Source organism: Scleropages formosus, chromosome 4, assembly GCF_900964775.1.
Source record: "Scleropages formosus chromosome 4, fSclFor1.1, whole genome shotgun sequence".
Lineage (NCBI taxonomy): Eukaryota > Metazoa > Chordata > Actinopteri > Osteoglossiformes > Osteoglossidae > Scleropages > Scleropages formosus.
Window position 1 is genome coordinate 3,804,434 of NC_041809.1, and position 70,656 is coordinate 3,875,089.

The window sequence follows — 70,656 nt, forward strand, 5'->3', positions numbered from 1 at the left end:
CTTTGGTTCACCAAGCTCTGGAGCTGCCCTCCGTAGAGTAACTTTCCCTGGAAGATCTCTGCAACATGCCGTGTTAGGCAGGAAACTTTTTTTGCACTAAGATGCTTTAGTGTGTGTTTGACGCTTTTACAGTGAACTCAACAGTAGGTGTTGGTTTAGACTTAGGGAAGACTGGAAAGCATCCTGTGAGTTTGTCCACCCAGTTTGAAGGTTCACATCAAGGGCTTGTGCTCTTCACTGCTGTGCTGCTGCAATCTCTCAAAGCAAAACAGCATTTGTCTGGATGGACACATCTCATGTGGTGTTACAGAAAGGCTCTGTCTCAAGGCATCCCTAAGCTGACATCACCGAATTCAGAGATTAATCTTAATTTAATCACATTTTCAACACACATCAAAGCAATTAAACAGAAAGGCTACAAAATTACAAGGAACTCGCCAAATGTGTTTATTTTCCTGCCTGGGACACAACATTTCAACTATGGCTGAAATGGAGCTAAACATGAAATATGAGTTCAGGCTTCACTGGATGAAAAAGATTGAATTTGTAAAATCTATTACTTATGTACTGTCTCATTCACCAGGGAAGATCATGTTCACATCGAGTTCTGCGGTCCGATGTTTCACATAAGATCGATTTGAAGAACTAATGCACTAATGACTTCTTTTTTTTTAGAATTTCTTAACGGAGCAGCCAGTGCAAAACAAGAGAAATTGCTTCCAACGCAGTGCCCTTGGTTTGCCCTAGAGAAACACAATAGGCCAAATGATTGAAACGGGAAGCCGCTTTAACGTGTTTGCCCGGAGTAATTTGCCACAGCGCGAGCTGAGTCTTGGGAAAATGCATTCATAGATTGAAGTGGCTATGGTGGGGGGAGCAATAGGCCCTCTCCATGGATTGAATTTGAGACCCAATTTCGACAGGTGGGCGGGGGTTCTAGTCATAACGCACATGATGGAGACCAAGCCCTTCCAGAAACAAAATGGCTGTTTAAAAATATACAAATAACAGCAGCTAAGTAATGTAATACAGCTGCAGCCAAGTGTGATATTAAGTTTATGTGACTGAGTGGCAGGGGAAGATAAACTGTTTTGGAGCAGGAAAAAAAATCCCATTAGATAAATGACTACGAGTTTTGCAGCGTTAAGGGACTCAACGCTACCCACTAAGCGTATCTCCACAATTTATGAACTTGCACCATCATTTACCTTGTTAGGTGCAGAAAGAACTCGCCGTAAGTAGCGCAACATGCCTCTGCTTTTCTTCCTCACTAAACTCCTCGTAATTTCCACTGCAGTTGCCCAAAGGGAAGGACTAGGAACGTGCCACTCATATGAACACACGGGCAATGCTGCTGTGTCCAGCATGGTACTGCGGTGAAAGGAAATAATAATGTAAGGCGTAACATGGCTTTTAGAATCCGAGGAGTCCTTCAGTCCTTCACAAGCTCATAAAAGACACAAAGTGTTCTAGCAGTGCAGAAATATTGGTGCTGAAATCATGTCCCCTGGCAAATAAGTGAGAAGATCTTTCTGATGGGAATCTCCTGCACTGAAACCCTTTTATTTATCGTCCAGCCTCTGCATTGACCCTGCCCTCTTGTACACCGTGCGAGAAAACAAACAACGTTCCCGGTCACAAGGTCTGACTGAAGACATGACCTGTCGTTGATGAGACTCGACAGAGACAGGTAAATAAGGACACGAAATTCCATGACAGAAGGAAGGTAGAAAAGGAGGAAAAAAGAAACTCCACGGTAAACCGTAGCCAATTTATCAGGCTGTGGGTCATTAGGATGTTTGTTTGAGACCCCCGTCGCAACGCTCAGTCAGCGAAGCCAGCATTGCAGGCTCAGTGTGTCAAGCCAGTGAAACAAGGCCAAAACAATGTTAAACATACCTGTCAGGGTTGGTCCCATGAGGACTGTACAAAATGGGGAAAGATTGAGGACCATTTGCAACGCTTGGTTGGGGAAAACAAAGAGGCATACTTTATAGGAGCCTGCTTGACATCAACTAAATTGAACAGCAAAAATATCTGGGAAAAAATAATACCGAAGCAAATAAAGATAAAATTGCAGAAGCCATCTAAGCTGCAAAATGACCTTAAATCAGAAAAGGTGCCGGGTGCCAAAAGACATCAGGAAACCCCTTGGTAACACGGTGCATGGTCATAGATAGGCCACCCTGCAGCTTTTATATAACGCAGGGCAATGCTTTGTCCCGTCCTTTCTGTGTGGGTCTGTTATGTTACGAGTCGCAGGAATGTCAGTAAGCACAACTGGCGACCCACGGTGGGTCTGGGGTTGAAGGTTAAGAAGACACTCATTGTCAATTAAAAAAAAGAATGGCAAACAAAGAAGCCATTTAAACATCCAAGTACAGCTTTCTTTACTGCTGTAGTTCATAGCTCGGTGCGACAAACAGAAAATACCACCATTTCCAAAAGTCACATCTGTATATTTTAGGGGAAACCCTCGCAGAGCCGAATAGGCACCACATCAGGTGATAGTGTAGCGGTTAACACTACTGCCTTTGGACCCAAAGGTTGCAGGCTTGATTCCCCCCTCCAGCTGTAATACCACTGAACAAGGTACTTACCCTAAATTGCTCCCATGAAAAAATGACTGAGCTGTATAAATGGGTAAATAATTGTAAGTACCTTAACAATGTAAGTCACTTTGGAGAAAAGTGTCAGCTAAGTGAATAAATGTCAGTATAATGAGCAGCTGCAGAATGGGAACATAGGCAAACTCCCATACTATGGTAACAGTACTGATCTATCTGCTTCCTCTAGATTTCCTGTACATGTGTAATTGCATATATGTCTAAAGCTTCCTGTAAACAGAATTAAATATGTTTGAAGTGATTGTTTTAAGAAACCTCAAAACTGATATTTCAAGCATCCATCTTTTTAAAGAGAAATGCCAAAGGTTAACACAAACATACCTGCCTGCCAAAAGCAAATAAATAAATAAAGATGTTCTGTTGATTTGAGTAAATTACGAGGCCCCTGTGCTATCTTAAAAATGGTGAGCAGTGCTGCTAAGTATCTCCAAATATAGAAAAAGGTACTTGAAACAAGAGCTTAATGGAAATCAGATTTATGATCTCAGCAGGCTTCGTTTGAACTGCCAAAAGATGTTCTTTAGGTTAGCAGCAGGGCCACAGTAGTGGTTAACATATGGCAGTTTTTCCACTTATTCGACCTTGATTCAGTCTCCACGTCTGAACTGATGCTCTGAATGAAGTGTACAATTTGCCATGCGCTGCGGATGGAAAGTCATCCTAGTCTGGCGGAGCATGCGCTTTCCGACAACGCGACAGCGAAACTCCAATCGGTGGCCGCGTTCTCTGCCCTGCGGCGCGTGTGCCACAGATAGCGGGCCTCAGACAAGCCATTATGAGACGAAATAGCTTTGGCGCAGCTGACTGCTTCCCTTTGTTCCAAGGCAGAAGATTATATCATCAGGATGCTCCCATAATGTCATCTTTTGCTCGCGGCATAAATCGGAAGGCGGGATTCGTATGAATGACTGGTGCTGCTTAGGCTGCCGGCCATCCTGACATGCAATTCTTGTGAAAGCAGCTGAGAAACGACAAAAGCGCCCCAAACCACGTGAACACAATAAACGTCCGTGGTTCAGCAGCGAAACCGAATTAACACGCAAAGTTATTGGCACATTACACTGCATATACCAGTTGCACGTATTTGCACAGAAAGTTCAACACTGGCTGTGATGCAGACAGCTGATGGTGCGCCAGTTAGAGCTGTGGCCTTCGGATCTGAGGGTCTCACGATCAAATCTCACCTCCTGCTGTAGTATCCTTGGCCAAGGTAACTTACCCTAAGTTGTTCCAGTAAAATTACCCAGCCATACAAATGGGTAAATAACTCTGAGTAGCTCAACATTGCAAATAAAAATTGATTTATTCTAACTGAATGAATGTAAGTGTGATGGACTGGCGACCGGTCCAGTGTTGTCCTCCTCAGTCTTACACCTTGTGTTTCTGGAAGGCGCTCCACACCACCACAACCCTGACTTGGTAACGGTTGCTGATAGTGAGTAAATGAGTTTCCTGTGTATACATACAGATCAGCATGTATTCATTTAGCTGACGCTGTTCTCAAGAGCAACTTAGAACGTTAAGATACTTACAACTGTTTCACCCATCTAGATAACTTTACTAGAGTAATTTTAGGAGAAGTACGTAGGTCAAGGGTACCATAGCTGGAAGTGGGTTCTAACCACTCCACTAACACATTAAATGTCTTTTTTAAAAGTGTCTCAGTGCATTATTGATAACAGACTAATGTACCTTTAAGGTGTATTAAGATTTAAAACGTGTTTACGCAGCATACACGGTATTTAATAATAAATTCACAATACTGTGTCAAGATGTATAATAAATGAGCTCATTAGCTATCGAGACCAAATTAACAACAACAAAAGACTAGATTGCGAGAGATATCTGTGTACAAAGATTGGAGATTAATTACACGCAAGCAGAGCTGTGTTAGCGAGGGAGATGTTTGCAACTGGGCTTCATCAGCCTAATAGCTTCGGTGTCTGGGTGTGGTGCAGGAGCAAGGAGGAGACAAATTGCCGCATAAAGCCATTACGATAACCGCGGGCGGCACGTGCCTCGCCTGCTAATTGACCGCCCTGGCTCCGAGGGGGGCGACTTCTGCCTTGACGGATGTGGGAGAGGGGCAGGAGCTCCGGGTCACCCTGGAGGGAATTCGGTGGCGGTAGCTCCATCGGGAAGGTTAAAAGGACAGGTGTGCTGCCCTTGCAACACCTAAAAACGGTAAGCACCTCGAACCAGAGCCAATAGGGCAACAGCTGTGAAAAATGTGCAACACAAGCAACGGGGACAAAACGCAAATCGTCAGCGACAGATAAACAGTCTGACTGGCATAGGCCTTTGGTTGTTGCTTTTGGATGCTGCCGCTCAGTGAGTCACATTGAACTGGCAGCTCGAACCCCCCACCACCCAACTGGCTCTAATTTTTCTAATACCCATGCAAAACCAACAGCAGAGAACTAGTGTTCTGCAAACAGCCTGCATGTCAGACACAGGGGAGACCCCAGTAACTCTTGATTTGTAAACATTATCTTTTTTTGCTTCCTTTGTTGCTTTTGTACTTTTGTGACAAATATAGACAGCTGGAGAACAGCTTGAAATATTCCTACTTGCTGAGTGATGGCACACAGCTGATTTAAAAAACCAAACTTCAATTGACTAGATGGGCAAAAACATAAACCAAACCAATAAGGAAATGCGTAACATTTAAATAAAGGTACAGCTACAGGTTCTAGCCCGAAATGTTTTTATGGCATTTAATCGGCATGGTTTGCGCGCTATTATCCTCATGTGTTATAACACCAGATGCGGAATGTAGTCCTGTTATTCGGTGTGCTTGTTATGAATAAATAATATGTAACATTTCATATTTTCGCTTAACAGTTTTTAGAACATGATGAATCGGTGGCGTTTCAGAATGGGCTGTTTTGAGAGTACGACAGATATGATGAACATTATATCCGGTTACAAGAGGACAGAGAGCTGTCTTGCAAGACCTTGGTGACGGGGTAAAAGAGGATGCTCTTAATGAGGGGCATCTCGAGGGCATGTGGAGACACTGCGATGGTCTAGCTGCCCCCAGAGGCCCTTCTGTGAAGGGTGGTCAGCGGTGCCTCCCGTCCGTTCCCATCTCCACCCTTCCACCCAATGGCGCCCACGTGAGAGACCTTCAGCGGTGCGTGACCTTGTACAGTAAGCTGTGCCCTCTCTACTCTGGCTGTTTACATTGACACATTTTCACACCCCTGGGTCGCATGGAATCAGTGCATATCTCCACCGAGAGGCCATCGAGGATATAAATCTTAGATGAGTCAGAGTTTTTTTCTGCTTGTGCCTGTGGAGATCAAGAACAACGTGCATTGTTGATACTGTTAATTGTGTCTATGCCAGCATGATATGACTGGAAAAACACAGCTAGAACAAGTTTGTGCCTCTCCATAAACCCTCCACCCCCATTTTTCACTTGGGACATAGGTAAACAGAGGAGTCAGATCCTGACTCGTGTGGAAATGCGAGGAAAATTTTCCAATAACTTGCACTATAGGGGTCACGAGATAAGCATTTTCCTATCTGACCAGTCAGACATAAAACCCAAATAGGCACAAGACTGGCTCTGTGTCACACTGACTTTAGCTGTCACGCTGTTTTCTGTTTTTTTAAGCAAGATGGGGAAAAAATTATTCGTAATCAAACACTAGGAAGATGTCAGAGTGAGACCGAACTCAACACTTGGATGTTGCTTAAAGAGGCTCCTCTAGAGAAACGTTCACCATGCAGCTCTACCTGGAAGGCAAAGCTGCATTGCTCTTGTGAACAGCACACACACACACACACACACACGCACGCGCACCCACACTGCCGACATCCTGTGAGCAATGGGGTTTGGGATTTGCGTGACCTTCTTGTAATGGCTTGGATAAAGGAATGCCATTTCCGACACAGAGTGAGGCAGGCCCGCGTTTTAATGGCCTCCTTCAGGGATGCTCTGATCTCATGGCTTTAAAGAACACCTCTGCATCAGGTGTTTTTTATATACTGGATTTTTACCCAACATATAGAAGCTAGTCAAAAGTGTGAGTACACTTGTCGACATGTCTTCCCAGCTCTTCTGCAGCAGTTCCCAGAGCTGGAGGACACTTGTGGGTTGCTTTGCTTTCAGTCTTCTCTCCAGTTTGCCCCACACAAATGTTGCCCAGGTTGTCCAAATGTTGCTCAAAATTCTGAATGGTGCTATAGAGCAAAAGTTCTGACTTATATGTTTGCTGGGGATGATGCATGTACTTTATGTTGTAGCAGTGGTGGTGGATGCTTCTCACACTTGCAAGTACTAGGTCTTGCCAATTCTTAGGTGAGCAGTCATTTGCCAAAGATGACATATATAAACGAATATGTTAATGGTATATAATCACGACAGCACAGCAGGTTGCGTCTTTGCAAAGCAGCGCTGCTACTGCTTTGTTCAAGTCATCCGTGGAAAAAGCGATAGTGGTCTGTTAAGAGAGGACATTAGAAGTCTGCTTGTTTGTTTGTTTGTTTAAACAACAAAAGCAACACAGAAAATCATGCAATATGCCATTTCCTAGGACATATATTTAAAAAAATGTCATCAGATGTACATATTACAACACAAATGCACATTAGAAAAAAGTTAGAACAAAATAAACAACATTAAAGTACATGTCATTTTTACAAACAGTAGGTAGGTCTTAAATAGGTCTTTATATTGATTTTAAAGTGTTCAAATGTAGTACTCTTCCTCAACTATTTTACTTCGTCTATAATAATGTGCCAATATAATAATTAAGTGAATTGCAAAAGTTATTTTTTATAACTATTATTTTTAGTTGGATTAAAGTTTGGACACGGTGATGCCCGTTTTAAAGCTATCTTCACAAGTCTCAGTTGTAAGCTGTCATTCTGGAAGAATGGCGGTCTTCAATCACTGCGCCTCAATGCTGGTACGGTCTTGAGCTGCAGATATTCTAGCTCGTATTATATAAATTGGCATATGATTAGTTCCTTAGATGTTTGATCTGCAGCCAGACTGCAGGAGTGATTCTGCATCCAATCGTTGCTGACATGCAAGACTCACAATGGGAACATTAAAATTATTACATTATTTATTCTATCAGTTTTATTCTACTCTCAACTTTTAGTAGCTTTAAGCACTTAGACATTGCTTAAAATGTGGCTGCTGTGGGGCTTTTATTAACTTTATTTCATGTCTCCCTTACATTTCTTTTCTGACAGTTCAACTCACATGGCACAAATTTCAGTGTAAATCTTGAGTGGATGAGAGCATCCCTTGGCTACAGACGTCAGGTCGTTCCAATAGCAAACATTACAAATGCGGTGTTTTATTAGGATTCAGAGCACATGGACTCCATGGAAGAGAACAGCAAGGAACCCATCTCCAAGACGACCGAAGGCTTGTTTATGCGCAGGCATTTCACATTAAGAATGTCTGAAATTATGTTAGTGGCATTTCAAATGAATAGAGCTGATTTATTATTTATAACGGCCTCAAAGTTAGACAGGAATGAAAGATGAGAAACCTAGTAATTCATGCCTAGTGAGATATTAACAAAACTGCCTAATGGCCTTTGCGTTATTATAAATGTGGCTTTTTAGTGGTATAAACACTGCTGATGCTCCCCTTGCACCACGCAACATTTCTATAATAATACAGACACAAACCACACAAACATGTCATACAGAGTGATTGATTAAAATGACATTTATCCTATTTATCATTTTTTAAATTACACATGCCCAGTACCCTGCCTTCCCTTTTTTGAACAGAGTGTGTACAGCCTCAGTGTATTGAAGTGTAACAACATGGTATTTAGTATGGAAACCCACACAAAAGTGTACTATTACAAAAACAATGCAGTTTCCATTACTTTCATTTCTTTCAGATGTGCTCTTCAGGAAAATTCTGTTGGTAACTTCATTAATTTCAAGTGTTTGCTATTTTCAATTGTAAATGTCATGAATAAGGGCTAAATAATTTAATGTAATAAAATAATCACAGTAACAGAAATGTCACTGCTTTCGGTTGCACATTCAAACTCATAATGTCATACAGATGTAGTGTAACACCGACACAAAAGAATGTCATAAAATCAGTAGTGCAGAACAGCTATAAATTTATATGTATGAATCACACAATATGTATTTAAATATATAATCCTGATTACTCAATAAATACATGAAGAACATTTTCCAGACGTCTCTCAAAGGGGCTTTCTATTTGTAATTTAATGATATGCTCCGTTTTTCCTCTTGCAGAAAATCTATTTATAAATACCTTTCAGAAGTAAGTATTAGAATATTGACAAATAGCATAATTATTAATTCTGATTTTAATTCATTTGAACCTCATCAGTGTATCTAGACTTGTTGTTATCGCACCTTGTTTTTTTTCCGTTCTTGTGGCATCTGCACTTCTCTTGAGTTCCATGAGTGCAAAAAAAACAATTAACACAGGGGTCTTGTGCCCTCTGCTGATTGAATCCTCTCCAGCTGCAGCTCACCTTGTGCATCTGCACGGAGCACGGAGACCACAGAAAACCAACACTCGAAGTGTGTTTGTCAACTTCGAGCCCTTCAGCACGTCTCTAAACGCTGACAGAGCACCGCAGATGCTTCGCACCAAGCAGAAGCAGACACACCACAAAAAGCCGGCAGGTGGTACAGGTGTGTCCGACGGCGCGTGACCCAACACCCACTTCTGTGTACTCCTCCAACGGTAATGGATGTAACTCTTTCACAGGGCCGGCTGTGAATTCAGTAAAACTCCTTTGCTAATCATAATTTTGTAACGGTCAAACGAGGACAGATTTGTCTTTCGGTATGTGAGAAACTGACGTAATATCATGGCCAGGACAGAAATGATCTATTTCTTTAAAATGACAGACTTGTACTTTCGAACCCTGCACATACACTTTTGCTTTTTAAATCATATGGTGTCTGGGTTTAATGAAAAAAATGTACCTCTTTCAGAGACTGCTTTTAGAGTTTACGTATAAAGTCCATTATTAACATTATAATTATTATTACATGTGAGTATTTTGTCCCCTCTCATATTTCAATTACATCACATCTGAAACTTCTACCTTATCTACATAGATACAGAGCAAGGAGGAGAGAAACTGTAAAGAAAAATGTTAAGTGAAATGTAAATGCAACAAATGAATTAACATGTAAACATTAAAATGCATGCACATGTACATGAACACATGTATACTGTTTAGTGATCCATAGAAAAGAAAATTGAGTATGCAACTAACATTGTAACCTCTACACTATTGCTTATTTGATAACATATATAAAAGTAAGAGGTCGAGGTCAGAACTGAGTTTGGTGCACCTGGCTGGGTAGTTGGAATTATTTGCATCCATCCATCCATCCATCCATCTTCCTCCGCTTTTATCCGGGGCCGGGTTGCGGGGGCAGCAGTCCGAGCAGAGTACTCCAGACCTCCCTCTCCCCGCACACCTCCTCCAGTTCCTCTGGGGGAACCCCAAGGCGTTCCCAGGCCAGCCGGGAGACATAGTCTCTCCAACGTGTCCTGGGTCTGCCCCGAGGCCTCCTCCCAGTGGGACAAGCCCGGAGCACCTCCCCAGGGAGGCGTCCAGGAGGCATCCGGAACAGATGCCCGAGCCACCTCAACTGGCTCCTCTCGATGCGGAGGAGCAGCGGCTCTACTCCGAGCTCCTCCCGGGTGACTGAGCTCCTCACCCTATCCCTAAGGGTGCGCCCAGCCACTCTGCGGAGGAAACTCATTTCTGCCGCTTGTATCCGCGATCTCATTCTTTCGGTCATGATCCAGAGTTCATGACCATAGGTGAGGGTAGGAACGTAGATCGACCGGTAAATTGAGAGCTTCGCCTTACGACTCAGCTCCCTCTTCACCACAACAGACCGGTACAATGACCGCATTACTGCAGACGCCGCACCGATCCGTCTGTCGACCTGCCGCTCCATTTTTCCCTCACTCGTGAACAAGACCCCAAGATACTTAAACTCCTCCACTTGAGGGAGCAACTCCCCCCTAACCCGGAGGGAGCAATCCACCTTTTTCCGACTGAGAACCATGGCCTCGGATTTGGAGGTGCTGATTCTCATCCCCGCCGCTTCGCACTCGGCTGCAAACCTCCCCAGTGCACGCTGCAAGTCTTGACTTGATGAAGCCAACAGGACCACATCGTCCGCAAAAAGCAGAGATGAGATCTCGCGGCCACCAAAACAGACACCCTCCGTTCCCTGACTGCGCCTAGAAATTCTGTCCATAAAAATAATGAACAGAATCGGTGACAAAGGGCAGCCCTGGCGGAGTCCAACATGCACCGGGAACAGGTCTGACTTACTGCCGGCAATGCGAACCAAGCTCCTGCTCCGGTCATACAGGGAACGAACAGCCCGTAGCAACGAGCCCCGAACCCCATAATCCCGAAGCACCCCCCACAGGATGCCACGAGGGACACGGTCGAATGCCTTCTCCAGGTCCACAAAACACATATGGACTGGTTGGGCAAACTCCCACGAACCCTCCAACACCCTAGTGAGGGTATAGAGCTGGTCCAGTGTTCCACGGCCAGGGCGAAAACCGCATTGCTCCTCCTGAATCCGAGGTTCGACTATCGGTCGGATTCTCCTTTCCAGTACCCTGGCATAGACTTTCCCAGGGAGGCTAAGGAGGTCCAGGAGCTATGTTGTCTGGGGCTACATGCCCCTGGTAGGGTCTCCCATGGCAGACAGGTCCTGGATGACAGACGAGACAAAGCGCGGTTCAAAAACCCCTTATGACAAAAAAATCAAGGCGTCCGTTTACCCCGCCCGGTATGGGGTCACCGGGGCCCCACCCTGGAGCCAGGCCTGGGGGGGGGGCTCGCATGCGAGCGCCTGGTGGCCAGGTCTATGCCCACGGGGCCTGGCCGGGCTCAGCCCGAAGCCACAACGTGGAGCCGCTCTTCGGTGGGCTCACCACCTGCCGGAGAAACCATAAGGGGCCGGTGCGTTGTGATTTGGGCGGTGGTCGGGGCCGAGTGCCCGGCCGACCCAAACCTCGGGCGCCAACTCTGGTTTTTGGGACTTGGAATGTCACCTCACTGGCGGGGAAGGAGCCTGAGCTGGTGCGGGAAGTTGAGAGATACCGTCTAGATATAGTCGGGCTCACTTCCACTCACAGCTTGGGTTCTGGAACCACTCTACTCGATCGAGGGTGGACTCTCCACTATTCTGGCGTTGCCCAAGGTGAGAGGCGGCGGGCTGGTGTGGGCTTATTAATAGCCCCCCAGTTCAGCCGCCATGTGTTGGAGTCTACCCCGGTGAATGAGAGGGTCATCTCCCTACGCCTTCGGGTCAGGGAACGGTCTCTCACTGTCGTTTGTGCTTATGCGCCTAGCGGCAGTGTAGAGTACCCGGCCTTTTTAGAGTCCCTGGGGGGCGTGCTGGAAAGCGCTCCCACTGGGGACTCTGTCGTTCTACTGGGGGACTTTAACGCCCACGTGGGCAGCGACAGTGATACCTGGAGGGGCGTGATTGGGAGGAACGGCCTCCCTGATCTGAACCCGAGCGGTGAGTTGTTATTGGATTTCTGTGCTAGTCGCGGTTTATCCATAACGAACACCATGTTCATGCATAAGGGTGTCCACCAGTGCACTTGGCACCAGGACACCCTAGGTCGGAGGTCGATGATCGACTTTGTAGTCGTTTCTTCTGACCTTCGGCCATATGTCTTGGACACTCGGGTGAAGAGAGGGGCTGAGCTGTCAACTGATCACCACCTGGTGGTGAGTTGGATTCGATGGCGGGGGAAAAAGCTGGACAGACCTGGCAGGCCCAAACGCATAGTGAGGGTCTGTTGGGAACGTTTGGCGGAGGCCCCTGTCAGAGAGGTCTTCAACTCCCACCTCCGACAGAGCTTCAACCAGGTCCCGAGGGAGGTGGGGGACATTGAGTCTGAATGGACTATGTTCCGCTCCTCCATTGTCGGTGCGGCTGTCCGGAGCTGCGGCCATAAGGTCTCCGGTGCCTGTCGCGGCGGCAATCCCCGAACACGGTGGTGGACACCGGAAGTAAGGGATGCCGTCAAGCTGAAGAAGGAGTTCTATCGGGCCTGGCTGGCTCATGGGACTCCTGAAGCAGCTGACAGGTACCGACGGGCCAAACAGAGCGCGGCTCTGGCAGTCGCCGCGGCAAAAACTCGGGCTTGGGAGGAGTTCGGTGAGGCCATGGAGGAAGACTTTCGGTCGGCCTCAAAGAGATTCTGGCAAACCGTCCGGCGACTCAGAGGGGGGAAGCGGTGTTCCACGAACACTGTTTACAGTGGAAGTGGTGCGCTGCTGACCTCAGCTGAGGATGTTCTCGGGCGGTGGAAGGAGTACTTTGAGGATCTCCTCAATCCCTCCGACACGCCTTCCGTAGAGGAAGCTGAGGCTGGGGACTCGGAGGGGGACTCGTCCATTACCCTGGCTGAAGTTGCTGAGGTAGTCAAAAAACTCCTCGGTGGCAAGGCTCCGGGGGTGGATGAGATCCGCCCCGAGTTTCTCAAGTCTCTGGATGTTGTGGGGCTGTCTTGGCTGACACGCCTCTGCAGCATCGCGTGGAGTTCGGGAACGGTGCCTCTGGACTGGCAGACCGGGGTGGTGGTCCCTCTTTTTAAGAAGGGGGACCGGAGATTGTGAGATTGAATTATTTGCATTTCGTAATTAATTACGATTCAGAGATCAGCTACGTGGGCACATATGGACAGGCCTATGTCAAGTAACAGCAACAGGGAGGGCAGTAGCAGTAAGCAGTTTCAATATTCATCATTAGTTGTGCTTTTTTTGATGAGTTTGTTTTTAGATTCACTGTATGGAAACTTGACCTTCTTCTGGATTTGAACAAAAGACAGATGGGATGTTTAATTAGTATAACAGGTCCTTTTGCCATTCATAAAAACACATTTTTACAGTTGGTTACATCTGGCTGAACAGCGTTGATAAGACAAATGAGTGGTGGTTTCCACATAAAACTAAAGTCAGCATGATTAGGGGATGAGTTTTGCTGATCTGATCAGCGCTCTTGTCGGCTCTTTAATTTTACAGCTGAAGGATTTTAAAATCACTTCATGAGCTCATGGTTTTAAAAGGCTGAAATATTAAATGTTATGGCACAAGCAAATTCGTTGATTCATCATCAACAGCACATTGCCATTTTAGGAAGAAAACAAATGGGACTGTTTAATCTTTTAACATCAAACTAATCGAGTTGAGTGCAAACGAATATTGTTATAATGGTAAACCTCATCCCACACGCTATTGATGTCATTCATGAATACTTCCCCTTTACTATTCAATGCTTAGATTCCTTTGGGACTTTAAAGAGTGCAAGAAAGTGGAAAAAGAAAAAATCGTGCTTGAGTCTAAGGTTAGAACAAGCTGACCTCTATTAAAAAAGTTCCAAACAACGTTTCCCCCGAGCAGCTCCAGCCCTCACATATCAACAACCTCACACTTTAGTAAAATGTGATCAACTTTGAAGTGGAAAGCCAGCAGAAAGCACAGCCTAACCCTACCGGTGTCCCTAAACCTAATCATTACCTGAACCCCGACCCTAACCCTAAACCCCATCCCTAACCCTAACGCATCTCCATCACATTTCTTGCTTAACTTCTAGCTAGACTCCACGTGTAAACTTCCCCTTGCCCTGCCTGCGGACTTTAGTGTATACAAAGTGTGTTAAATGAACTTCGCGGCCTACGCTTTTCACCGTGCACTCGGAGAAGCAAGACAACCAAACTCGATCCACAGCTGAGCTGCCAGGGGTGTTTAAAAGCTCAGGTCTGCGCAAGAATGCCAAGGTGTCTCTTGGATCTGCTCAGAACGTTGGCTCATTGTTGCACCCTTTGAAAAGATCAAAAACCCACAACACGCACTGGCTGTGTGTGTCGTGTATTCTTCATGACAAGCGGATGCTTAGTCGAAGCATTAAAAAAACATGACTTCTTGGGTCTCCATTTATTCATTTAATTCCTGGCAAAAATCATAAAACTGTGATCATGGCGCATGATTCAGCTAGTTAATAATACATGAATTCTCGAGCAGCCACCCACTCCACTGAACTTTAATGAATGGGACATTGACTGGCGTGCTTTTAGCTCTTCCGTGCAGCCAAACACAGGAGGGAACCATGGGATGCGCACCCGGTGTGCCAGCGCCGTCACATCTCACATAACCAATGTGTTAACACTGAAGAGGTAATTAAATTTCCTGAAAAAGGGCAGAAAAATGTTTTATTGGGGCTCCTTCCCAGAATTGCGGCCTAATGGGAATATGCTGCACACCTCAGTGCAGTGGACTGCAGACAAAGCCACGCGTTACAGCCCAACAACCACGAAGCGCAAATGCCTGACAGTCGGCACTTTTAATTAATTGTTTCGGCCCAGCAAGGGGAGAGAATAATGAGGCGAGGTCAAAGTGTAAATCGGCAAACAGGACGAATGAACGATCAAGCACAGATAACCAACATCTTGTATAATTAGGAGTGAAAAGAAAGGATTAACCGTGTTTGTTTACATCACTTCGCTCTGCAACAACCCACAGCATATCCAAAGACTTTGGAAAGCAGCAGATTTTTAGCGGCTAATGTAAATGAAGAAGCGCCAGCAGATTAAATTCTATTTTTTTAGGGCAGCTAATCATTCCTGTACCTGCCAGGCTCCTTCTTCAATCACACATCAATATTCACCCTGGGAGCTGTCTGCCACATAAATAAACAGGGGATGATATATAAGGCTCCTATCCCTCCCTGTCACACCTGAACAATCCCTGCTGTTACCTTGGGCACAAAGTTTGGGCATTTATAGCTCATTAAAAGTGAACACTGGCTACTGAAACTAATAGCTGCAGTGCTACATAATAACAACAACGACACTTCGTCATAAACGTGTACGAACAGCTTCATATTAATTCCATAACACCGAAGACCCTGCTTCCATTCCAAAACTGGACCTCTGCCACAATTCATGTGCAGGTTAGGGTTAGCTGCAACACTGGGATTAATATATTGGATTTTGTTATTGAAACTGTGCATTCACACAGATGCAGTAGTGTAACACGGTGCAATTACAGGTGTGCTCGCTATAGCCAGTGAGCTAATGGGTCTTGAACAGGACAGCAGGTGTCCAGGGATACAAGGAGTACTTTGTGAAGGCATTACAACAGAATGTTATATAATATTACATATTACAGCAATGAATGAGTTTCCTGGTGTGCACTGCAGCGCGATGCCTCTTGGGTCTCATACAAACAAACATCAGGTTACGAAGCCCTGTCTTCAACCGCTGTGTTACATCACACATCTCACCGCATTACACTGCTGAAGACTTAATTGGGTTTTTAGACGGTCAAATTAAGCTAAGAGCCCTGATGCACTTTGTGTTCGTACCGAGGGCCACCGGGCAGAGTCAACGTTTTTCACCCGAACTCCGCCGTTCTGCGCACGAACGTTATTAAATGTCACCTCTGTTCCTACGGATTCATTAATGTTTGACAAGAGCCCTTTTCTGTTTGCCGTACATGGGACAGGAACACAAGTGAACGAACAAATCCGTTGTACAAAAATGCACATGTTTATCCATGCCTCATTTCTGCCCTCGCCACTAGGAAGCCGAAAGACATAAATCACAGCCCATGCTGGATGTCACCACGGCTCACAAGAGAAAACAATTCTAATAGCACAATTACTCCTCCTTTTTGGCACATGGATCAGAAATGACATTCGGATTTCTTTTTTCCGCCAAACTCAAAAAGCAACGCGGCCACTTACATGCAAGATTTCCATAGCAACAGTATAGTGGTACAGTGCAAATAAATTAGGGAAAGAGAGGCTTCACAATGCACCGGTTCCACTGAGGAATAAAACACACTTATTGATCAACAAAAAATGTGACAAACCAAAAATGAATGACTTAATCAGGAACCTGCTGTGTGTACAGAAATCTTTGTGTGTGTATACATATATTTTCTCCCTCATTTAGACATTCATTTATCAGATACTTTTCTCCAAAGCAACTTCCAATTAACTCTATGTAGTGTTATCAGCCCACACAGCTTATTCACCATGGTGACTTACACTGCTAGAATGCTATTTACACTGGGTCACTCATCCATACGTCAGTGGAACACACTCTGTCTGTCACTCACACACTATGGGTGAACCCAAACAGCAGGTCTGTGGATTGTGGGAGAAAACCCATGCAGACACAGGGAGAACGTGCAAATTCCACAATGACTGAGCAGGGATCGAACCCACATTCTCTTGCACCTCCTAGGCACGGTGAGAGAGCAGCGCTACTTGCTGTGCTGTTGTGCTGCCATATAAAATGATTGCTACGTATATATAACTATATGTTAACTATTCTACATAATTATTGTTATATATTTTCTCTTTTAGGGGGCGCGGTGGGTTGGACCAGGTCCTGCTCTCCGGTGGGTCTGGGGTTCGAGTCCCGCTTGGGGTGCCTTGCAATGGAGTGGCGTCCCGTCCTGGGTGTGTCCCCTCCCCCTCCGGCCTTACGCCCTGTGTTGCTGGGTGGCTCCGGTTCCCCGCGAAACCGTATGGGACAAGCGGTTCCGAAAATGTGTGTGTGTGTGTATTTTCTCTTTTTTTCTCATTTTTTCTCGGTTCTCCTTTTCTCACTGTCTTTCAAACTGAAATCTGCTAAAACAAATAAAAGTTCTTAAATGTATCTGAAATGTGTCTCACTTTGAGTCCAGAAACAGCTCGATGCAATGCGTTCTCTTAGTGTAAAATTCTTAGAGGATAAATAAGATGATTAGGTTGTAATTTCTTCTGCCAAGTATCATAAGTTTTCACATCCTTTATAGAGCAACCAAAAGCATATTGGTGGGAGGGGTAGAATGACAACAGTAATTAGCATTTGACTATGGAAAAAGGCACAATGATCATGACAAAACACTCCTCGGAACATGTAAATTCTGGCTGGTGAGCTTTGTACCTTACATGCTTAATGACAGCCCTTATTTTAACATATTTTACTTTGCTTTGATGAGCTTTGATGAGCTCTCAGGAACAATGGAAGAGAAGCATCGTGTCCATTGACGTACAAATAAGGCAGAAAAAAAGTGTGTCTGCGCTCTGAATCACACAAAGATGCAAACTTGATAGCCATGAAGAGCTTCAGTTACACAGGCTGAAAAAGTCTGCTTTGTACAGTTCAGAATGTTTGACAAAATATACTGATACAAAGACTTCTCAATTTCTATTCACAAAAATTCTTTTTGTCACAAAAATCTTCATCAACAAAGCATCTGTAGAATTCACACCCAATATGGACTACAGGACAGGAGCAGTAACGTGTCATATGATGCTTCCATAAGATGCAAAGCAGCAGATCTTCAATTAGATTAAAAAAAAAAGTTTTTATTATTATGCAACATTTTCAGTTTTTCCAAGATTACAGATTAATTTTTGAAATTATCAGCAAAATAGGGCACCCCAAAATTTTGGTGCCTCTAGGTGATTCCGTGGGTTTGCCTAATTATAGACAGGCCCTGCTGCATATTCAGAGGTAGCAGCCTCAGAGTAACATGCGAGGGATTGAGTGAAGGGTTTGTTGTTCTAACTTTGTGTCCACGTGGATTCTCGAGGCCAAGGCCCTGCAGATATGAGCCCAGAGATGGACTGTCAGGGGCTGTCAGATGCTGAGATGAAGTGACAGCGGAGGCCTGGGTGGAGAGGGCTTTTGTCATGCTGATTAAGCACCAAGATGGTGACATTCTGGAGCGGGCTGCACATTTTAAAGCCCTCTTGTGTTCCGGAGCAGAGAGAGAAAAAAAGCCATTTATGATTTCTAAAATAAGAACTGCTGGAATGGGCATCAAGTCCCCCTCTCATAGTGAATGGTAGTCAGATATTATTAGGCGTCTTAATTTTGTAATCCATCCTCTTGTCCGGCAACAGCTCTGATGGACTCTCTGAGCACGAGTGTTGATTAGCGTGGACGTCACCCGCGTGGGAGTGTGACTGTCGCATCACGTTGGCCTGGATCTCTTCAGGTCACCGCCCTCGGGAGCGGCAAGCTCCCAGCTCATTGGATAGGACGGCGTGTCCTTATCGGATCGTCGTAGCCGAGAGCCGAGCTCCTGACAGAGATTGCACAGCTCCTTGGAGTGACGTCCAGGCTAGGACTTGCCAGGATCTCAAGTCCCCCTGTGGCTCCCTCTCTCTCTCTCTCTCTCTCTCTCTCTCTCTCTCTCTCTCTCTCTCTTTCTCTCTCCCCTTAAATCAGGGTTGAAAATTTGCATACAACAGCTCCTTTCACAGTATACTAAGTGCTGCTGAATGTGGTGATTTTTATGTAGAAAACAAGCCAGTTAACTAATGCATATTAGCATATTTTAATCTCTTCCATAATTTCCTGTCATATCTGGTGAAATATGTAAGAAGTCTTAGGGACTCATTTAAAGCATTTCCCAGGAGTTAGATCACTGACCAAGGCTTAATGCCTGGCTGAGAATGCACTGATCATCTGTGATGTTTAGGGGCATAAGTGGTCATTTCTAGACTGACGCAAGATGCTTTGGGTAAAGTCGTCTCCCAGATGGCTCCTATACGACCAAGCGGTGTAAAGTAACCCGTCCAAAAACTGACCACTGAACTACTTGCAGCTGCTGAACGAAACCAAACCCTCACACAGGACCTGCTGCGTTCACTACAGCAGAGAAATGTGTCTTGTTTTTTGCTTTCATTCCTCTGCCTGCTTTAACGTCTGGCGCTCATGAGCTGAAATCGTTCCCCTTTTTCAGCACAGCGGCTGGAAGGCACCGAGAAGCCGCTGCTCGGGCCATGTGAGTCATTTTCCCCAGCACTGGGAAATTACTAACTGCTGGAAAAATATAACGACAAAAATCACTGTGACTTGACCTTTGACTTGACCCAATGTGACACAATCAATAATACAGAAGGGGGCTCTTGGTCTGAGCCATCAGGCTGTTATTTAGACTTCTTCTACAATAAAAAAGTGGGTCTTGGTGCTTCAGATGTGTTGAAAGTGAATCTTTTGTCTCCCAGACTAGTCTCTGCATTAAATGGCTGTCATCATCACTGCATAGAACTGGAAAGCTACAGCATAAAAGGCATAATTTTTATGTTCCTCAAATATATTCTACTCTCCTTTCAAATCTAGTTCAAAGCAACCAGTTATGTCAGTAATGCCATTTTAGTAAAAATGTATGATGGCAATAATTTTTGCTGAGGGCTTGCTTCTTTCTGAGATTAATGAATTTTAAAAAATTGGAGCTTTCCTAGTTTTTAAACGAGCTCATACAGGTTTATTACATAAAGGAAGGACAAAATTAGCAAATACTGCTCAAGATTGTACCAAAAGTCTTTTGTGTTTGAATAAATACAGAGTCACATTACTTACTTTGTTGGACATGCAAATTGTCACGCCCATGACCTCGTCGCGACCCAACGCACTTGAGGATGATCAGGGAGACGGAGTATAAAAGGACGACGTTGAACTGCCCAGATCGCGGAACCTCACTGAGCTTTTTGCTCACATACGACCGCAGTCTCCTGCGGTCTCTTCTGCTTCCTGGTTCTCCTCATTGCCCCGGTTCCTGTTCCTTCCATTCCCTTCCCTGACCTGCCCTGCCCTGACCTGCCCTGCCCTGCCCTGTTCCTGTCCTCCCCGAACCCAGTTCCCCGTCTCCTGGATTTCTCGGTACTCTAACTCTCAGCTTCGTTTCTTGGACTACGACATTGGATTCTCTTCGGTATTGACGTCTGCTCATCGGTGACCCTCGCTACGACTTCCGCTACACATTCAGTCTGTCTGATTTTGTGGAGAATAAAACCGTGCAACCGCGCTCGGGTCCGTCTCATCCTGGCTGACATGACACAAATAACCAGCACTTCCGACATGCATTATTGATTATCGTGCTGCTTGGCTACAGAAGAATGGTAATCTCACCTGTATGCTTTATGAGTGGGTCATTGTGTTCATGGATGTTGTAGCAACACCATGTCAAGCAGTAATAACTTTTAAAATGCATAAACAACAGTACCATCCTTTGGCTGATACATTTTTGATCGTTATTTTTACTTATTTTATTTTTGCTGTACATGGCTGACGTAATTGGCCAACAGCCCACCTGAATCTTCCTCCCACCTGCATCATCATAAAATTTCTTATCTAAATCTTTAGCAAACTCCTCTCATACACCTCATGAGTTTCAGTGGCTGCTCTGACCACACAGGGTAGGCTGCTTGAGCTTAAGTGCTCCAGGTAATAGAGAACCCTTATGGAAGAGCCCAAATGACTTTCAGGTCATGAAATAATAACGCAGCAAAAATGCAGAACCATCAACAAACGGTATTAAGGATCCATTAGACCACTGCCATTGTATGCCCTCCACTGTGTATCAGCTGTCTGGGGTGTTCTGTGAATCACACAGAGGGTCTTACAATCCTAACCTTCAAAAGTGTGAATGTGCAGCACACAGATGATGCTCAGAGGCAACTCAGACAGTCCAACAACAGCTAGGCCATCTGGTCACGGGGAGGGCACAGCACTGTCTCTCAGAGTTAGTATCCGGGCCGTCAAGCTCGAGCACTGCCTGTGGTCACGTCGCTCTTGATGTGACTCAATGCCACACACACACTCGCATGTACAGACACACACACACACACACACACACACACACACAGAAGCACACACCCTGGCCTGACTCCAGCACACAGCCTTACAGGAGTACCCTTATACAACGGGGCCTTCGTGTCACTAGAGTAACTCGGTGTCCGAACGTGACAAGGAACGCGCTCTTTGGGAGCCTGTCTTTGCATCTCAGTTCTTGCATCTTACACGCGGTGCGGTCCTAGAGCTGAGAAGGTTGGGAGGGGAACTGGGTTTTTTAAAGTCCCTTACTGCTTCTCATCTTAAGATTGGCTTACATTGTTGCTCCTGCTGCAGTCAAGACCAAGGATTTATGCATTCGAGATACAAATCTACAAGACAAAAAACTACGTGCCTGCGGAATTAATGTTACGGAAACAAAACCAGAAGTGAAAAGTTATACCAGTAAAAAATATATCATGATTGCAATCTTGCACTTTTTGTGACTTGCCCTTGTTTGGTAACCCACCGGTAACATAATGAGTAGTTACATATACCATATTTACCATTATTTCAGTGACTTTTCCACCACTTTGCAACAAGCTGAACTGTAGGTGTATGTGGGTGGATGTTTTGTCAACAGTGGGAAAAATGCTTATTGTCATAGACGGTTGAAACGTGTAGTATGATAAAACAGTGCCGAGAGTGAGACGGTGACAGGATCATTGTCCAAAAGAACCCTTCTCTTTCCCAAGTTCTACTTCAAAGTAAGCTTCTGTTATTGTAAAACAGCCTTACCTTTTTCTCATTTCCCCACCCGGGCAGCTGTCAGTCCAGGAGGTGGGGCGTAGCATCGGCTGCTGCCTGTCAAACAGTGAAAGAAGGCCAATTATCTTTATTCTCCTTTTGTGTAATTGCAAAACTGTACATGAGCCTGTCCAGTAGGCACCATTATTACTCTCAAAAAACCCAAAGTGACACAATAATCAGAGTAAATGAACACAGAATGAATCCCAGATGTTACTTTTTGTGGTGTTTTGTGTATGGACCAGCAGTCAGTGTAACAGTTGCCACTTCTTCCATACTCTGCCATTAATGATTTTTCCACTTTTATGGCTTCACCCCAGTCTGGCTGTGTCGGTGTGGATGGAACAGGCATGATTTAAAGCAATGGGAAAAAGAACGGGTTGAAAGTCACAGCCATGTCACCCTTTGTTCTGCACAGAAATTCTCGCTTTCTTCATAAGTCAAGGCAACAAGGTCATAAGAGAGTTTCCTGGGTGACCATAAATAAATTCATTTTCCACAGCAGGTTGCGAGAAATTACAACGTGCTTAAATGGTTCACCACAATAAGCCCTTTCATAAGGTGGCATTACAAAAGCACATTTTTTTTTAAATGTATTGTGCATTTTTATGTAGTATTTACAAGAAGAAAAGCTTGCAAAAAGCAATCGAAACATTTTGGGTTTCCCTCCAGCGAAATGTAAAGCACTTTGAAAATCAAACTGCCTTTACAGTAAATTTGTATGCACTCAGGAAGAGGCAAACAAACTGAAAACAAATAGATTCACACTGTTTCTTAGCCACAATATCCTTCACACTGCAGCACTGGCATGCAGAGCAGAGTTGACGCTCATATTGATTTGTTTTTATGAGTTATGTCTGCATGCACCATGGCCTGGTAGATCGCTTGAATTTTGTGCGAAAGCTATCAAAGCATGAACACACAACTGCTCAAAGTACACCCGCACTACCCCACCCTAAACTTCACGGGTCTACTAATAGCGAACAGAGTTGACCCAACTCATCTTTTATATCCAATCTTGAATTATTAATCTACTTTAATCATTTATCGGGCATAATAAGTCCTCAATGCTTAATGAATAATGGAATAACAATGATTTAGAGCCATATTTTTCACTTATGGACAGGAATGTCATAAAAAATGGCTGCCGTCCAGTCGTGGGACCTACCAGAGCAATGGCAGTTAGTTGCGTGATGAAAATAAATTCTGACTGCATGTTTGCAGCCAACCCACACAGCAGTTTCCTGGTATTGGAGCACCAACTCCACAAGCAGAGTCAGTGTAGTGTAATATGTCTGGGACGAGTAAGAGACCACCGGAGCAGAGTACGGTAAACTGTCCAAACACACAGTATGACCGCTGTCACCACTGAAAGGTGAGCACGGGCCTTGTCTTGCACCCAAAGCATTTGCTTTTTACACTATTTCACATCTTATGCAGTTTCTCACTTCGCGTAAATGACGACGCTCGAGATGAGAGCAGCAGTTTGTCCTCAGTTCAATTATGTGGATGTGATTATTACACCCTAAATAATTTACTTGCTTTCAACCACTGGGGTTTTCATCATATTGACACAAATGCACTGTGGATTTCTTGGCTGGGAATTAAATTACCTTGTCACATCATGACCATTTAGGACACTGCTAGTTTTTCTGAAAATGTTGACCTTCGACTGGTCGACGAAATCAGCGTCAAAACAGCTATCTTATATTTTCATCTTTATTACATATGAGGTAAGAACTTGGAAACAGACTGAAAGTGCCCGTGAAAATAAAGTTCTGGTGGCAAATTGAGCCCACATCATGTTTCGTAAGTTTACTCCCTAATTTTTATTGCACTTTCTGCTCTGCATTCTAGAAACAGATGGCAGCACTTCATTTGCATAGTTTGTTCTCCACAGGCCTGGCTGGCAGCCTGCTCTGTAGCGACACACTCCACGCACCTCTGTCTCCTCTGCACTGGATCATCGGCAGCAGTGACAGGTCAGCACGGCACAAACTCATTGTTTACAGGTCAAAAATAAAAGCTCACCTTGAGCTTTCCTCTTAAAACCTCTTCCCAGGCTTTTCACATTCATGATTGCCAGTGCTGAAACAACAGGCAGTCCAGACATGTGACATTATGCTTCAATGTCTACTGATCCATGTGAACAAATTAGTAACACAGAACTTACATTTATCCAATGCTTTTCCCTAAAGCAACTTACAGTGTTATGCCAACTACAATTACTTACCATCACAGCTGGGCAGTTTTACAGGAACAATTTAAGGTAAGCACCTTGTTCATGGGTAGCCTCCTACAGCTGGGGTGGGATTCAAACCTGCAACATTTTGGCTCAAAGATAGAAACACTAACTACCACCATACCGGCTGTCTACATCTTTTAGCTGTTAAATCTGATATTCAGACTTCGGTTTTATGTAAATGGTATCACTCGTACTCTTTTCCAGTCGTGCAGCGGATGGAGTCCATTATAATAATCAAACACACTTGTGGATGATCTAGTTTGGGGTGATCAACTGATTCATGTAGAACTGTTTTCTATAGCTTATTATGAAACCTCTTCAGGCAGATCATGCCTTTGGATGATGGCGGTGGATACGGTGGTCCTGTAATCTCAGTGTACTTAATGGAAAAATGCCTCAGTAGAAATATAGAGCAGGGTAAATCAGAAAAAAATTCCACAAAGCCTTGGATAGCATTAGTTAAGAAACATATATACAACAGAATGGTGAAAGCCTACAAAGCATCTGCATTTTAAAACTGTGATTCTAATTCACGAGTTCCCTGTACAATGTATCATTTCACATGAGCGAAAGATTTTCAGGGACAAAATTTCTGCTAAAGTCACATGGAAAAGTGAAAGAACAGCAGGCAGAAACAAATGGGGCGACGCATGTAAGAAATATGAATAAATAACTAGATAAGAAGAGATGATATAACCTACACTCAAAAGCTTTTATCTGCAAAACTGTTGCTCCCACAGCATGAAATTTTTACAGACGTTTACAATATGCTCACTCCTCTGCAAACAATGGTCCGTCGTGCTCGGTCACTTTGTGCTGCTTAGGGCTAATTAACTGTGAGCATACCATGGGGTGTCTTTTTTCAGCATAGACCGAGATTTGCCTGAAACCATGGCGATTCAAATTAATTTTACATCCATTTCTTACAATGAATATTTAATCTGACACAGAGTTCCTTGAATTATTAACCATCACAGGTCCTTGTTTGCTGCAGCCAGAAACATTGCTCTGCACATCAATGGAGGGAAGTATATCAGAGCAATTTTTACATTTATCAGACACTTTTTTCCAAAGCAACTTACAGTTTTAAGATACTTGTAACTTTTCATACAGCTAGGTAACTTTACTGGAGCAAAGTCTGGTAAGTACCTTGCTTAAGGGTACTAAAGCTATAGGTGGAATCTGAACCTGCAGCCTTTGGGTTTAAAGGTAGTAGCGCACACCACTATGCTACCAGCTGCCCAACCTTTGAGGCATCGCTTTCCATTATTATCTGAATATTTATTAATGCATGTTAATGCAAAAATTGCAGTTCCCTCTCATGCTAAACATTTATACACATTCTTGTGCTCTATGAAAACTACAGTACACCTCCCTCACAGAAGAGATGATCATTCATTCATTCATTCATTAATCTAATAGAAAATCTCTTCCTACAGCTGCTGAGAAGTCAATTTATCAGAGGCAAACACCTGCAACTGTGACAATTCCTCTCATGCAAGAGAAAAAGTTAAATTGAAAATTTAAACGTCTGCCTTTATTTATTTTCTGATTGCTTGCTCACTTTTTTAAGGGCATTTTCTTCTAGAGTCAGCAGTCAGCTGTTTATTGTGATGAATACAGGATTCCAGTGTGTTGCCTACACTGCGTTCATGCCTGCCTTTAAATTATGGGGCAAAAAAGAATAAAGTGCATTAAAGCAAATCTGCATGAATTAGGGAGCAATTATCAAGGCACACCTTGAAATTTAAAGGTGTCGAAGACTTTTCAGTCAAGACAGGAGTGTGGTTTGGGCCGCAGACAATGCATGCATGTGAAGAAATTCTCTTTCGGGGGTCCTCCCGGGAGGGACAGTATAAATATATAGCATGGGTCCAGTCCATCCAGCCAATAAAATTGTTTTAATAGCATATATCAAATAACCAACAGAACAGCATAAGCTTGTGTAATGTGTAAAGCGATAAAGAAAAGTAACAATGTGTTGGGAGGAAGCGGGGAGGGATAAAGCTTATCATAGGACCCCGCTGCAGTAACAAAAAAGGACACAAAAGGTGAGATGAGCACAAAGGAAATTGCGTGTAGACCGCTGTCAACATGCGCAGATACCAAGTGTCAAAACTTTTCTTTTAAAGGGGAAAGTCTTGTGATTTTAAATAATGAACTCATAAAAACTCAAAGGACCTTTACAGACTGACTGACAAAACGCACAGAGCTGCACACGTTTATAGGGCTTGCGAAACTTAACAGCAATTCCTGCACCCTATAAGAGGTTGTAAGATTGCAGCGAAAGGTGACGGAGAAAGATCAGGGGCAATTATCAGACGTCAAACAATAATTTTATTAGATTACTATTTTTTTCAACAGCCAAAACCCATTGAAGCTCATGTAGGTCAGTCAGGGTAATCTGGCACAGGACCTGTGTCATAACCCAATGACAAGACGCCAAAGACAGTGGGCTGCACTTGTGATGTTGAAGCCTGCGTTGCTAACATCTACGTCGTCCACAGAGGGATACCACCAGGGGTTTTTGCTCTGGTGGGGAAATGCCTTAGGGTGAAACTAATAATGAACTGACCTTTAGCACTGTTGGTCACATCTGCCACTAGATTTACTGAGAGAAGCACCGCTTCTGTCCATCAGAGAATCCGTGGAATATCAAAGTCTCAGAAATCAGCAATTTTACCTTTGATTTTACATTAAACGAAAAGCTCCCAAGTCCCATTTATCAAAATAAATAAAGCTTATTAACATAAAAAAATTAGTAGGTAAGTCATGCCTCAGAAACAATACTGCCGGATGAAACTACTGTTCTCAAATTCTGTAAAAATCAACATACCACCCTTCCACATAATGAGTCATGCACAGTATACCAACCTTGTGATTTAACATAAAATTCAGGCACCAAAGTTTAAATAAGGCAAAATAGATTTTTTTTAATGTGAAAAGGTCCTCTGCTCAAAATGGTACAGTACCCCTGCTCCTCATAGAGCAATAACTTTCGCCATCAACCAACTTCTCGTGTTCCCGTCGACACGCCTCGCATGAAAACCAGCAAAAAGCGATCGCCACGATCACCAGATGCCAAGAGGGAAACAGCTGCAGTTGAGAGAGTATGAGACAATTGAGGTTTCTCTTCCCTATTTAAAGGGGTTGCCTTTGGAATGTGTGCTGATTTAAAAGGATCAGCCTGCTTCTCTAGTCGAATAACACACACACACACACACACACACACACACACACACACACACACACACACACACATTTTCAGAACCGCTCGTCCCATACAGGGTCACGGGGAACCGGAGCCTACCCGGTAACACAGGGCGTAAGGCCGGAGGGGGAGGGGACACACCCAGGACGGGACGCCAGTCCATCGCAAGGCACCCCAAGCGGGACTCGAACCCCAGACCTACCGGAAAGCAGGACCGTGGTCCAACCCACTGCGCCACCGCATCCCCTACACAGTCGAATAACTGTACTTTTAATTGTCCGCCTTGTCTTTCTGCTCAGTTTCAATGTGGTTTTACCAAAAAAAAAAAAAAACCCACTGCAACTACAGATGTAATTTTCACAGGTGTTCCATAACTGAAGATGGTGGCACACATATTACGCCGAGCCGTGGCGATAACTGGCAACGCTAACAAATCTGGAAGCCTTATTTGGCATGCTGCTAGATGGCAGTTTGGTGTGGTTCCCTAAGCAAAGAGCCAACAGAGAGAGTGCTCGTGTGCTGCCGCGCTGACACATAATTTTTACTCTAGTAAAACAGATTTATATTCTGCAGTGCACTGCTTCCAATCACGTGGCGTCTCTGTGCAACGTTGGCTCTGCTCGATCGAGCCAGCTGCGGTCGGCCTTTAGCGAGGCTTTGCTGTATAAACCACGCAAAAAAGCGGGGCTGTTTTTGCAGAGGCACGGTTACTCCACAACCTTTTGATAGTTAAGCAGTGGAACCATGGGAAGCCCCACAGCATTGCACTCCCCCATGGCACCACACTTAGAAATTGCTCTTGTGCTGCAGAAAAATGGCTGAACAGTGTGACCTGGCCAGATGCACGAGTCCTTCCAGTTGAAGGTGGAAGGGCCTGGATCACTGAACAAAGGCACAGCATCACTGGTTGTTGGAATGTCTCCATGTGTTAATGCCCGCTGCAATCTGGTGAACCCGCCATCCTGCAAGTAAACCTCTTTCAAAACACGGCTACCCACTGAGGTCTGAAAGGTTTACACAGAAGCAGCCTTTTAAAAAAAACGCACGCACTTTTAAGGCATCCTTGTAAGACCTTGATGGAGGCACGCAGAAGCGAGTGGGAGGAAGGAAAACTTCAGATGACTTGCTAGAAAATTCTGCTCTGTGATTGACCAAACCTTTTCACACAGCAAAAATATGATGTCTGGAAAATTACAGGGAGCAGTATGTAATTGCAGCACATGCTGAGGCGATTTGGCCGCTCGATAAATGGCGGGTGCCGCGGATCCTGCCACCGGGACTGATTGACCTGAGGCAGGCAAAGCAGCTTCCCGTTGGCTCGCTAACTGGTCATCAAGCAGTTTGAGTGTATTTTCACTGTGCTTGGTGAACGAAGGCCTGATTAATTGTACATCTCGCTGAGGTTCTCGCATAAATCCAATGAAGTTTAAATGCACTTCATGCCACTCTGACAAGTTTCATTTTGGCCAACCTGAGCAGTCTGTTCATTTCTTGAACTGATGGAAAGATACAAGTGGAGTTTCTAAATTTCAATATACAAAACAGACATCCTTTATTTACAAACTCTATCTCAAATTTTGATAGAACGGCTCTTGGCTTTTGATTTCCAACTTTTGATTTCGATTTAAGGAACAAAAAAAATTGCACGCACACGCCATCTGAACCGCTTCTCCCATACGGGGTCACGGGGAGCCGGAGCCTAACCCGGCAACGCAGGGCATAAGGCCGGAGGGGGAGGGGACACACCCGGGACGGGACGCCAGTCCATTGCAAGGCACCCCAAGCAGGACTTGAACCCCAGACCCACCGGAGAGCAGGACCCAGTCCAACCCACTGAACCACCACACCCCCCCCCCAAAAAAAAAAAAAATCAGTATAAAGAAATTCACCTGTAGCATGACCAGAAAAATGTGAAAATCGTGTGTTGCGTGTGAAGCAAAAGTTAGTAATGTACTTTAGTTGGTGTGTCTGCATCCAGATCTCTTCGCTTGTTGGTGTGTTAAGAATGTAAGCGTTTCTTTATGGTCATTTTGGGAATTGTATGAAATTCCACAGGAATGTCTGACTGCCGGGGGGTGCGGTGGCGCAGTGGGTTGGACCGCAGTCCTACTCTCCGGTGGGTCTGGGGTTCGAGTCCCGCTTGGGGTGCCTTGTGACGGACTGGCGTTCCGTCCTGGGTGTGTCCCCTTCCCCCTCCGGCCTTACGCCCTGTGTTGCCGGGTGGGCTCCGGTTCCCCGTGACCCCGTAAGGGACAAGCGGTTCTGAAAATGTGTGTGTGTGTGTGTGTGTGTGTGTGTCTGACTGCCATATTGGGTGTGTTATTTAATTGAATGATTGTACGGATGCCAGAGCACTTAGCAGGAAAAGTATAGCTGATAGTTTTCTGGATGCGTTTAGCAGCAGTACGTAGTTTTAGAAAGTTGTTCATAACAAACGCAACATGCAATGGTGCAGCAGGTTTGGCTGGGTCCTGCTCTCTGGTGGTTTTGACGTTCAAGCCCTGCTTGGGGTGCCTTACAATGGACTGGCGACCTGTCCTGGGTGTGTCCCCTCCCCCTCCAGCCTTGCGCCCTGTGTTGCTGGGTTAGGCTCTGGTTCGCCGCAACCCCGCTTGGGACAAGCGGCTTCAGCCGATGTGTGTCTGTGTGTAAATACATATAAGCTTCTGCATTTTGCTGTACAGTGTGTTCCATCTAAAAGCCCAGAGAAAAAGCACTATTAATTTTTTGAAACAATGTAAGGAAACTATAAAGAAATCATTTTCCCTAGGAAACACCATCAAAAGTCAGTGAAAAAGTCATTCCAGTTGCAGGTGATAAATATTACTCACAACAGGCCACAGGCTCACATTTTGTTCAGAAGCATATCAAAAGAGGATAAAGAAAAGGTCTTGCAAATGTCTGCGTGCCACTGTACTCACAATTTAACCTGCAAACATGGAATGTGGGTTCTATCCCCATCCGCTCTCTGTGGAGTTTGTGTGGGTTTCCTGCAGGTGCTCTCATTTCCTCACAGAGCCCAAAGACATGTGTTTCAGGGGAACTTGGGACTTTTGATTGTAGTAGTAGTGTTTGTATGTGTGAGTTAATTTTTGTGTGGTTGCCCTGTGATGTACTGGTGGTAACCGCAACTCTACTTGGAATAACAAGTGTTTCATATTGTACTTAATGAGATTTAATGAAGCTACTGGAAATTAAAATTGAAATTGAAATGCTGGACAATAATTGAACAAAGAGTATATAAAATACCTAAATCTTTGAATGTTAAGATGCTTCTGCCTGTCCAGATGATTGACATGTAAAAGAAAGCCATAGGCACTTGACAGAAGATTGTGTTACACCATCTTTCTCAAACCTAATTTTCTCAAAAATGTTGAGCTGTTCAAATTAGGAATTCAAATTTAATCCAAGTCAGGAAAAAGACGTAAACACCTGAGATGAATGTCAGTGAGTCATGTAGATAAGGCTCTAACAGGGCTCTTTAATCAAGCCCTTGGGCAGCACTGGTAATTGTTGAGCCGATGGCAGGTTCTCAAGCGAGCATCTCTGAATCCCTGAATGCAACTGCCTTATTTAACGCCTGGAGAGTTCATTTCTGATAAAACTGTTATGTGTTATATCTGCTTGAAATGCTCCTCTCAGGGTCTTCTTCATTTGTTGTTGACTGGGAGGGTGTTTGTACAGAAAAGAGGAAACCTGTTTCAGACTTATTCACTTCCAGCTGTTGGTGAGTTCGATCACCTAACGGTTTCAAGTTTCAAGTTTATTGTCACAGGTACATGTATCATGAAATTCTTCCTGAATACTTCTCCACAGACTATGGACAAGACAGAGACAATACAAATACTGTACAAACAAAACAATGACAATAAGTAATGCTAATAGCAATGACAATAAATAACAGTAACAGTAATAACAATAATACCAGTAGACAGCCAGAGAACTCAGAACATGAGAGCAAGAAAGCGAATGCTTAAAGTGACAGTGTAATTTACCAATGTGCTTGGAAGGAGCAGTCCACCTCTAGTTAGTAAAGGTGGCACATTGGTGATTGTTGTATACTCTTACAGCACTGGGGTAAAAGCTGTTCCTGTACCTAGCGGTGCGGTTCGAATAGACCTGAGCCGCTTTGCAGACAACAGAGAAGAGAAAAGTGCCCGTGCGGGGTGACTATGATCTTTCATGATGCGCATCGTCTTTCTGAGGCAGCGTGTAGTGTAGGTGTCCTGGACTGCTGGTAGCTGTGTGCCGATGATTCACTGAGCTGTTTTGACCACCCTCTGTAGGGCTTTCTTGTCCTGTACGGAGCAGCTGCCACCCCAGGATGTAATACACCCTGTGAGGACAGACTCCACAGCACACGTGTAGAAAGTGGTGAGGACTGTAGTAGGCATCCTGGCTTTCTTCAGATGTCTGAGGAAGTGGAGACGCTGACAGGCCTTTTTGATAGTTGATGCTGTGTGCTCAGACCATGTGAGTTTGGCAGTGAGGGTAACCCCTAGGAATCTGAAGCTGTTGACCCTTTCTACAGTGTCCCCTCCTATGTAGATGGGTGCATGAACTGTATCCTGTTCCTGAAGTCAATACCCAGCTCCTTAGTTTTACTGACGTTAAGAGACAAGTTGTTGTCCTGGCACCACTCTCCCAAGGGCCTCACCTCCTCTCTGTAGGCTGTCTCATCGTTGTTGGTGATCAGACCCACAACGGTAGTATCGTCAGCAAACTTTATGATGGTGTTGGAGCTGTGCCTGGCCACACAGTCATGTGTGAATAAGGAGTACAATACCGGGCTCAGGACGCTTCCCTGTGGAGTGCCAGTGTTGAGGATCAGTGGGGAGGAGGCATTTCTGCCAATCCACACACGCTGGGGCCTGTTGGTGAGAAAATCCAGGATCCAACTGCACAATGTGGCACTCGGTCCCAGCCCTAGTAGTTTGTGCATCAGCTTGGTTGGGATGACAGTGTTAAATGCCAAGCTACAGTCCACAAATAATAGTCTTGCGTAGCAGTTTTTATTATCCAGATGAGCCAGAGTGGTGTGAAGGGTGTGTGATATTGCATCTTCAGTGGATCTGTTATGGCGGTAGGCAAACTGCAGTGGGTCCAAAGTGTCTGGGATGGTATCCTTAATGTGTCCCAGCACCAGCCTCTCAAAGCATTTCATTGCAATGGGGGTCAGTGCCACTGGGCAATAAGTCATTAAGGCAGCTCACTTTGTTTTTCTTAGGGTGCAGCGCACCACTGCCTACTTCACATAGCTTTGCTTTCTCCTTTTTTAAAGGTGTTGATTACTGCAAGGAAAGTAAACAACAGAGCAACTATGAAATATTTATTTAGGGAGTACTACTGAAAATATCTATGGCCACTGGGCAAGTCAGTGTCTATTAATGAACCTTTTTTAATTCGAGAGGGATTTGCATCAGCACACATGACATTATGCACATACACAGACATAACAAAACATAATAAATGGGTAGAATATTGAAGTTAGCTGGTGAACAGAAATCCTATATTAGCCTATACTATATTCTTTCGTTTATATAAATTTTTTCTACTGTACAAATAAATCTAGAAGTCAGTTAAAGATGATCTATTTTGCAGTTACAGCTTGCTTTTTTCCGAGGTCTACTGGGACTGTTTTGGGTAGCAAATGAGTTATTCACCGATTCTTTGTCATTCATTGATTTTTCGGGTCGGGGAGAGTACGGCTCCATGGCTTACATGTTACATCCTAACTAGACTACAGCGACAAAACGCAATATTACTAATATATAAAAAAATGCAAAATAACATCGTTTCTCCAGATCACGACGAGCCACCGCACCGTTTACAAGTTCAAGTCTTGATGTTACACACGTCCCCCCTCAACAGCACGTTCACGTGAAGGTCCTGGGCTACCATTAATAAAGCCTGTTTTAATCAATACTGCTGTTAAGACTCGCGAAAGCAGCGCTATAATATATGTTAAACATCAAATAAACTCCCACCGGTTTCTACGCGGACTGGACTATATTTGCTAGGCGATGTTGTTCCTTTCGCTGCTGTAGCCGGTTCGCTTCAGATCAGGCGCAGCGTGGCCATCTCGTTGCTCCTGCGGGGTCCTTCAGTCTCGGGGAAGATGGCGGCGCTGCGCTTGGTGTCCTGCGCCCTTCGGATCTCTCTCAGAGGTGAACTGAATGCAGTGCCGTAGTGTATTCAAACGCGGGTGTACTACGTGTGCAGTGTGTTGTACCACACGCCTCCTCCGTCACTTTAATGCTTCATTAGGGGTGGAGGGGAGCGCGCGAGGTGGATTGCTGGCCAGCAGTGTCAGTCAGTGTGTTGCCAAGTTCAAGTTGTTCTTCTTGCGAGCATCGCGCGCATGCATGATGATTGCCACATGCCATGCATGATGCCGTTCTTGGACGTTTCCTGTGTGTGAACTTTGTAAAGGTTGTTAGTTTTTGGATGTCGATTTCCGTGTCATTACTGAGTCCTTCCGTCTCCAATGAGTTACTGAGTTAGTGAGTAGCTGGTTGAATATGCAGTGTCGTGTGGTGACTGTCTACATTGTCACGGACGGTCAGTGGATTGACGCCCTAACCCAACATGAACATCTGCTGGGGTCATAACGGACTCGCCACCTGGCCATTCTCACATTTGTGCTTGTAAGGCAGAACACCAAAAACCCCCGATGCATCTAGACAGCCTGTCTTTTACACCTCTCTTCCACAGAACTGCATGTAAGACATATATTAACACATGATCATGGTATTAACACAGCACCTCGTCTAAAGATCAGCAGCAGGGCCCTTTCTGGGCTTTGAGTTGACAACTTTGACCACCTCACATAACCTTTTTCCACCTTAAAAAGTCTTAAACATAAACGAGGGAAAATGGAGAACAGTCTATGGTTGAATATGTGAAACATACCCAACAGCAAAGGATTTGAGTGTAGTTTTTCCCATGAGCCCATTGGCCATAATGTCTCCCCAGCTCTTCTGTAGCACTTCCTAGGGGTGTAGAGAACAGGTTGGTTGTTTTGCTTTCCGGTTCATCCCATACAGGTATTTTCCAGGTTGCTCAGTTTGACACTTTTCACTGGTACTGTATAAACCCTAAAAGTCTTTTGCTCCGCCACCAAAGAGATGAGAGGATGAGGACTTCATGCGACAGCCCATCTGCCCAGATTGGAGGAGTTCTGCCACTCTCAGTTCTTTAAGTCCTCTTCATTTCCCCAGGAGTGAACATCTTTACATTGCCAGACTGCTGTATTGACTCTGTACTTCACCATTTTCCCTTCATTCCCCTCAAAGCAGTATCTGCCAAAGGCCCGAGTTAAAAACAGTTTTGTGTTCTTAAAGCGAAATCTAGCCTGTGATTCATACTTCCCATTCATTTATTAAAACATTACTAGCGAAGATGAGTGTCGCTTTTTTTAACGCTTCCTTGTCTGGTTGTTTTCAAAGAGTTTACTATTACTCATAGCGAAACCCAGTTAAAACTGAATTAACTTGAACATTAATCTTGGTTGCATTTCAGCTGCTAACAGCTTGCTGAGAAAATGCAAGACACAAACTCAGCTTTTTGTCCTGCTCAGATAAAAATTCATGAAGATGTACGTGAATGGAAATATGTTGCATGTGTTTCATTTGCGGCAAATCCTAGATACAGTCTACAGCTATATTTTGTGCTCTTTTTCACATTATGTCTTTAAGAACGTTTTATTTTGGATCATTGTCTTTGGAGCTGCAACAGTTATGATTCATTGTGGCCCGCACAACTGTTAAAATTTAATGTTCAGAAGGGACCATAATGGATTTTGCAGCAATTGGTTGTGTGCAGTCGGTGGAGAAGTGTCTTTTGCCACTTGTATTTCCATTTCAGCTGCAGGCAGATTCCTGGAAAAAATGCTGTGCACACTTCTAACACATTTCATGCGCACTTAAAAATTAGTCCTAGCAGTTTGCAGAGTCAAATGGCTGTCAGGGAGAGAACGAGTCATGTCCTGCCTTCTCCTACAAGCCATCCCTCTAGAGCTCATGTACAAAGCAGTGGCAAAATTCCTAAGCAGGGTTTAAAAAATGGTCCCAGTTGCACGGTGCTTTTCATGGTTACAGTTCTTCACAAGATGGGGTAAAAAAAACCAAACATATGGCTTGTTTTTTCATCATATCTTAAAGACTCAGGGGAATTTTACTGAGCGGTGCCTTCTGATAGTATCATTAAAAAATAGTCAGGCCTAGAGCTAAATAAAATGATACTATCATGTATTGTACAGATATGTTTTTTCAACGTGTCATTCTTTACATTAAAATATTTTTTTACACCTCTTTCCAAACAATGATGGACTCTCATGGGAGCTCTTGGAGGGTTTGGCTGCTATGATAAATATTTAGTTGACAGATATTAGTAGTAGCACATCAATGGCTTGTATTGGACAGTCTTTCCGCTATAATGGTCATGATAATTCTTGTAATAAAAATAAGTTTCAATGGTAATGGGACAGAGCACATAAAATACAGTAATCAGCACCTACTAAAATCATAGCATACCAAAAATTAAATGAGGAAACAAAAACATAGCCAAGAAAGTAATGAAAGAATATGCAGTTTGTGATACTTTGTTCTTTAGTTTCTTGTAAAGCTCTTTATAAAACCCATCTTATTTTTTCTAGCGTGTTAATGTTTCATTGATAGTCTCAGAACATGTCTTTACAATTTATCACCTTGGTCAACCATGTTTAACTGTAATATAGTATTAACTGAATTAAGCACCAAGTGCAAGAAAAAATTTCATGGTGAGTTTAAATTTTCAAAATCAAATTGCATTATTCCCATGTTGCACTTGCAAAGGTTTGTTTTATGTAAACTGAATTCCTATATTTATTCTTCACATTAAACCCAAATTGCATAATTAAAGCATGTGCTACAGCACAAATGACTGTACTGTGTTTTCCAGTGTACATCCATGGATCTGTTGTTAACAGCTATTTGAACACAGCCCAGGATTTGAGAGCCACCAGGGCTTACTTTTTTACTGGTGTAATGCAGTTGTTGAATACTGTGTTTAGAAATCACAGAACTGTTTAGAAATCTTGCAAGCTGTGCCAAACTAGGCCTTTTAAAATGCATTGCATTTAGTTTCACTTTTATTGTACCTGGGTAAAAACTGGGTAGTATTTGCTTTCATTCCCCTCAAAGTAGTGTCTTCCAAAGGCCTGAGTTAAAACCAGTTTTATGTTCTTAAAGTGAAATCTAGCTTAACCCTAATCCTAGGCTCTATTGTTGAGCCATAATGTACTTGTGTAATTATTTTAGAATTTTGTCCTCTTTCTGAGTCTCAGGACTGATGTCATGTTAGCCTTATGTTTTTCTTATGTATGCCCTCCTCTACATTTACATTCATCTGTTTAGAAGACGCTTTCCTCTAAAGTGGCGTACAACTCAGCGAAAACAAAAGTGCATTTTACCAACAACTGATATTTTTTTCTCTGAATGATTTTTTTTTTCTTCAGTGCCAGCCCCAGTGCCAGTGCTGGGGGGCATCCAGCAGTTCTCTCACCTTGCCCAGCCCCTGGCTGCCAGCCGGAATCTGACCCCCGCAATCAGCACCCTGTGCCTGCAGCAGACCCGAAACGGCAGCTTCTTCAACAAGCGTGAGTGCTTGTGAACACTTTTTTCTATTACTCACAGAGAATCCACCCATACAAACCTTTGTGCCCTTTGACATCAGATAAGCGCATCCACATCGCTGCTGTTGATGTTGCTCTTATGGACCCTGATTTAGTGACATTATATGTCAAGTCTAATTCTAGTGCAGGAGCTGCTGCCCAGCACAGATGACAGGAAGATTAGAAGGGTTTTCCCTTCGTGATCTCTTTGTTGAAATCATTTCATTGATCATGAGAGCTGTTTTAGATCTTTAAGGTAATAAGCTGTAATGTGATGATTTTAATGATTTCCCGTTGTTCAGAAAAAAAATATCTTAACGTTGTTCATCACATGGAGCTGACAGATTCAGTGTAATTAAATGATTCATATGAAATATACCTTATCAGTTTATATTTGAGTTTTTTGTTCCATGAATGGAAATCCATTGAGGGATTCTTATGTGTAATTACAGGTGTGCAATGCTTAGAAGCACTTGCTGTGCATTGAATTACATTAAGTGAATTCTGGAGATAAACATCTCTAGTTCTGAGGTATTGAGATTGGTTTTTGTGTTTTACATCTGTACATTTACAATAACACCTGGTTCCTAATGTTTTATTTTCATCTTCCTGAGACTTAGCAAAAATTGTTCTTGGGCATATTGCAAGGAAATTGTCCAAGCCTCACTCCCAACCATGGTATTATTTAAAAGCATAAAATGCATTTGGACCTTGCATAGTAGCATTTGCTGCATTGGAGATCCACTTGAAGGGGGCCACTGCGGGTTTGGCCGCGGCCTGCTCTGTGGGTGGGTCTTGGGTTCAAGTCCTGCTTGGGGTGCCTTGCCGTGGACTGTCCAGGGTGTGTCCCCCTCCCCCTCTTGCTGGGTTAGGCTCTGGTACGCCGCAACTCCGCTTGGGAGAAACAGTTGTTGACATTGTGTGTGTGTGTGTGTGTGTGAGTGATCCACTTAAAAATGTGTACCCTAGAGTGGGCAAAAATTAATGGCTGTATACATTGGCTAATAGCTAATGACTGGCTTTATTCATATTCTATATTCAGGAGAATATACCAAAGTAGACCACAGGTTTGTCCCTGTAAAGATGCTGCATTTTATTAGTGTGTAGAGATTTGCAGATGTGGAAACGGAAAACTCATCTGTACTGGTACTTTTCCTGGGGGGAAGTTAAATGGACTTTTTTGCTTTGGAGAGGGTGATATAATTAAGTTAATCATAGCAGTCTTAGATTAAATGGTAATTGCTCATTACAGTTAAATCTTGATTGTTTTCTTTTTCCCCTTCAGTGATTTGAATTAAAGGTCATTTTTGTCTCTGAATGCCATTGTTTGTAAACCACTGTATGCCATTGAATGCGGCTGACTGGAAGTAAGGGCATCTCATCTCCCCGGAACACGCAGATTCTGTAGGTATCAGCTTTATTTTAAAGAGTCAGTGGGGAAGGACTGTTAGATAGTTTAATTTTTTTTAATCACTTTTCATAGCTTCTCGTCATTGTTGAGGTCCTTGTGTCTAAGCACTTCAGCAAGAGTGCAGTGTTATGTATGCTTAACACTTAATGCAGCTACAGCTGCAGTTTTGTGGCATTTAAAATGAATGGACTGTGGTGGCCCTGCTTTTGATTTTATGCTAGATTAATTTGGCTCTGACAGAAGCCACATAATGAAATTAAGGACGTACAGCTGACTGCGTTCGCTCAAGGAATAAAAGAGCAGCAGAAGGAGTTGACAAGCTTTTTGTGGTTGCTAAGTGTTTGTGCAAGAGAGAAATCCATTTCTGGGGTGAGATATTTTCTATTTTAACATCTTTTAAAGATGAATTTCTGAGCAATATTGATCAATAGGGGGGTGCAGTGGGTTGGACCGGGTCCTGCTCTCCGGTGGGTCTGGGGTTCGAGTCCCGCTTGGGGTGCCTTGCGACGGACTGGCGTCCCGTCCTGGGTGTGTCCCCTCCCCCTTCGGCCTTACGCCCTGTGTTGCCGGGTGGGCTCCGGTTCCCCGTGACCCCATATGGGACAAGCAGTTCTGAAAATGTGTGTGTGTGTGTGTGTGTGTGTGTGTATTGATCAATATCATTAGAGTTACGACCCTGTACTTGTTTCATTTCAGCACCAGCTATACGAAAACAAAAAAAAACAGGGCAAGGATCTGACTGATGAATTTTGCTTTGACATAATTAATGAAAGGTTTTGTAGACAAATTTAACCAGCAAAGAAATTACAGAAGGGACTATCTATCCATTATCAATAACTCCTTGATCAATTGGAAGGTCATGGTAGTCCAAAGGTAGTGTACACCTAGAATATCACAGGACATATGTTTGACAGTTTTAATGGCATAGCAGTAAATGATCATTCTCTAAGACATTCGTGTCCACCATTCCCCCACTTAAAAATCACAAAATTTTTAACCAGATCTCAGCCAATCTAGATTCCTTGTCCATTGAATTTCACAAAGAATATATTGATGCTAAGGTTAAGAAATCCAGACAACTGTCAGTGCTTAAAACGATGTCTCGGAATGCTCGGCACCTGTTTGCTGATGCACGTCATCGTAAGGCTGCGGGGCAGAGTGATGATTGGATGCGTTGAAACCAAAATGCCAAACAGCAATAAATGTGTAGGATCCAAATCTGCCCTGCAGAGATCCATTAAAGTTGCCCACAAATACCCATCAAGAGGAAAAGAGATGGCCTTAGTGTTACCCAGCAGGCTCTGCGCTGGCTACTCGGTGTTACCTACTCCCTCAGTGTGTGTGTGTCCGGACAGCGCGGCCCATTAGCACAGATCAGTGGATGGAGCTGTAACCCCGAGATACCCTGCGGTTTCAGTCGCCCAGAAAGTCTGCAGGGCACTCCTGACAGAGAACATTTTATTTTATTTCAAAATGTGGTTTGTAGCAGTTTGGAGCCTCATTAAATTATTGAGCTAAGAACTTATAGCTTGTACACTAATTAACTCATAATTAAATTACCGTGCCACATAAGTTTCCCAACTGCGCCCTTGAACCACAGCAAAGAACTTAAGACTTTAACAGTGGCAGGAAAAGCCAGTATGAATTGATTTTGTATAACTACTGCTCATCTAAATGGAAAGCCATCTTCTATTACTGGTTGCAGAAGTTTAAGGAGGCACTCGGAACTGGAAAGGCCCTGCAGTTCTACCCTTGAGTGAGTTATTTAACCGGATTGAGGGAGAGATATAAAACCCTTATGACTTTTTCCTCTATTTTCATACTATACATGTAGTACATTCTTTATTAATGTTGTTATTTATCTAGCCGACACCTTTCTCCAAAGCAACTTACAAGAAGGTTAGCTTTGAACACTAAGCAAATTACAATTATTTACCTGTTTACACAGCTTGGTTATTTTTACTACTTCACTTCTGGGTAAGTACCTCGATCAAGGATGCTGCAGTGTAAGCGAGTATTTGAACCCAGGTTCATTGAATGGAAGCTGATGGCTCCAACCATTACATTAAAACATCACTGTTACAGTTACAGAAAATGTTTTAAAACGGCACTGATGAGAAGAATCCGTGTAAGTAAATGGTGGAAAATGGCTGCTCCCGTGCGGTCGTTGTGTACCTGAGGGTACTGTCACACCAAGCGCTTATTTCAGTCTCCTGTCCCACTGTTGCTGTAATCAAGGGACTTCTAAACTGGCCCCACTTAATTGAAGCCACAGGCATATGGCCTTATGTACTTTGGCTTTCCATGCTTTGCCAGAGCGTCAACACGTTCCTCTCAATGTGTGCGTCACACAGTTCGCTACACGACTTGCTTTGTTACATAAAAATTATCCATCTCCTCTATAGACACAGTAACTGTCACAGACACCAGATGCACCCGTGCATGTCGCCCAAAATAAAGACGATGGTTTAAGGATGTACATTTGCAACTTAAATGTGATTCCAAAATCCTACGACGAGCCCTGCTGCAGGACACTTGAGGAAGGTATTTAATCTAAGTGGTCCAGTAAAATACCTAGCTGTATAAATGAGCAAATGTTTAAATGGGTTTTCACAAAAAATGTTTGACAAAAGCAAACAGTGAAATCCTGTTTTCAGTTTACCCTCTGCAGGGGTTCCTGTGTCTTTAATAGGTGTGCCTGCCCACGCGGGGTTCTGCTGTCCACTAAAAGGAATCAGTGTAAATCCCATTTCACCACATCGTATTACCATCTTCGCTGAAGATTATTTGCACTCAGATGGGACTTATCTTCAACTTTTCATCTGATACCTTAATATGCAGTTCCAGCTGATGCATGAAATCAAAGCAGCGTTTTAATTCCTTTATATTAAGAGGAAGATTATGAATTTTAGCACATTATGTCAAAACTGGAGGAAAGGTTAAAAAGAAGGCCATTAAGATTACTATCATGGTCTGTCTTTTTGGTGCAGTCTGAAATTATACTTTATTTCATGACTAATTATAAGTTATTTTGCATGGTAAATAATGAAGGAAATGCTGAGTATTTTCTAAGCAACACACCATTTAAAGATACAAAGCAGTGTACCATTTTCACTAGATGGTGTTCTGACAGCCATGGCTAAACAAACGCGTTGTGAGCACACCGAATCAACTGAAGGGACGTTATTTGACTATTAGTATTTAAATGGAGTGGAGAAACAATGAACTGTTATCTCCTCTGTGTCCACTCATCCTCTGAAAAAGATCAAAGGGTTAGAGGGAAAATGGCCTAAGGGAAGGCTCCAGCGAAAGCGTACCAGGGTATGCTTTTCCAGTGAGCACACAGTGCAGTGCTGCCACCTGCTGGTACAGCCTCATCAGGTGGGGAGATGGGGTACACTGCTTCATTTGCCAACTGTAACTGCCTCTGCAACGCTCCATTCGATTTAATATCTTTTGTCAAACTGCACTTGGCACATTTACATTAAAGGAAACTGTCCTGGCTTGTTTTCACTTGATCCTTAGATTTTCTGCAGTTTTCCCCAGAGATATACTGCATACAGGAATTGTGAAATTGTACGTGTCATATACGTTACATATTTTTGTAGGCTGATAAAGGTGTAAAATCTCTAGCGGTGATTGTCAGAGTGACAGTTCTCAATATAGTATTCTTTTTTTCCTGTCGCGTAATTTCTCTTTGCAGTAACTGCTGATCAGCTGTGGAAGGGGGTTCTGGCTGAGAGCGGTGCTGGAGGCCGAAAAGGCAGAGGAAAGAGAACCAAGAGGAAGATGAAGAAGGATCTCAACAGAGGACAAGTGCTAGGTGAAGGTATGTTCTTGAGCACTGTATTTATTGTGCCTGACGACTTGTTTTTAATTTCTAAGGACGTCCATCTCAATTCATTTCACTCAAATCATGGTTTTTGCTGTTTTGCTGGATTCAATTTATAAGTCCACACATTGCAGAAGATTTGGAAGATTCTTTGGGGGCGAATTCTTTTATATTAATTCCAGCCCATTACTAGCAGATAGGCAAGGGGTTATATGAAAAATGAGGTTCAGTTGTGACTTTCTTAAGAAATTTGTTCATTCATAATGCAGGGGTTGCCTGCAACTATTTATTTTTCTCCGCCACACCCTGGGGGGGGAGGGTTGTACAGTTGAAAAGAACTGATCATTGGATGCACTAGCTGTCTGGATGCTGAACAGCTTTTACAATCCATCTGACATTAAAGAGTTGCAAGGATTCGGCCCGTTAATCAGGGAGCAATCCTGCCATGGGGGAAACGACGGTTTCCATGGCCCTTTGAAATACGGAACAGCCGAGCCAGCTGTGAGCCGATCTCATTAGCGGAGTTTATGCGGGTGCTTATCTTCTTTTACCCCAGGGAAAAATTTAACGTCCTTTGTTCCTCACAGTCCATTTTGATAGCCACAAGCTTTTGGCTGGGGCAGAGATGTCTGTGGAACTGGCCCATTTATGTTTTTTTAATTAATGCGTGTATTGAAAACATTAATGCAGTTCCTGTTAAAAGTCTGAGTACATGTGGGCAACCTGAGTAACAGGAGTATGAGATGAACTGGGCAGAGGATTGAAAGAAAGGCACTGGTGTCCTACATACCTGGCTATTGCTGTAGAAAAGCTGGGAAGACATGTTGGCTAATTTGCTGGAGAATCTCAAACAACAATTCCTGTAATCCCAAGTGAGAAGTACCTCTGATATTGAGCGATATATCTGACCCACCATACTGTTTTATGAATTCTATACACTTTATGCCAGATTAATTGTACTGATTAACCCCTCTTTCCCTACAGGGCGTGGTGGCTTCCTGTGGCCGGGTCTGAATGTCAAATTGTCCATGGAGGGCACAGTAAACTCAATCTCACAACGGGATGCTGCAGAGCAGCAGGAGCTACAAGCAGAACGTCTGCGCCAGCGCGAGGAGTGGGACCGCCAGAGGAAGATGAAGGTGAAGCGGCAGCGTGGGTGGACGGGCCACTCCTGGGGGGGCATCAGTATTGGCCCTCCTGACCCCGGACCTAATGGAGGTGAGAGCTCTGCGGACATTCCCCTTTGTTGTCCGGGCCAAGCTGCACGACACTTATAATCTGAGACAAGAATGTGCACACACCCATTCCCTGCTCAGTGTCCTGCACCATGTGAATGCCATCGGCCCTGCCATAATCACAAAACAGGATTGTTTCTTATTTTGCTTCACTACTATGGCATTCCTGGTTTTTTAGGTTGTTTGCTTTTTGGAGCTGGAAAGTGTTAAGATTCTACAAGAGTTTTTTTTTTTTTTGCTGAACAAGGGTAAGGTAAGGGCTTTCAAGTCAAAGATGACAATGGGGGCATCTCATATCATAGTGTTTGGTGGTACTGTCTTTAAACCCAAAGGACACAGGTTCAAATCCCACCTCCTATGTAGCTCCCGTGAGCAAGGCACAAAAGAAACTTTTCTGCAGTGTTTTTTTTTTTTTTTTTTGCAACTTGGGTGTTGTTAGTATGGCTTTAAATGGACATCATTTTGGTCGTCTGAGTTAGCGTTCTCCATTCAGCGATCCATAAATGTCCAGTTAAACGGGTGACTTGCCACAGTGGAGCCGCAGCTGAAATACCCAGTGGTTTACACAATTCTCTGACTTGCAGTGCTGTGTCGCGCATCGCTGGATCCATACACACAGGACAATTCTGTTTTTGTGCTTGAAAGGGTAAACATCACCCAAAGCGAATCCAGGACACCGATAAAATTTAACCAGTGAGTTAGTGGGGGTTGAATGGCAGCTCTCAGCTTATTTCCCACAGGCAAAATAGGCACCACTCCCACAACCTGAGACAGAAAATGCCATAAAACACGAAATTAATGCCTCTACAGTGACGTGTTGATTTTCTGCATTCAGTAATGCTCCATCTCCGTTTTGCTAGTTTGATCAAAAAAGAAACTCGGTGTACACTTTTTTCTTGGAAACAAGTGTGGCACTTATAATTTGGGTTCGGTGACAGGGAATCTGAGGGATTACCCTCTAAGTAGGAGAATCTGTGCATTTGGACGGATGGGAGGATTAATCAGCAGAGACTGGAGAACAAGGTTTTTCCACATTTAGAAAGCCATCTCTCTTCCAGACTCCATTATCTATGAAGTGCCCATCTGCTTAGGTCCTTATATTTATATTCCTATTTTTAAGTTTCTGGCCTTTCTTCCAAAAGTTCACAGCCAAGAACTTTTTAGATAAATTTTAAGAATGCTCAAAATGTTTTTGTTAACGAGGGGTAAGTGGCAGGGGAAAATGGTAAAGATATGTTTGCTCCACCAACACTGAAGAATTAAAATAAGCAGTCTTGCATGGCTTAGGAACATCTTGTGGTACAAAACAAAGGTTTAATCTGACATGTTATTCACCTGTTCTCTAAAATGGAGATCAACTGAAACCGATCAGTCCCTGCAATCCACCCCCATCCACCCGAGATAGGTCAGTTTTATCTTAATTTACACTGTGCCACGCAAAAACCTGTTTATTCATTCCAGCAGTTACTCCCAGCCACATGTTGCCTTTTTGGATATTAGATTTTTTTTTTTGCTGCTAGTCAGTCTGGCACTAAATGTCCACAGCACTGCCGCCTGTATGATGAATTGCAGGAGAGCTCTTTGGACGGGAACCTAAATCGCGTGACAAATCAAAGGAGAGACACTTTGCTTTACGCTCTTGGCTACCCGTCTGCAGATCAAACAGCCAGCAAACCATCTCTTACTTTTAAAAATTAGTTTGCACCACAAACAAAAGTCAAGGTGACTATTTTTTTTTATTTATTTTTTTTAGCTCACTGCAGAATAACACTTAGGGGAACTAAGATTGCAGGCAGGACAAAGAGGTGCCAAATTGGTCTAGAGTGACAAATAGTAATTAATGTTGATTAAATCTAATAAAGTCGGAGAAACAAAAAATGACAATGCTTTAACTCAAAGTACTTTTATGTACAGCTTTGTAGATTGCTGTTTTATCTATCTTTTTGTTTATGCTGATAATAAAAATACCGCCCAAACAAGAAAAATAAGACAGATACCAGAGGAATACACACACACACACATTTTCAGAACCGCTTGTCCGGTTCCCCGTGACCAGAGGAATAATTACAGTAATTTTTCAGAATTACACTAAAACCTCGAGTGTCTTTTTTAAGAAGTGATGTTTTAAATACATATGTATTTTTTTCCGGTGGCAGTGGTTTCATGTACACTGAGTCAAGTGACGTATTGATCATTCAAACGACTGAATTCTCTTTTACGTAGAATTTTTTTCAGCTGAGGTAGGCCTCATGTCCTGTACCTTAAACAATGTTACTTTATCTTGAAGATCATTCAAAGAGAACAGTTTCTTTTAATTTCTTTAAGGGATCTTTGTCACCCAAGTTCTCAAAATAGAAACGTGTTTTTTTTCTTTTTCAGAAACTTACGAAGATTTTGACTCACGGGTCATTGAGGTACGTTCTAAATGTACTCTTTTCATTGCACTAAAATTCCTTTGCTTTTCTTACCACTTCAGTTCTCTATCTTAAGGTCTAAACAAATTTTCTGATGGTTGCTGCACCCCTCTGTTGCCTAGCAGTTGGCTTTACAAATAAGACACCAGCAGCGTTTTTTATGGTCTTTGAAGAATTCAGGACTTACTCGGTACAGATCTGATGCTCTGCAGAGCAGGTTTGCATCTTCAGAGTAGCACTCTTGGCCCCTGTTTCCCACCTCTGAGGGGTTGTTTCTCTTTGAAGAAGCTACTGGCTGGGGCTTGTTGTGGGCTCTGTAACAATAAGATGAAACAGGATACTGAGTTTCTCTTTGGCTCGCCGAGGCAAGGCCCCAGGAACCTGGCCTCAGATGATTTTGAAGCCAAGGTACCTTTCATGAAAACTTGCTGATAATATCTGGGATTTCTTACTTTTCAGCAACATTATGTGGTTTACTTATGATACACACTAGGACAAGGACTGAATTTATTCTTGGAAAAATTTTAAAAAAAAAGATTGTTTAGTTTAACTGAATGTAATGTCTCTCAGGCCAGTGGTTCATGCTTTATACTTTAGACCCACATTATTCCAGTATACATCATGAATTCTCATTTAATTTCTAGTCTTCCTTATAGGTATTACTGCACCATTCCTTTAACTTAATTGCACTTTGTGAACCTTGGACAAAACTGTGGTGCATGAAGCAGATTATCTACAGCACACAGCACTAATTGTATGATTTTTTTTTAGTGGAGTTGTGGTTGAATAAGAGGGCAGCCAGAACTCCCAGAAACACATTGCAGTTACACAACTTATAAAGTTTTCCGTTTCTGTTTGAGGTAATTAAATTTACATAGATTTCAGCTAGAGAAGTCAAATAGACTAACAACTTTATAGGTTATCTTCCGAGACACTCTACAAGCTCATTGTCTTTGATGTACAGAACTGTTCAGTTATAGATGAAGCACTGAGTTTAGACTAAATTAAGTGCAAATCTGCCATAATAGCCTCATTACTCATTTGACAATCAGTTGTGAGGTTGCCTTTATTTTTGGCTTGGGTTTTTATTTTCTTTGAATACCATAAGCTCTTTTGTAATAAGAACATGTATCCCATTGCATTTTCTTCTTATCTGATACAGAGCTTGCTGTTCTAGACATATTTTTCAATATTTATTTTTGAAAAAGGCTGGCATGATGTACAAAGTCCCCCCCCTCCCGCTCTTGTTTATCCTGGCTGTCACTTTCATGCAGCCTGAATTGTCCTGCTGCTGATGTAAACCCATGAATGCATGAGTGCCGTTTTGCCTCATGTGTTGCTCTGTCGGAGGTGAATCATTCAGCTCCTCATCATGCTGTCTTTGTGTCACTGAGGACTGATGCTGAACTGCTGTGCCATTGTCCCTGCTCATAGAATGTGTTTTGACAAGGCAATGTGGTAAATGAGCGTAAAGAACAACGGTACAGTCATCATAACACTATGGGTTTCCAGGAGCTGAATCATCAAGGTGGAAAAAAGCTAATATAAAAGACATGCAAATACCTGTGTCTCCTGGCAGGTATATCTGAGATTTCAAATAATTCTGGTGAAGTGATATTTTACTGCATTCGTTTGTATTTTTGTCCTCACAGGCATGTGTTTTTTTGCACGATACTCCGAGGCAAACATTGCCTCATTCTCCATGACTACTGGCACTCAGGGTCAAGCGAGAATTTTTTACTGTCTTGCATAACGACCTCTGCAGAGGAACATCGTTCAAAGCCTTACGGCATTCAGCTGTGCAGGCAGTAAGGCTTCTAGCTCCTCCTCCTCTCATGCCTGGCTCACACTGAGTTACAAACATCAAGTGCAGCATGGCATTTCTGTAAGTCAGAATCACTTCCTATGGCACACAAGGTCTTTCCAGTTTTCTGCATGAGAAGACCACCATTCACTGAGTACATGCTGCACATGGGATCGGTCCCTGTTTCTTGTGGAAAATTCCCATGACGAGTGAATATGCCCCAACAGCAGCATCACTTGAATGTTCAGCACCTGCAGGTTGTCACCCACAGAGCTGCTGCCTAGTGAACAGCAAATGATTAATTAGACCTAATGCCCAAATGGAAGTATGCAGATTTTTTTTTTTTCTTACCCCTGTGCCTGTAGCCTTAATACACACTAGCATTTTTCCATAAATAAGATGCAAACATAGCTCTGCTAGGACCTAATGGGGCAATTAAGATCCCATTTACGAACCCTATAAAAAAAAACATTTTAATTGAAATCTCAATGAAAATCTCATTTTTTCCTCTGGTCTTTTTGTGAAAATAAATTTTCCAGATGGATTTAAAAGCTGTTCAAACAATCCTGACTGACTAGTGTTCCCAGGCTTTCACTAAACTCTTACATGCCCAATAATTTTGGGATCGCTGAATAATTATCACTAAAAAAAAAAAAAAAATCACTAAGCCATTTGTTCATCTCTGCTTTTGATTGCTGTCTTAAATTATACAAAAGTGTCACAAATTATTTCAAAGCTGTCTGCTGTTTGACATGTCTGCACTCAAAAATATTTTTCCTTCCAGCTGCAATTTTCAGTTTTTATTTGCGCAGCTTGGTTGCATTTTTTCATCCTCACTAAAAGAACTGTGCTGTTATCACTAAGTGAAGCCTGTTTGAGTCTCAGGTGGTCTGACTCCATCTAGTAGCAATACAACAGTTTACATAGTTGGCACAGCAATTGTTTATCACCGAATTTACTGAAATTTGGACTTTTGTAGGCAGGTAAATCTTTTTTTGTTGCTTTTTATATCTGAGTTAAATGCAAACCATGGTTCTTGTCTGGTGGCTTGTGTATGACATTATAAGGTCTATTTCCCGTCTTCCTTTAATTCCAGTGGTTTAATGATATGAACATATTCCCAGAGGCTTCCTCCTGATGGACAGTAGTGGTGTGTCATCATGAATGTCGAGTGGAATTAAAGATAACTTGCATATTAAAACATTCCAATCAGCAGTAAACAGCCCAATGTAGCACTGCTCCAAATCCCTCTGCACTTTGCACTTGTTCCAATCACAAATTTGTCTTCTTCCATTTCTACAGAAAACATCAGTGGAAAAGTATTAAAATGGATTCAGTTGTGGTCACGAAATAACATTTTTTTAAAATTAATTTTGGAATGGCCAAGTTTCGCTCATCAAGGTCTTCTAATGTGATGGTTAATTTCAGCCTTTCAGTTGCTTGTTTGCTTTAAAGAGAGGACACATTTCTGAATCCTCTTGAGGAGAACACAAAGATCCCTTTCTTATTCTTGGCTATTAATGGGCATTCCTGAGGAATCGATTATGTCCCTGCCTCTGCCTTCTGCCACTACCTCCACTGTTCAAGTAGCTCCTTGGCTACCCGACCCAGAGAACCTCTGTAAATGCAGCCTGACAGGCTGCCTCGTACAAGTTGCCAGTGTTTTTGACCTTCCAGTACTGAGCTAAGGTCACGCAACATGATCCTGGCATCAGGTGGCAGGTATGGTTTGGAGGGGGGTTTCACAAACTGCTGTTACCTGCTTCTGAAAATGCCCTGGGGACACCCATGGGACCTTCTCCACACAGAGAGACACTCATCAGCCTTTGCTTCTGCTTGGAGAGGAAAAGATGTTGATAGGCTGTCACTTAGCTGATCGGAAAACACATGCCTTATTTGCATGCAAATTGCATTTTTGCCCCTGACAGGAAGGGAGCCTCTATAATTGAATGTAACTGGAACCGGACGATCCAGTCAGACTGCATTCTCTCCCTGGTAGCCATAAACCAGGCCCACCCACACACCACTTTCTTGGGTTTCTGTCACGAGGATGCATGTGTCCCCATGACAACCAACATTATTTGTGTGTTTTTGTTTAATCATAATTGTGAATGTTAATATAGTTAAAACTGTTATCCTTTCTGAAAATTCTGCAAGGTAAATTCCTTGGCCTGGGTGTGACCTGATCCCTGTCAGGTCAATAATATTTCAGATTCTGCTTACTTAAGCTTTCGGTAAAGCTCCTTGCCAGAAGACAATACGAGGACAATACGAAGGGCTATTTGCTCAATAATCAATGGAAGTCATACCAATCATGCTGTTTTAAATGGGAGAGGCTTTCTTGGGTTTGATGTAGCCTGGATGGTTATAGCTTTAACACTAAATTACTCATCACTGTTTCAGTTAAGGTTAAGGCAGATTTAGTGGTTTGCCTCTAAGCTTGCAGGTATGGATTCCTTTATGCTTTGGACATTAGTCTTCCTGCTGAGAACCCTGTATCTGTGACAGGCCTATGGCTGCTGAGCTAGAGAAGAGAGGCTGATTTGAATGTGTCCATTCATTGACTGAAACTGTGAAGAAGTGGAGTTGGTTTTAGGTTATGACTGCAGTCCTGCTCGGGACATTAGCAGTCAACAACGGTGTCAGAACAAGCTGATTCTGCAGCCTGATAGCCTACAATACCAGGAGCTTATTAAGTGTTTCCACACACCTGGGATGGAATGAATATGATTTGTAATGGTACCAAGATGGGCATGGAAATCTATTTTTGTTCGTGACAAAAATACTTATGCATTTATATTTTCATTTATTAATTTGGCTGACACTTTTCTCCAAAGCAACTTACAGTGTTATGCTACCCACAGCCATTTACCCATTTATACATCTGAGTAATTTTACTGGAGCCATGCATACATTAACATTCATCCTCACGTGTGTTCCGGTGTGCATGGGTATAGGCTATATATAATTGATGTATTTCACAAATTGCATAAATATGTTTTAGAGGTCTATGGGTGGTCACCTGGGTTTGGATTTCTGGTGAAGTGTACAGATTGTTCTGTGTCTCAGTTTCCTCTGTGTACGACATAGAAATACGTAACCCCAAAGTACGCAGGCTACTGCGGATACCAGGCAGGAGCATAACAATTGTTCAGGTAGTGGGAAGACCAAAAATGTTAGCAATGGTACTCAGGTAGTCTAGATGTTTTACACAAATACTAGGAGGATAAATTAGCCTTGCATGAACATTCATTTGGGGGCACACACACACACACACCCTTGTTGCACCTATGCTATGAATACACATACAGTGTCAGTGTGATTCATCCTGAAGTGTTCTGTGCAAAATGTGTTTGCACCCAAAAGAATACGTGTTACACCTGGAGGTGGGAAAACGGGTATGAAACAGAAAATACTGAGATAAGCTAAAATGAGAGAACCCAAATAAAATTTGTAATTATAGCAATAATGTAACATGTTAGGTACTGGGAGCAAAAATACTAGCATAAGCATGGTATTCAGTAGAGTTACACACAAATACTGGGGGTAAATGTAAGGCTTAGAGAGCGCTTAGCTGTAAACACAGAAGGGTTTACACATGTTAGTCCATGGCAATGAGAAATGGCGAACTTGAAGAACAAGTCATGAGTAAGGTTCCTTCACCAGGCTCATTGAGATAAATAGCCGGTGTCTCATCCTCGCTGCTTCGGTGGTTTCCCTCTAAGCTTATTGTTTGTTACTGCGGGATTTTTTTTCCCTCTCGCCGTCGCCGTGTCATTTCATAAATAAAAGTGGTCGGAATATATAAACTGGAGGTTTTTTTTAAAAAAACACAATTAATTTTACCTGCTGTGTGAAGTCTCGCGCTGTCAAGCTGAATGTCAGCAAAGTTGCTGGATGAAATATTCGATGTCCGTGTTTGTCCTCCTCGTAAAAAACTTGTTCTCCATAAGTCTTGGAACGAGCTGTCGTGTAATACTTGCTTACACGCCTCTGCTACGTTGTCTAAATATATAGAAAAAATTTCATCAAGCTACACGACTAGCCGTGACCTGAGCGAGGTCCGTAATTTAAGCGTCGTTTAGACCGTCCTGGTTCCGTTTTTCCATCTTAAAATATGAAAACTTAAATATAAAAGTGACGGCTTGTGAATGAACGTGTGTAATAGACTAAAATGTGTATTTTTTTAATAGTCCAATATGCATTTTAAAAACACCAGTTAGCCTTCAGTGAAGCCACTCTTTCCCTCTTGCTGTCCGCAGTTGTGCCAAGACAGAAATGTATGATGACCGCGCGCCCAAAGTTCGCGCCTTCGGTGCGGCGGCACGTGCGAGGAGCAGCGCTCGCGCCGTGTCGAAACCGCGCGCGCGCTCGTGGTGTGTGCTCGGTTCAAATTATTAGGTGTGACAACGAGGCAGGCTTCGACATTGAAGCTCAACATGTATAAATGTGGCTCTTTGGCGTCCTGTTGTTTTTTGTTTCGAAGGGCCCGGTCACTCTATAGCGAATAGGTTACATTTCGCTGAAGTACAACGGAGACTTCATTTACGCGGGGGGGGGGCATGGCTCGTGACGCCAAAAATCACGTATGCTCGGTTCTGCACTTAGGCCATAACGAACATGAGGGCGGGCTAGAAAACAACAACAACAACATCTCTAACAATGGACATGTTTATGAAAAACTGCATGGTTACGCATAATAAATAAAATACAGTGGAAATGTCAAAATGCGGCCTGTTGACAACATTCAGTTCCGTGTGACTTTAACATAGGAATGATGGCAGTTTAGGCTGGGATGCAAATGGAGGAGAGAAGGGGCGAAGTGAGAAAGAGGAGATATTCAGGGGTATCGGGAGTCACCAGGGACCGGGTTGATGTAAACTCGCCGGCTCACGTGGTGCGCAGTTCCTTCAGAAACATTCCACGTGTGCAGAAATTGACTGTTTGCATTTTTTTCCCTGCCAGAAGAGGGGTCGCCTTATAAAGCTGAACCCGCATAAGTTTAATTCGTTGAAGATGTGACTGTAGTGTATAAGTGCCCAGATATTTTGCGTTTGCTCTCTGATGTGTTATGTAGTATGGCACATTTGTTGTAGTCCCGATCATTACCGTACATAAAACAGAATTTCAGAATACGTGACCGTTACTTAGTGCAAAGTAGGTTTGTAGGCTGCTGCTGCTGCTCCTGCTGCCTTTGTGTAGCTAAAGAGAGGTGGTTCTGCGAACGTGCTGAGTTTGCCTTTTCGAGGGAGACGGAACAGGCGAGGAAAGGAGAAAAAAGAGAAGAACAAAATGCCATCTGCAGCCTTAATTGAATCCCTGGGTCCAGGCCTAGGAGCATTGACACTGGAAGCACATTTTTCCTGCGAAGCGCTGCACTTCGGTGTTGTCCTCTAAATAGAGTTTTTTTTCTAATGGATATTTCATTTTCTTCCTGTTTCTCCCAGCTGGTAATATATTGCTGTAATGACAGTGCAGATGTGTTTCTTTCCAAAACTCATCTTCTCTTTGTCTTCACCTCCTTGCCTTGATTTGTTTTTCGTCACGCCACCCCCAAAGACCCGTCCAAATCGAATCATGCGCGAGGCGTTCTTCACCCAGGGTCCACGAATCCCTATGAAGTCTGGGAAGCGCAGGCTTGCCTTGAAAATAACCACAAAAGTTAAGAATTTAACAAAAGTAATACCTTGCAATCACTGCCATCCCTTTCAAATAATTCAATGTCAGTGTAATGAGATGTCAGTGAAATTAAATTCAGAGCAAAATTTTTTGTGAATCTATCTATGGGCATTTTTCTTGGATGCCTCCTTGGCTTTCATGAGATTCTTAATGGGTCTGTGGCCTAGAAGAGGTTAAGAACTTCTCTCCTCAAGTCCTAGACAGGAAATGGTTTGCTTTGTTCGTGATCATCACCTTGATCTGATTATGGTGTCATTCTGGAGATGTTGATTCATAGCTTGTAGAGAAGCTGCTACTTACGCAGTTTAGCCTTCTTTAAGCTCAGAACATACAATCACAGGAAGTTGTTTATTACAGACGTTTCTCTCTAAGAAGAGATACCAGCACTGGATGAAGTGTGTGTTAAAGTCAACTCATTAATGGTGGAAGTCTGCAGTGTTTTGGCTTGGGTGTGTTTCTGGAAGGCAGAATGGGACTGAGCTTCGCTGAGCTGGGCGCGTCCTCCACGTCATGCTTCTCCATCCAGACCTGCGGTAATCTCTCCCAACCAGATTTCCTGCTGATGCTTAAACACGCAGCCTGTTTGGTGCTCCCTGAACGGAAATCGGAGCAGGCCTGTATATTTATTTATTTATTTTTTTCTTGTTGTTACGGTGGGTGGGGGGTGTCATTCTCATTTTTCCTGAAGATTAGCCCCCACTGTGCCAAACAGCCGGAACAGATGGTTCTCATACGGAGGCTGCAGGAGCAGGAGCCGCCCGCAATAGGAGCCTCCTCTTCATCTCCCCCTCCTCCGGCCCGTAGGGTCTGGGAAAGGGACGGAGGGCAGGGTCACACCCCCTCTCCTGCTGCTGACGAGCTTTTTTGATGCACATTTTTGAGGTTCAGCCTCAGATGAGAGTTAAGTACTCTCAGAGTCTTATTCAGATTTTTTTCCTAACTATATATGCGTTGATAACCAGCTTGTTTTTTTTTTCTGAAGACACGGTGGTGTCATTGCCTCTGCAGAGTGTGCGGTCGAGGGGCTGACCACACCGCATGTGGGGCTGGGCCTCTTTTGCATGCCAAGCAGTGCACGTCTTATGAAACTATAAATTTGCCGATTTGAAGCTCTTGACAGATCCCGGGGAGCGGAGCCGCTGGCGGGGCCAGGTTGATGTTTGGGGCAAACCGTTGTGATGTGAAGCTGGGGAAAGGGCACGGAGACGGTCCGTGCTGCGATTTGGCCCACGCTCCCGTTCTTGCCCCAAGGCTTGCGTTGTCTACCGATTGTAGTTCTTCTGCGAATTGCGTAACTCCTGCCTGCGGCCCTTCCTACTTCGGATGCGGCCGCGACGCAGCCTTGGAAAGTCTCCCCGTTCGAGCGCATTTGCTTTCAGCGGCAGACAGAACGTTACCTCCGTGGACTTAACGCTCGTGGCCCAAGGACAGCGTGTCGAAATGGCAGGCCGCCCAGCCGTCTTCCCTCCGCGAGAGCACCGTAGCGCTTACCGCAACACCGAGAAGTAAGAGGATGCAAACGGTCCCTGACGCGAACCTTTTCCTTGGGGAAATGAACGCGTTTGTTGCGGAAATGAGAGCTCCACAATTCCGAGAGATTTTCTTTACATGCGCTCACTTTGTCTTTGTTTCTGGGACAGGTAAAATGTTTTGTACTTTTAACGTTTTTACGTTGCGGAGGCTCCTTCCGTCGAACCTCCCGACCAGCCTTCGCAGACAGAACGGGCTGCGCGGAGCTGGAGGCCGCCGGCTCGACGCAGCGCATATCAATGCGATCCTTGCAGCGGTGCCGGGTTCGCCGGCTCCTCCGACGGCTGCGTTCGCGCGGCCCCCACCAACGCGTCGCTCCTCTGCCACCTGCTGGCGGCACGCGCCGCTGCGCGCTCGTAAATCCGCTGTGGCGGGAGCCGAGCTCCTGGCTATGAATCAGCAAGAAAAAGGGCAGCATTAGTTTATTTGAATGCATCGATTTGTGGCCCCTAAATCGCGGGAGCGCACCGCGATGTGATGAGACTTGCCCTCTCCCAAGGAGCCCGGGCTCCGTTCGGTGCCAAGTTTTCCGCACGCAGGAACGCCGTAGGGCTTAATGCAGCGGCCCGCGTGGAGAAACCCTGCTGGCGCCTACAGCAGATATTGGTTGTGTGGCATTTGAGAAATATTGTTCAGCGGCACCCGACATTAAGCCTTGTACGGTTACAATCTGCAGAATAATAATTTATTGCGAGCACAATACACTATATACACTGATGGCAGCACTTTGCCGGGCAGAAGCCGATTACTCTTAACTAATCGTTTAAGTAAATTAAATTTCCTGAAAGACTCATTTATGCCAGTTCCCGGTGAAATAAGCTGAAGGAGCGGTGGGTTATTTAGGGGGAGAAGCACATAACTACCTCTGCAGAGGAGACATATGGGCTGAGCTAAGCTCGAGTTCAGCACTGCGTTCGCTTCCCGTGTCATTACCGCACTCTTCTCCGCTGACATGTAAACTATAAATCGGTTCGGCCCTTGGAAGAAAAAGTCTCCAAAACGTTTTAATTTTCCATTTTCCTGTCCTGTAATGTTTTCTTCCCTTCTTTTCGCAGATGAAAAGTGTCTTCAACATGACGGCAAAGGAAGGCAGGAAGAAGTCTGTCAGCTGCCTGGTTGCCGTTGGAAACGGCAAGGGTGCCGCAGGTGGGAAATGTGGGACCACAGAACCTGGAACGCAGTTTCGAGTTAATTTGAGAGCCACCCCCCGCGCTCCTGTCTGTCGACCGGGTTCTTTCTGTGAAAAATCATTTTTAAAAAAAGAAGGGAAGGCTTCAGAAATGATCAAGCTCATGTTTTCGGCACTTGTTCCATCTTGACTCGTGATAGACAAGAGTTCCGTTTTATTCCTTTCATCACCATCATCTTGACAAAACCTCAGATGCAACAAGTGAAGCTGAGGAATTATTATTTTTGACATACTTGAGACTTTATGTCAAGATGTGACAGAAAACACTGCAACATCATTTGTACAACACAGAATGTGAGGTTGGGTGATGAAGGTTGTTTAAAACTAGTGGGGTGTTTTTTTTTTTTGCTCGACATCAAACTCATGCTCTGCTCTCGGGATGATGCGTGTGTCACAATTCTTTTTTCTTTTAAAATGATGCTCGTTGCAGGTTTCGCCTTGGGGAAAGCAACCGATCGCCTGGTGGCCATGAGAAAAGTAAGTCCCTCTGTGCCCCTTGCCAGATGCGAGCGTCCGCTCCGCTGTTCCGTAGCAAAGCGATGGGCGTATTCATGTGGGACACCTTGTTTTGCTTTGTAGGCGAAGAACAGGGCGGTCCACTACCTGCAGTACATCGAGAGACACAACAACCACACGAGTAAGTGCGCCGGCCGAGGTCGGCGTATTCCGCACTTGGTGTTCAGTCCGAGCTCCATCCCACACCTCCTTCCTACCACGTTCGCCCCACGGCGCTGTGGCACACCCCATCCTACCTGCCGCCATAGGTATACGCTCCTGGGATTTTTCGGCCCAGTGCCAAAAGCGAGCGGGAAAATCGGCCGGATCGCATCGCTGCAAACAATTTGCTTTTGTACCGTTGCGTAGACGATCGCCGTAAAAAACACATTTTCCCACCGACACGCAAACATCCCCTTTCGCGGCGGCTTTAGGGTAAAATCACTGTCGTCTCGCACAGCTCGGTGTTAATCTTGTGTTTTCCTCTTCGTTAGTTTACCATGACATCACCTCCACCTTCAAGAGGACAACGCTGCGTATGAAGAAGCAGAACAGAGGTGAACCGGGGGCAGGGGGTCCCGCTGTGCCGCAGCCGAATGCACGCGAGACGTCGAGTTTCTCAAGGGAGACGGTCCATTTTATTGGAGGGACACACAAGACACGTATGACGTGTGACACGGGACAGCTGTGACAGCGCGATGGTCGGTGTCATCGATTCTTCTGCGGATGCACTTTTCTGCCTCCTGCTTGTTTGAGTCGGCGCTCGGCTGCTTTAGACCCTTCCGTCGGACGTTAGACGGCGACAAACCGATGAGTGTGCGTGGGCTTGAGCTGCAATGATGCCTCGGACCTTTCGGTCTTTGCACGGCTCCCTAATTAGGCCTCGCTTCGTCATGTTCAAACCGGTCCCGATTATGTCAGAGGGACGCCGCGTTTGGGGGAGCGTGATTTAAACGCTGCCTCCGGCACTAGTTTTTTACTTTTTGTTTTTATATTTTTTTAATGAACATGAACTCGCTGCTTCTAAGAGCTTCTGCATTATAAAAAAAACCCAAAGAATTTTCTACAGCCCGCGCAGTGAGCGAAGCAGAGCTCGGCGCCGTTGTTTCGGTGTGTGCAGGTGCTCGTGATTTTTTTTCCCCTCCAGCAGCATTGTGGGTAATCATCTGCGCGGGGTTCCATGGGATCGGTGCAGAGCGGTTGCAGGGTATAAAATATAGGAGCGCGTTAAAAGGGAGCCCCAAGTAGCTGTTTCAGGAGAGCACGGGTCTCTAGAGCCCTGGGAGGCGCCCTGCCGCGAGCTCTGCTGGAGGAAGTCCTGACAGATGACAGAGTGCCCCCTGGTGGCCATTGGACTGACAGCAGGCACCGCAGGAGTTGACTGTCCCCAGGTATGTTACGTGTCTCATGCCAACGTTGGCAGTGTATCACACGGATAAATGAACCGCGGGCTCCATCCATCACCCTGTCGCCATGGCGATCCCAAGCTGGATTCTGTAATGGGGGATGCGCAGAAACCAATTCCAACCGGGCCCAGGTGGGACACTGACACCAAGGGTTCATCGCTCACATAGACCGAGGGGGCCGTTGGGTGTCGGCTTTTGTCCCAGGGCCGGACCTGGAAGCACAGGACTAAGAGGACATGTCCCCGCAGCAACTAAGATCTTGCTCCTCCTCCCATCCTGTCCCCCATGTGAGTCACAAGCAGCCAGTGAGCTGTAGAAAGTTCCGGAAATCTCATTAGTAAGGCCGGTTGAGTGTCATGGTAGAGAAAGCAGCGTAATGGTTATGTAAGGCAGTTACGAAACACCCCTCCCCACAGCATGGTCAGTGCAGAAACCCCGTAGCTCCGTGCCTTGGAGAACGGACCCCACGGAGACACCGTACCCAGCTTTGCACAGGCTGCTCTGTGTGTCTGCGTGTGTGTGTGTGTGTGTGTGTGTGTGTGTGTGTGTGTGTGTGTGTGTGTGTGTGTGTGTGTCTGCATACAGGATTTGATGCTAGTCTTAAGTGTGCCGACATTTGTTTTCTGTTCCATTCTCGAAGATTTTAATTTAATTAATTTTTTTTTTTTTTTTAAACGAGATGATCTTGATATCTGTGCCCGAATCCCTAAATTGAAACAGTAATGCCTGCAGGCTGCGGATTCTCACATGCCAGCTGGTCGCTGTATCTGCGTGAGCAGCCCATCTGAGCCAAAGTAGGGACGATGAGCGATGCAAGAAATGACGGTTAAGGTCAGGGATTAGGAAGCCGAACGCATCCTGCTGTTTGGAGGTGAATTTAAGGTACGGCTGGTTCCCGGTGTACAGCAGGGTTCTGCTGTGACCTCATTGCAAGTTGACTTTGTTGTAAGTAAAAGGCCCTTGTATTTTACAGGAACCGCAAGGATAAACAAACTCAACGAATGCTACTTTGTATAATATGGCTTTGTTATATTTTTATAACAATTTTAATTTCACGCATTATTTACATTATAATAATAGTATGGATGGAAGTGCCATCGAGTTGAGTTTCCAAGGCAAGGGAGGAGCATAAGTGGTTTGCCAGAGTGTTCTTCCGCACGTTGTCCGTGCGATCCAAACACGGGGCGAAACATGCAAACTCCTCAGACCCTGAGCTGTACTCGAACCCCACGCCCACCGAGCGAGGTGACCGTCTTAAGTGTGGCTTGTCGTAAGTCACATGTTGTAACTTGAGGGACCGTCTGTACCTTAACACCAGTAGCAGAAATTCACGGCTGTATACACTGGTGAAGCAATAAGCTGCTCGGCGTAAACCCCACGAAATTGTAATAATAACGAGGCGAGCAGCCAGGTTGAGGCCGTGTTGTGCTCTTGCAGGTTACGGTTTGCGATGCCACCGGGCCGTGATCACCATATGCAAGCTCATCGGCATCGAAGATATGTACTGCAAAGTGATGGGTTCCACGAACCTCCTGAATATCACCAGAGCCCTGTTCCAGGGATTAGCCGGTCAGGTGAGTCATCGGCAGCGCGGCACCATCGCCATGGAGACGGCCAGTCATCCTGTCGCTGCCTAATGGGCACTTGATACCTGTGAGGAAGGGTAGCGTGTTTCTTATCAGCGGTATTTAGGCAAATGCACCGCTTCTTCATGGCTCCACATCTTTCACATTTCCTCACTGATGGGCTTTTGGAGAGAGCCCTTGGCTGAAAATGTCTCCATGGCATCGGTGCGCTGAACACCAACAGACCCCTCTGCTCTTCTGCTGTTTGCTACTGGTGTGGGCTGCAAATGAGTTACTTTTAAAAGTGCGAGGTGGTCCGGAACTGAGCCATTGACACGGTTCGGAACAGGGCCACTGACCCAATCCAGGACAGGGGAACAACGGAACCAGCGGGGAAATGACAAGTCCGTTTGCCGCAAAGCCAAGGGGTGTCATGTGCCCATCTCACCCCCAGGAGACCCACCGAGACCTGGCGGATAAGAAGCAGCTGCACGTGGTGGAGTTCCGCCACGAGACCGGACCCCTGCCGCACGTGGTGGCCTCTCCGGCCCGCGGTGCGAGGCTGGACCCCGAGCCCGAAGACGACATCCCTGACCCCAAGCTGGAATGGAGAGAGGTTCAGGCGGCGCAGGGCCAGCGTCGATCTCCTTGGTCTACGGTCAAGAGGACCGTCTGGTGAAGACACCGAGTGGTGCAGGTGGGTTCAGCACCATGGACAGCGCAGCCCCGCCCCGCAGTGGAACCTGCGGGCCCCTGAAAAGACTCTTTTCCATAATAATTCCTTGAAAATGGAATCAGGTGAATGTTGACACGGCGTCCAGATGTATGGAGAGACAACGTTCATATTTATGGTAAAATCACCTATGATGAGTTTCATCTGAGTCACCAGTTCCAGTGACACCAGTTCGGTTAATTCGTGAATAAAATGTGAAGCCTGGATCATGTGTTTTGTTTCTGCTTCCCTGCCCTACTGTTCCAACGCCTCAAAGTGACCGACTTCAGTACAATTGTACAAACAGTACAAAACAACAAAACCATAAAATTGCGAATACCGTGGTCACAGATCTTTTGGACACGATATTTATTATTATTCCTTAGTAGCTCATACTGAAGGCAGTAAAGGGGGTGGTGGATGGGCTCATCAGTTGGACGCTGCCTAGCGTTCACACTGTGGGAGTACTAAGGAGAGCAGATTGTCGCTCTTTCTGAGCCCCCTTCTGCAGCCCTCCTCCAGGGTCCTTCGAGTTCATGGTCAAAGCATAGCTCTCCACCCAGTGAAGGCAGGTTTAATAGGACGTCGCTCTACATCCAGCCCTGATTGTAAATTCCATCACGCTGGCGCCCATTATACGGAGGAGGAGAGTTAATTCCATTCCCGCACCGCCTATACATACGCTTTTTATGGATGGGGGTTATTCTGACAGCGCGAACACACTATGTCGCTCAAGCCCATCAATTACCTGTGCTGGTTGCAGTGGCGCCGCAGCGGCCGCCATCTCCTTTATGGATGGATTTAATCTGCGGTGCGCAAATGTTTGGGGTTACCCGCAACGATTGTGGGGAGGGCCCTCAGCTCTGCTGCGGCGGATCGGGAGGATGCAGGAACCCGCGTTCCCTATTGAGTCACGAAATTGCCTGGGAGCTCTGCGGCCGTTCCATTGCCTGGGCTTTCTGATTATTCCATCGTTTCTCCTCCTGAAGGGTCTTTCTTTTCCAGCGTTATGCAGCCAACATGGGTCAGCAAAATGAGGGCTGGGGGGGGGGGGGGGCGATGATGCGGGCTTTAAATCCCACCTGCCACTTCTACCTTCGACTTCCATTCTTTCCGTCTTCCAATCCTGGACCTCTCCGTTCACGTTAAATCACATCCACACCGTGCATCACAGCTGGCCTGGAAATTATTTTTATTCCAATATAACCAATCCAAGCAGTTTGTGACCTCAGTCAACGGTGGAAGTGATTTTCCGAAACTCCTTGTGTTTTAATTTCCCGAGTTGCATTTTGTGGCTAGTCAAAGTGTGGAAGTGGAGCCCCGCACTCCAGCTGATGGTCCCTCTCACAATGGGTTCAGAATGAAAGGTCTGCCTGTTGTCAGTTTTGGTCTCACCGTGGTGGGATGAGCACCCTCCGTCCCTCAGAGCTGCTGAATCCCTCCCAGAATTCAAGAAGAGTCTAACAACTCATCTCTTTCAGCTCCACTTCTCACCTGATCTCTTAACAGCAAAACACTGTGTATAACACCATGTGTCACAATAAACTTCATTCCCTTGAGTAAAGCCCACTGGCAAAAGCAGAATGCTTCAAAAATTGTGTCTTTCTAAAACTTTTTTTTTTTTTTTTTTTTACTTATTTTCTCAGTTGTATGGCACTTTGGGGGTAAAAACACCTGGTAAATGACAATGCAACTGCAAATTTAGAATATCCATAACTCTAAAACCTGCTCACAAAGGGTTGTGGACCGATAGTCAACACTGAGGTACCTGGACTTTCTTCAAAATCTTTTTTTTTTTTTTTTTTTAAACATTTATTTCCTTGAAATTTAATTATGGAAAGCAGACTGTTGACAGTATCCATGGAGGAACTCCCTGTGAACACAGGTGTGTTTAATACCTTTAACATTCTTGGCACAGGTCCTCTGCCAGGATTATAGGCCGTGCTGCTGGGCTGTGTGCATTCAGTGCTCCTGCATGTCGGGGGTCTCTCTGTCATACATCCTGATATAAATATGTATTGTTATTCATATACTTAACATGGGAGAGCGTGATCCCCTGGTTATATGCTGCAGCAAACCCTTCAGTTTATGGAAGAATGATGTGATGCAGGACGCAGTGCAGGCCGCTCAGCTGGGGAAAAAGGCACCGCGAAAATTCAGTCCTCGGGTTCAGGTTCGGCAACACAATTCTTGGTCGTTAGTCAGACGTGTGCATCGGTTTCACTGTTGCTTAACACACACACACACACCATCCGAAACCACTTGTCCCATGCAGGGTTGCGGGGAGCTGGAGCCTAACCAGGCAGCACAGGGCGTAAGGCTTGGGGGGGGGCGACACCCAGGATGGGACGCCAGTCCGTCGCAGGGCACCCCAAGCGGGACTCGAACCCCAGACCCACCAGAGAGCAGGACCTGGTCAAACCCACTGCGCCCCCCCCCGCGTAACATGCATTATTTTTAATTGCATATGCAAATGCACATTTCATAGGTATGCGTGTTTGTCACCAAACTTGTTAGAATCAGAACTGGAAGAGGATCCCATATGGTTAATAAGACTAGTGTGGAAAGCTGGATAAAAATACCTTCCTTTGTCTCTCCAGGGTGACACCTTGAAGGTCCCGTGGCCAATTCACACAGACACACCTCTGTGGACACACACACACACACACACACAAAACCAGTTTTTATTAGTAATAATGTTTAATTCAGCAGAATATGTCAAACAGGAGAGCTCCAGGGCTGGTGCGGCATTCACTTGGCTCTCCTCACAAACACGGCATTTTCATTTACATGTGATGATTTAGCAGACGCTTTCTCCAAAAAAGGTGGTGGTTGTGACAGACGGCATGATGCAAGTTCAAGGAGCTGAAGTAGGTCAGGGAGGATCTGGTCCGAAAGATAATTTCGAATGGTCTTCCTGAACATTGGAAGGGATTCAGCAGTTTTGAGGGACAGAGGGAGCTCGTTCCACCACATGGGAGTCAAAACTGAGAACCTACAGGTTCTTGACTTTGAAGCATTTGTAAGTGGGCCCAAGCGGCCAGAGGTGGAGGAGATACGGCCTTGGATTAGCATGAGCACCTACTGTAAGCCAGCGGAGATACATGGGAATGCGTTGAGCCGCAGCCTTCCGGAACGGCTCAAGAGGATAGGAGGGCGTTTCAGTGGTCAAGGTGGGACACGACCATGCTGCGGACCAGGAGCTGTGTAGACCATGTTGTGAGACGTGAGCGGATTCTATAGAGAAGGATCACGTTAAGGCTTTGCTACGCCGGGAGAAGCGGAGACCTCAGCAATGCAGCTGATGAAATGAGCGAATTTAACCGAGGTCCCATGAGGAACATGCTGTGCATCGAATGTCCGAGCGCTTAACGTTGGCCATCGGTGCAAACACGCTCGGTTCCGCGGAAGCCTTTCCATCATCGCTCACCACGAAGGTCACATTCCGAAGGAAACGCGCAACCGAAGCGGCACTCTCTTCCTCGCGTTAGGTGGCGCTCTGACGTGCGTTCTCCCCGAAGCGTGAAACGAGAGGAGCTGCAAGGGCGGAAATTCGTTGTTTGCGGTTATTGTCTGTTGCGCAACCTTTTCCTTATAGCGTTTCGCCTCATTTATGGTGATTTTGGAGGGGACTCGACTTGAGGTTGGAATGACTTGGAATTTTCCTCCTTGACAGATGATGCGATCAGTAATTTCGTTGTCTGGTTTTTCGACGTTCGGTCCGTTTCCGGGAGCGGAGCAGGGCTGGATAGCGGGGGGTCGTCAGCCGAAGCGCTTGCGAAGGCCTCGTCCACAACGCAAACCTCTGCTGCTCTCGCGGCCTCATCCAGTCGTGTTCAGCGGCCGGTACACGGGAACACACACACACAAAACACAACTTGACAACAGAGCACGTTGACTGCAGTCGTAGAATCCGCATCAAAAATACATGCGGTTCTGCGAGGCGCTTCGCGGTCACACCCACGGCGAGCACCTGCACGCCGACCCCCGCAACCTCACCGCGGTACCGTTCGTGTGAGCGCAGCACAGCCTCCGGCTGCGCACGGCCGACGTGAAGGAAGAAAGGCTACCGCGTGGGCAGGGGTCTCGTCCGCAGCCGAACGGCGCAGAAAGTGCCGGATGCCTGGGCCGCTCAGGTGCGCGTGTGCGTGCGTGTGTGTGTGAGCAATACGGTACGGCGAGGGCGCCTCTCAATGAACAAAAGCGGGTGGGGCGGCTCACCATTGTCTGCCTTGGAGATTTCACAAGATGCCATTCCAGAAGGTAACCCGTCACGTTAATTATTTATTCGCGCCCGTTACCTCGGCGGGGGTGCGGCGCTTGGCGTTCCCCCACCCCCCCCGGGCAAATAATGGTCAACCCGTGTGCAAAGTGCACCGTTCATGCGTAGAACGGGCCGAGCTCTGTAGGTCACGGGCGGTACGTGGCCGTCGAGCCTTTTCCTTTCTTCGGTCTGTGCGCGAAGCCAAGTTTTTCGTTGTTTCTCGTCGCGCTGCGAGGAGACGAGAAGCAGAAGTGCAACGCCTCAGTAAGGGGCGACGGGGGAACTGCGCTGGAGGCCCCCGTGCTGTAGAACCCTTGAGCAAGGTACTTACCATGAATTGCTCCAGGAAAAAAAAAAGAAAAAAAAAAAAAAAAAAACTAAACTACCCAGCTCTATAAAAGGGTAAATAAGTTGCTTTGGAGAAAAGCATCAGCGGAATGAATGAACATGAATGTGGCCAAAAATGAAATTACTTCTGTAGGTTGAGCAGAATTTAATTCAGTGTTTCATTTCAAGCCATTGAAATTAATTATGAGGATTATCCCATATCGTTATGTATTTAATCCTAGTAGAAATTGTAAGATTGCAGCAGCAGTGGTCAGAGGCACTGCGTTACGCTTGAAAAATGCAGGTTTGAATCCCACTTCTTACCGTAGTGCCCTTGGTTGTGGTACTTCCCCTCAAACTGATATAGTAAGAATTACCCTGTTGTATGAAAGGGTCAATAATTTAATTTTAATGATGTTACTGTAAAAACCATCGGGTACATGAATAAGTACAGAATAAACAATCACGAATAATAAAGAACAGTAAAAAATGAATAAAAACAATTTGTAACGACAGCTCGTGTCATGTAACACTTTATTAAAATATTACAATAAACAAATAACTGAAAAAAAAAATCCTGCTCAGAACTTGCGAGTATTTAAAATGTATCCTGTTGAGAAGAAACACATGCATGAAACACAGATTCAATGTTTTTTGCACGTTTCCTGTTTCGTGGCTTCAAAAGCGGTCGTTTCGGTGTTGGAATCCTTTATCGAATTTTCAGAAAGAAATAAAAATTAATTTGGGAAAATTTTTTATTCCTTGCTAATAAACAGGAAAAATGGGGGGGCGGGGCTCAGTCATAGTAGCTTTCTAAACAGACATTTGTGTTGTCTTTATACATACACTGACCTCTAATTAGAAATATATACTGCATATATATATACACACACACATTATTTATTCACTTTATTCGTTGGAGGGGCTGGAATCACATCAGGGTTTTTGCTGAAGCACCAACCCATAAACTGGTGTCAGAAGTGGGATCTCGGGGTGGGGGCGAGTCGTTGCTCGGGGCGCCTTTCAGGCGGAACTGCTCGCAAAGTTCAGAAGCTCTTCCACCGGACTACGGACAGAATGGTGTGGATGAAGTAGAAGAGAGTGGCCACGTAGGAGAACACCTGGAAGACAGCCGGTAAAAAAGGTCCGAGTGACTCTCCGTCCGCCGGCGCTATTTCGTTATTCCAGCGTGAGACCTGCGCACCGTGCTACGTGCAATGATTTACCCATTTATACAGCTGGGTAATTTTTATTGTACCGACCTGGGGTAATTACCTTGGCCAAGGGTACTGCAGCAGGAGCAGCGGTGTGAACTTGCGTCTCTGGGTTTCAAGGTGACCGCTCTAACCACTGTGCCCCCTGCTGACACTGTTAGTATTAACACCTTGTTGAAATATACCGTACATACACACTTAGGACAGCTGATGGCGTAGTGGTTAGAGCTACTGCCTTTGGACCCCGCGGTCGCAGGTTCGATCCCTACCTCTGGCTGTAGTACCCTTGAGCAAGGTACTTACCTTAAATTGCTCCTGTAAAATTACCCCGCTGTATAAATGTAACCTTGTAATAATGGTGACCTAAACATTCATTTTGGAGATAAGTGTCTGCTAAATGAAATAATGTACTTTGAGTAACACATTAGGAGAGATGCTACTGTAAAAAGTCACACGAAGCCCCTCCTCTTATGCTGAATGGCCCCTTAAACATGTGCAAATTATGCAGATGTATAATAAAAGGAGCAGAACTGAACGCCACCGCTTTATTCACGTCATATGATGCTCGTTAAATATTTGAACGAAGCGGAAGCGATGCGTTTAGATACGTACCACTGCAGCAATGTCGATCTGGTAGTACTTGAACGGATCGAGATCCTTCCTGAGTAGAGTTATAAAGGCCAGAATAACGGAGGCACTGAGGTAAAAGACAACCGCCACAAAGTGGTAAACGAAATCCTGCAAAAGGAAACGTTTCAATGAGAACATCATTTATTTGCACGAAATTTCTCCCGCTTTAGAGGACGGGTATGGATTAGCGGCAGCCCGTCGTGCACATAATCGTAAATGTTTTTATATAATCACAAAAAAAATATTACCAGGAAGGTGATCAGGAACCGTTGACATTCGGATAAAGTTTTGGCAGCTACTCGTGCGATGAATGTCGGTTCATATGGTGGAAAGAGACTCGCTGCTTTAGAATCACTCGTCTGCATCTAAGTGTCTCTTCCTCCTCGTCTAATGAACACTTTGTATTTTCTACGAGCCGTACGTCGCTTCGGAGAAATCGTCCCCTAAACGAATACGTCTACGTGTTAACTGGCTCGGCGTTTGAAGCCGGGGACGTCGGATCGGGCCGAAGGAGGCGTTTCTGCGGCGTTTCTGCAGACGCGCAAATATCTAGGCCTTAAGCCGCGCCGAAACGAGGCGGGACTCGGTGGGACGCGGCGAAGTCTGGCGTTCGGAGGTGCGAGGGGTCTTACCGCCGCCGCCCAGGCGCTGCTGTTCTGGTGCGCTCCGCACGCAAACAACACGAGCCACAGGAAGGTGAGAACGAAGCAGAAGACGGACACGAACATCACCCATCCCAGAGGGTTGGGCGGACTGACGTGCGTCGAGGCGACCAGGATCCACACCAGGCCTCCGAAAACCTGGAAGAGACCGCACGGGGTCACCGAAGGAATGACGCGCGCTGCGTCCGCGGGACGAGCGTTTCGCGAGAGTCCGCGTTCGTAGCGTAACGACGGACCCGGCGGGAGGCGATCTCACGCGTTCCGACCCGCTCGCCCTCCGACGAAGGAATTTCGGAAAGCGCGTGACGGGTTATCTGCACGTTGATCCCGCAACCTGCACCCAATAACATGGTACAGAGGGCGTAACGAATACCTTGATACAACATCAAAAAAGCAGCTCAGTCTCAAACAGAACTTGTTATAAAGTCACACACACACATTTTCGGAACCGCTTGTCCCATACGGGGTTGCGGGGAACCGGAGCCTACCCGGTAACACAGGGCGTAAGGCCGGAGGGGGAGGGGACACACCCAGGACGGGACGCCAGTCCACTGCAAGGCACCCCAAGCGGGACTCGAACCCCAGACCCACCAGAGAGCAGGACCCGGTCCAACCCACTGCGCCACCGCGCCCTCCTGTTATAAAGTCAAACAAAATCATTTATTGATACGAACCACCGTCTGGCACCTGAGGGGGGCGCGGTGACGCAGCGGGTTTGGCCTCTGCCTGCTCTCTGGTGGGTCTGGGGCTCGAATCCCACTTGGGATGCCTTGGGACGGACTGGCGTCCCGTCCTGGGCGTGTCCCCTCCCCCTCCAGCCGTATGCCCTGTGTTTCCGGGTTGGGCGCTGGCTCACCGCAACCCCCCCTTAGGACAAGCAGTTTCAGTCAATGTGTGTGTGTGTGTGTGTATCTGGCACCTGTGTGCAAAGCCGCTTAGAGCGTGAGGTTTGTACACTAAGGCACTTCTCATTATTCGCCCATTTATACAGCTGGGTCATTTTTGCTGTATCACTTCAGGGTAAGTAACTCGATCAAAGTCACCACGGAGGGAGCAGCTATTTGAACCCAGGTCCTTCGGTTGTGAAGGCGATGGCTTCGACCGCGACTCCGCCCGCTACTCATACAGCATGCGAAACGTCCCCAAAAAACAACGTCCACAAAATGTGACAGGAGTAGCTTTGACGCCGTGACACTTCTCGCGCCGTCCTGCGCTGCCACCATCTCCCCGTTGTCCTGTAACCTGGTAAAAACTTGCTTTGAGCCAAGTCGATTCGGGCAAAGGTGTCCCCTCGAAGAAGGGAGGACAAAAATATAGGAGGGACGTCGATACTCCCGTCGTCTAATGCGGGCAATCCCTCAAAGTCAACATCTTCCAGCTACGGAGACGGATCCCCTGCAACCTTCTCCTTCCGCGACCACGCGAATCGAGGAGAACACCCGTCCAGGTGCGACATGCACCCTTTCCCCCGCCTTTCCTCGCACCCACGCCGTAGCTCTGCTTTGTGGCAAACCCTTCGGAGTGGAAAGCGACACAATGAAATCGTGTCGCTCGAGTTCATTAGACGCGCAGCGGCGCGCGGGTCGCTTGCCGTACCTCAACAATAGTTCACCTGAGCCCAAACCGTCTCCTTCAACACCCCCTACCCTTCTGTTTCACATCCTCTAGCGTACATGGGAAACGACCCCCCGCGGTTTCTCCGCTTGGAGTGCCAAAGTACGAAGCTGTACAAATAGACTCGTGCTGTTGACAAAGCAGTCCGATCTTAGAATGTGATGAGCAAATGAAGGAAGAGTAAATGTTTTACATCCCTGTTTGAGTACGTACTGGTTTTTTTGTTTGTTTCCTTTTTTAAAGCCCATTCAGTGGAGCATGGGCGAGAGAGAGAGCGAGAGAGAGAGAGAGAGAGAGAGCAGCATGGGGGTCCAGCGACCGCAGGGACTCACAAGCTCCGGCAGGTAGAAGATGTCAGGCAGCGTGGTGCAGATTCCCAACCCGCTGGGGAGGTTTCCCATGGGCTGCGCCGTGGTCGATGCCATGCTGAGCGGTTGCTGAACCTCAGACCAGAAGCTCGAATGACATCCCGAGCGGAGCAGGCGCTGCTTTTCAAGGAGAACACACCTGAAAAACCAGCTTGTTCCTCCCCCGGACACACCCTGAGAAGCGCGCCGGGAAGCTTGCCGAGAGGCACCCCGAGCGCCTGGACCGGCCGGGCGCGCGCGAGAGCGATACGATGCTCATCTGGAATGACAGCTCTGCATCCATCGCCGCTTTGTTGGGTTGCGCTGCTTTGCTCGTCGGCAACCCGCTGCGGCACATCGCGCCCCGTCTCGCGTCCCTCCGAACGTCCTGAATTACGTGCCAGAAACACTTGGTCCCATAGCACGATTTGCCTCGTGTTTTCAAAAAGTCACGCTCCAAATGTACGGTGGAATTTTGCCAGCTTCTCTTTCCTTGGAAGGATTGTCAGTGCAGAAGGAATAGAAGCTCATTCCAGTTATTCCATTTCATCTTCAAACCAAAAACAAAAGTTAAGGATTCGAAGACCTACTAGCGTATCCGGATGTAGTTGCCAATTAGTTCCAGTTTTGACCCATTTCGGCAGAAAAACGGTAAGAACTCACGCAGGTGTGACCGCATTCCCCTGGCACTTCTCTCCAAAGCAGCTTCTAGTTACCGAGCCATTTATGTAGGGTGTCAGCTGAGGGCAAGTACTTTGCACAAAGGTACCGCAGCAAGAGGTGGGGTTTGAACCCACAACTGCTGAGGCCAAAGACAGCACCTTTAACCAGTACGCCACCTGTTGGTGTCTTATGCTACCACTCCAGCCAATTGCATGGTATCTACTATTTTCTTGCTTTAGCTCCACCGTATGCTGATAAGACCACACACACACACACACACACACACACACACACACACACACACACACACACACACACACACACACACACACCCACTGGCTGAAGCCATTGTCCCAAATGGGGTCACGGCAAGCCGGAGCCTAACCCAGCAACACAGGGAGCGAGGCCGGAGGGGACGCACCCAGGACGGGACGCCGGTCCATCGCAAGGCACCCCAAGTGGGACTCGAACCCCCAGACCCACCGGGGAGCAGGGCCCGGCCAAACCAGCCACGCCACCACACCCCCCG

The 70,656-nt window shown here is 45.3% G+C and overlaps 2 protein-coding genes across 3 annotated transcripts; one reads left to right on the plus strand and one right to left on the minus strand.

Annotated features, from left to right (window-relative positions):
* Positions 1–33,585: 33,585 nt before the first annotated feature.
* On the plus strand, positions 33,586–60,627 carry mrps5 (mitochondrial ribosomal protein S5). 2 transcript variants are annotated; one of them, XM_018740254.2, is made up of 11 exons: positions 33,586–33,649; positions 36,979–37,119; positions 42,249–42,374; positions 43,362–43,595; positions 45,992–46,026; positions 56,095–56,185; positions 56,659–56,705; positions 56,808–56,865; positions 57,218–57,280; positions 59,567–59,703; positions 60,149–60,627. In XM_018740254.2, the coding sequence occupies exons 1-11, from the start codon at positions 33,601–33,603 to the stop codon at positions 60,371–60,373; spliced, it is 1,206 nt and encodes a 401-aa protein (XP_018595770.2). In that variant the 5' UTR covers positions 33,586–33,600; the 3' UTR covers positions 60,374–60,627. The 2 variants fall into 2 exon arrangements, 1 of the variants encoding a protein (XP_018595770.2); XR_001965549.2 differs by lacking the exon at positions 60,149–60,627 and having other exon boundaries at positions 57,218–59,011; positions 59,567–59,634.
* A 4,951-nt stretch (positions 60,628–65,578) lies between these two features.
* On the minus strand, positions 65,579–69,595 carry malb (mal, T cell differentiation protein (MAL blood group) b). Its single transcript, XM_018740063.2, has 4 exons — positions 69,450–69,595; positions 67,474–67,641; positions 66,824–66,949; positions 65,579–66,118 (listed from the first exon to the last, which is right to left on the minus strand). Exons 1-4 carry the CDS (start codon positions 69,540–69,542, stop codon positions 66,044–66,046), a joined length of 462 nt encoding a protein of 153 aa, XP_018595579.1. The 5' UTR covers positions 69,543–69,595; the 3' UTR covers positions 65,579–66,043.
* Between the last annotated feature and the right edge of the window lie 1,061 nt (positions 69,596–70,656).

Excerpts from the sequence above, each read along its gene's own strand:
- malb (XM_018740063.2), bottom strand. The coding sequence starts at position 69,542 with ATGGCATCGACCACGGCGCAGCCCATGGGAAACCTCCCCAGCGGGTTG. Across the intron at positions 67,642-69,449 it reads TCTTCTACCTGCCGGAGCTT|GTTTTCGGAGGCCTGGTGTG; the intron begins GTGAGTCCCTGC and ends GGTCTCTTCCAG. Across the intron at positions 66,950-67,473 it reads GCAGCGCCTGGGCGGCGGCG|GATTTCGTTTACCACTTTGT; the intron begins GTAAGACCCCTC and ends TTCCTTTTGCAG.
- mrps5 (XM_018740254.2), top strand. The coding sequence starts at position 33,601 with ATGGCGGCGCTGCGCTTGGTGTCCTGCGCCCTTCGGATCTCTCTCAGA. Across the intron at positions 42,375-43,361 it reads AGGACAAGTGCTAGGTGAAG|GGCGTGGTGGCTTCCTGTGG; the intron begins GTATGTTCTTGA and ends CTTTCCCTACAG. Across the intron at positions 56,706-56,807 it reads GCCTGGTGGCCATGAGAAAA|GCGAAGAACAGGGCGGTCCA; the intron begins GTAAGTCCCTCT and ends TTTGCTTTGTAG.